Raw genomic sequence first — 72,089 nt, forward strand, 5'->3', positions numbered from 1 at the left:
CTGTGTTGGATATATACTTGAGAGTCAAAAGAATGAAAAGAATATGCTGTTGCCACAACCCTAACGATTTGTCAATAATTTCAACCCTGAGAAATTACACAAACACACACCAACCCACACCCATCCCCCCCACACACATGTACGCTCATGCAAGAATTCAGTTCCTTAGTTATGAAGTTTCCATTAAAAGTTATTAAATACATAATTAAAAATGCCCGCTTTAGCTATGAAATTACATAATAAAAAATATTTAATATGTAAGAACAAATACATGTGAAATAAAAACGTGTCATTTTTCATAACAAATAAGTAAATTCCATAGGGAGTCCTGGTTTTGAAACCGATAGCTGGCTCGCATTCCCACGAATAAACCCGTCATAGGCAAGGTTGCTGGTGAAGTGGATGATATCTGTGTTCGTCTCCACGGTGATAGCTTGTTGAAAACACTATCGAGAAGACCGGCATATTGTGATTGCTTTCATAGTTATGAAATTATATGAACATCTGAATTTTTATTATTAAGGTTTGTTGGTTTGATAAATAATTTCCCGCTATTTTTATTCAAATGTAAAATGTTTAATTAACCCTTAGGGTACGCTGGCTGTTAATGTTTTACACATAGTTTTCTATTACAAACAACTGCAAAATTGTGGTCTTCAAGGACTATGGACTTTTTGCCCTTACTGCATTAATTAATGAATGAAATCAATGCTTAAAAATGTTTGAATGTTTGCATTGTTTTTTGATAAAAAAATATTTTTCAAAGACCCCCAGACTTGATTTTATGTGATGTGAAAAAATTCACACCCGTCGTAGGCAGCGTGTGTAAAAATGCCATCGTAGCCTAAGGGTTTAATGTAAAGAATTAATATAATAATAATGGAGTCTCCAATACTTACCGGTTCTTACAAGGTTCAACGAGACTTTGAATATTTCGTTAGTAGAAATAAAAATGAAAGAAACATAAAAAAGGCAAAATCAAAAATATTCATCATCTCTTAATTTGATATTCCATTTGATTAAAAAAAAAGAAAAACAAAAAACAAAAAATCAAATAAGATTAACTTGAAAGAAAACAATTAAAAAAAATTCTCGAAAAATTAGATTTAAAAATATGATATCACAACAGAATTTCAAAATTTTGAAAAATACAGAAAACTTAGTTGTCAACCACTTTATTAATTGCAGAATGTTGTTTTACTCTTAACCACTAAAAAAAAATACTATATTGACATTTGGACTGAAATGGCTTTTATTTGATACCATGTTTTCACTGGTACTATGTATCGAATTGTAAAACGAGATGCTTGTTCACATTAAATTTAAATTTCAACATGTTTGTACATTCAAGAGAGCAGATACCGTGGAATGCATTTCTAAAATCTAGTAATTCCAGCGAATAAACAATTAGAATAATAGGCTTTCAACAATCGATGAACCTCCACAAAAATGATGGACTTTTTCTGTTTGTCGAGTTAGTTGGGGATATTTACGTTAAGAGAGCATAAGTGCCAAAAAAACCGGCGAGCGAATGCCATTAAAGTACTAAAAGGGACTATAAAATACTTGTAAATATAACACAGAATAAAAACTCGTTGTGCTAAATAATAAATTAATATAATAGAAATGGGTTATATTATGAAAAAAGATAGTAGCTAAAATATTTGTTAACATTAGACTTGAAAAGACGCATAATATAGTAGTTTAGACGCAACCCTTATATTGTGCACGACATATTGGAATAACTATGGTATGAACATTTTTCGGCGAACCTCTGTATATTTTTTACTACATCGAAAGCGAAATGACGGTTTATTGCATTCGTTGTATGGAGACAATTTATTGTTGTGAATATTTCACGAGTAGAACAGAAAATTAGGTCTCCGTTGATCACTTCTCATACAAAATAACGATATAGTAAAAAAATACAAGAATGATCTCCATGAAAAAGACTCTATAGGAAAATGAGTAAAGCATGTTACTTGTATAAAATATATGTTGTACATTTTCCAGGCAGCACGTGCGCTGAGATACATCTGCGTAGGTAGGGTAGCAATATTTTATCTTAGCATCTATCCATATATCTAAACGTTAGAGGATTAAGTGATATTACACATAAGTACCAGAGCTTTTCAAAGGCATTTAATTACCAATAGCAATCTCAATAGAAATAAAGCCCCTCTCAACAGTTTTACTGATCCTAGGCAGTATTTGATTCATCACGTCAGATGTCCTTTATTGAGATTCTATTTGGTTTGTCATCCACAGGTGTAGTTTGTTGAGGCGGTTTACAATTTATTATTTCATCACATGTTTCAACAAACTTTCTTCTGACGCAACGTAAACTATTTTTCACACATGGTGATCAGCAGTGTGTTATCACCTTGTGGATTTGGCACTGATTTCAAACCATAGAGGTAATGCGAGTTGTTTCCTCCGTGGACTAGATGCAAGTAAAATAAATTAAGATACCACTGTTTTAAGTTTAATAAATATTTTAAATAAACATATATGTATACATATAACTGCTTTATATAAACATTTATTTATACTAAAAATTTCATTGGCTTAGGATGGAATGGTTCTCGAGTTTTAGTGCTGCTTTTTAAATTAGTTGCATCAATTTGTCGATTTGAATAGAATGTGATTCCATTTTCTTGTCCATCTTTAAGGAGACTGGAATAAAACGATGATATAAATCTAACTTACTTATTATATACAAGGTGATTCATAAGTTGGTGGATAATAAATTGTGAGATTTCTTCTGAGGTTACATATACATACACTTATATTTACTAATACGATTAATTTGAACTTTTATACCAAACACTAATATAAAAAGCCGTTAAATGTTTCAACGCAGATGCTAAAAGCGTTTTCCATTAGAATTCACATAATTGATGAGTCTGCCTCTTACGCTTCGGCAAACATTTTACACAAATCTGTATGAATATTAATTACTTGAAATAAGTCTATTCAGATTTTTAATACATCTATAAGGAAACTTTTTAAATGTTAGATTTCGATGCGAGAGTTTTTCTTTGACTACCTCAAGAAAATAACAAATCAATCAAGTTCGTTCAGTGTATCGGCTATTTAATTATTCCTCTACAGACAATGTTTTTCTCGGGAAGTGTATGAAGATACTCATGAAGGTCTTATCGATTATGTAATTACACGAAATATATAAAAAGGGCTTTATCTTGTTAAAGAAAATGCGCATTAGGCCTATAGTACAGCTTAAGGATAAAAAAACAGCCGGTCCAATAGAATTTCATATCGCAATCCTTGTTTTTGTAGATTCTCTGTTGATTCTTATAGCATTTTTGTTTGTTTCATGTTTCATGTTTCATGTTACAAACAGTAATATATTTATAATTTTAGTCACAAACTTGAAATTCTCACAACAATCAAGGTAGAATTCCAAACACGACGTCTACCCACACGCTGATGTACATCTCGTTAATATACAAACTATAATTCTTATTAATTATCTTGTTTTTTCCAAATCACCCCAGGATTAATCCACTAAACATCGTCGTTCTGGTGATTTATCGGCTAGTGAGTCATGCTTAAATAGAAATAAGGCTGAGGCTTAATGCGTAGATATTTAGAATACCCGTCCTATGTAATAATTATCTAATCGATTTCCTGAGTTAAAACGACAAAAATGTGGTTAAATTTACAGTTAACCACGGAACAATGTCTAAAACCCGAGAATAACTACAAGAAAAGCGATTTCTTCTAGACGTCATTTCTAGCGAGATTGTAATCAAAAGCAAAACCACATGCGCAATTGAAACAGAATAAATAGAACATTTTTTAAAAATTTAGAAAAACAAAGAAACAAAATGAAACGTGTCAGACATAAAGACAGACAAATAGACAGACTATACCTCTCTAAATGAAGAAACGTCCAATAAATCGGAGAATTTAGCGATGATAAGGTTTTCCATAAAGACCAACGAACCGGTTAATAGGCGCACGCCTATCTTGTGATGCTTATACGCATCTAAGAAAATTAACCAACTTTCATTACGTATTCAACAAAATCAACTAAGTTTCACTAATTAGTTGATAGTTCAAGTTTAGTGAAATGAAAGCCAATTTACTTCGACATGACCTAAAACCAATACAAAATGGCCGCCGTCAGTAATTGTTGACACTTTTTTTCCTTGCTTTTTCGCACATAATCTCACCGAGATGACACTTTAAAGAGACACATGGGACGACATACGATCAATGGCTGTAAAGATGCAATTAACCTTTAGGAGATTAGGATGTCAATTAAATCGAATAGTTTTCAGGCTATTAAACAGCGCACTTTTTTTCCTGTTTCGGAGCACATTTTCTTGTTTCTAAAAATTGTGTACAATTTTTAAACTCGAGTTATTATTGCCTACTACTGTGTAATTATTTCAAATCGACATTCTCCCTCTAGAGTAGAAAAGACCATACAACATTGGATAGATCCTCCGAAGATAGGATTCGTCCAATTTATATGAATGTGTGTCCATAAAAATACTAATTTTAAATTAAACGTCAAAGACGAAGGAAACAAAATATTTAAAAGCGCAATGATAAAACAACCCATAACGAGTATTTGATGTAAATCGATAATATCAGACTTGATTGAATAGATAAGTGTCAGCATAGATCGCTTCATACCCTCTAAGAAACTTCAGCAAATACACAACCATGGTTCTCTTCAGAATGTTCCACAACCAATGCGCACAGAAAGGACTATTTTCAATGCTTTCAGCTAAATAACGCGTAACGCAACATTAAGAACTGCCAGCAACCACTGTAAAAGAATGATAAAGAATGCAATGGATAGTAGGCACAGTCCGTTAAGTCTAAAATAGTTGAGCAGCGGGTTGGTTCTCATGAGTTTTGGCGATTAGCAAACAGTGTATTAAACTGAAGCGTTTCTTCTATCTTAAGCATCATTAATAGACCTGTGGTAATCTCAAAGTATCAGACGAATCCAACCTTTTTGCCTTGAACTTTGCAGCGAATTCTACCTATGCGGTCAGTGCCGCCTACTTTTCGTATGTTCTGCCTTCTCTGAAAACACTATATAAAATACAAATAATTGTGTGTGATGTGGCCAAGTTTATCAAAAATCTCAATACTAGTAAAGCAACCAACCCTGATGGCATTCACAAAAGTTAAACCAGAACTTACATACTTCCAAAACTGTGGAAAATTATATCATTACTTACAAAGCTGTTTAAACGTTGTCTTAAGAAAAAATGCTTCCCGACACCCTAGAAAACCTCTTCAAGCGATCAGTTATCTCCCTCTGAGTACAGACCAATCGATCTCCTGTGCGTTATGAGTAAACTATTGGGATCTGTAATAAATAGGGGTGGGGTTTATCTGCTTGTCGTGTTTGTCGAGGACATTTATGTCGAGGGGATGCAAGTTCTTCGCAGTACTTTACATTAAATTACTTGTAAAACATGCACAGGGCTGCAACATATCGTGGAAAGGACGAGTTTCTTCATTTTTGCGCTTCAATACGTTTTAGATGCGGCTATTTCTTTCTTACAATTACTTCTGGCTTCTATACAATTGTGTCTATTTGTACTGGATTTAAGTCGGACAAATCTGCGTTATGCATGTTGTTAGGTAATTGAAGCTGTGGAAGTAGAATTAAAGCATTGGGGAGAGTGGGGTTTGTCTATAGAACTTCCGTGTGGAAATGTACGCTTCGATTGTCGCTTTTGAACCAATCACTGGTCTTATTTGCGCAACTATATACAGGAAGAGCAAATATATTTCTCCATGGATCATCTCTGATGTGACCCCTGCTTGCTTCGCAGCAAGCCTTATTGTAGTACCTTGCTGTTTGACATTAGATTTTAAAACGACTATATTAGTGTTAGCTTGGAAGCAGCCCCACGGTATTGTGTTTCAGAACCGAAGAATTCTAGGAAAGAAACTTTGCTTGTGAAATGTAGATCTTCAGTTTAATGTTTAACATTGTGACCAAAGATTGGAGCTCAGTCAAGAACTTATGCATATATTTGCTAAAATACATTCTTTTAGAAATTAAATGAAGTGAATGTGAAGTGAACTGTGGTGTAGATTTTGGTTACAGATATTCGCAAAAAAAAAAAAACTTCCATTAGATTTTTATTCGAGTAATTTTTTTACCATGTAAAGGTCGTATATCTTATTTGTGAATGTTTGCGTGTGAAGGATTAATTATTATTTAATAAGTTAATCGTTATGGAAGTAGAATGATACCATATCAGCTTATCAATTAACTAAAAGCGTTTATTTTTCAGTGTGATAAACGGTTATTACAGAGTGGGGTACCAAAACGACGTATGTTAAAACCAAACAGAAAAAAATTACATAGTCCTCAGTACCAATCAATACATATATGCTACGTTGGCTTGTTCGCGCAGCGCCCAGAGTAGCATATTATATATTGGGGAATGGTACTATAAGACCAATGTATATATTTTACTATCTGTGCTTGCGTATACGTGTCACTAAATGTTTATATTTGTTCTTCACTTTTTGAACCATATATTATTGTCTTACAGACATTTTACGACCCGTCTAGGTGTTGATGCGTTTCTGCGTGTCAACATAATTACATAACCATGTATATTTGACAACATACATGTTTTTTCTGCTGTCTTTTGACCTATCTGGAAATTTGCACTTCGTCCTTAGAGGAGCTGGAAATCCGTTTTAAAAATACGTTTCCACGACCCAAGACAAATATATTGTTTTATACGATTTTAACTCCCTCCACCCAGGTATTACATCCAGTAGCGCAATGGTCGACAATATTTGCTTGGGCGGTTAGTTCTTTTACGTCTCAAATCTGAGACCTACCTCGTACCCCGGAAGGAGACTCCTTTCAGATCACCTTTTTCTTTTGACGTTGTCAATCCAACGCAACTATCTGTCCAAATAACCCGAACACGTGACAAACGACCTTTCACTTCCGATCAATTGTTCAGCTTTTTGGTGCAAACTTGATCGGTCACCGAGTTTTATGTATTGACATTTGTTATAATATATCAATACATAACGTTACGTCTCTTGTTTACTTCGCCAGTAAGATAGAGGGGCAGATAGAAACATAAATAAATTAATAGATACATAAATAATAGATAATTTACTAATCTGTTCGGCTATTACATAACAAGGTCATTTCAATGATACGCATTCATTCATTCATTTATATTAATCAAAAAATAATAATTGGCATTTGTTTTCCACATATTTTTGTTTGTAAGTCTCCATAATCTTTCTAGAAATCGCTTGCAAAAATACATAGGATACTTACAGGAGTTATCACGTAAATAATGTGAATATCCTTAATGAAAGCGTCTCTGAATTCGAATTTGATGCACGTAGATAATCAGTTCGAGTGATTAAGTACTTCATAGAGCAATCTTATCAACAAGTATATGGCGTGAAAATGTGGCAAATACTCATATTATTTCCGTTATGATGGTGATAAATAATAAGAAAATATGTTTATCTTCTCTTGATGAGAATCCGAATGTGTCGCTTTCCACGCGTTGGTGTCAATTCCAGGTGAAACCTTAATTATTTGGAAACATTTTCCGTATTTTCCGAAGTTTTCAGCGCATTTACGCGTTCAAACGCAATAATAGTTGCAAGAAAACATCACTTCAACGTTATATAATATGTTATAAAGAGATAAACAAAAACATATTCACACCTAGCGTCTACGAGTGTTAATGAAGCCTTTTGGAAACGTGTTACTCTCATCACGAGAGTATATACAATATACAAATACGTGGATACATATAGAAAAGGACTAATAAACATATATATATATATATATATATATATACGTATATATGCATGTGTGTATGTATACATATATGTATGATAACTTTGGTAAATATATATGGCTACACAGTAAATAAAATGTCGGCAATTAACGTTAATTTACAAATATATATCCAAAAGTTACTACTTGATTGGGCTCTATTGAAGTAAATACTGAAAATAAATACATAACATGTTATATAGATACATAAAATAATATATATATATATATATATAAATGTTTATATATTTAAAATGCAATAATCAATGGCCACGTGTTTCGTCGTTTACGATCCACAAGCAGAACTGAACCTTGCGAGGTTCGAAACAAGGACATCAGTTGAAAGGCTTAATTTCTATCAGTTATCTAACTCCTTCTAGTACTGAAATATACAGTGGATTTGTAGGTCGCATTTTTTATTTATATTTTATTTGCAGTAAATCTGTCTATATACCTATAAAATTAAAAGGCTACTTTTTCTATTATTAATATACTTGTACTTGCACGCATATATATATATATATATATATATATATATATATATATATATATATATATATATATATATATATATTAGTCCTCGCGCAAAAGAGCGGGACACAAAAGTTTTTAAATAATAATAATAATAATAATAATAATAATAATATAATAATAATAAAATAACAATTACAAAGACATTCGCTGGCGAGGACTACTATTTACCGTAACCAGTTGTACAGTCCTTTTGAAAATTTCATCTCTATTTTTCTCGTTATGTACTGAATATTTGTTAATGAAACCTATATGAAATATGTTCCTTATTAAATTTTAAAGATTTTATATTCTGAAAGAAGTTTAAACAAATTTAATCTAAAAATGTTATTTTAATGTTTTTGTAATACAGGTCTGAATAATGAGAATATTTGAATATTTTAACAAAGAGAAGGCTGCAAAAATGGTTGTAGTATGAGCAGAAATATACACTGAAATTGAGAGAATATTCAGACCTGTAATGATACAAGAGGGGTTTCAAAAAGCGAGTTCTCGTGTGAGGAAAAATAGAAACTGAAATAGAGAGAAGGAGAGTTTTAAAATATAATCTTAAAAATATAAGATACAAGCTAGAAAAGAATTTCATCCAAGCCATGAAAATTGTTAAACTTACTGTTTTTACTATATTCTTTACAAATAAAGGTACACGATTCAATTTGAAATTTATTTATCTTCAAAATGCACGTTTATAAATTTTACAAAGTAAGGTATAAATATTTAATTTCAATTGAATAAAAAAATTACCTTGGATTTATTTTATGTAACACAAATTCTAACAAAAAAATAAAAAATAAAAATAAAATAAAAAATATATATATATATATATGAATACTAAAAAAGAAAGAAATGCATATATATATATATTAATCGAAGTATAGAGAATAAATAAATAATACGATACTCATAACAACAGCATGATAGAAAAACACTTATATAAAAAGAAAGTAAAAAAAATTAAGTCCAATATAAAACATATATAATAACAATAATAATAATAATAATAATAATAATAATGATAATAATAATACATCTAAAAGAGATAAAATAAGGTCTTAAACTGCTATCTTCCCCCCCACACACAACAGGTCACGTGAATCTTCACTGAGATACTATTATTGTAAAGAATTAAGCCCCTTGTCTGCATAATAATAACGATAACAATCATAATAATAATAATAACGATAACAATACCAATAACAGTAATAATAATAATAATAATACTAATAATAAAAATAATAATAAATTATAAAATATTGTATAAAATAAAGGAAAAAAATTATATATATATATATATATATATATATATATATAACCAAAGCTTAGAACAGAATTAATCAAAAAAATAATTAAGTAAAATAAAATTACCCCCAACTGACCCTGCCCTGTTTCTCCAGTCCAGTCGCGTTCTTTTCCGCCACCTTGAATCCACTTTTGTCTTTTGAAAAAAAGAGAGGTCCCTTTCTCTCGAAATTAATCAAAGTTCCATATCACCCACGGACTTTATATACGCCGGACATACCGGCAACTTGGTTATAAATAATTATACGTTGAGGTGAGGAAAGATAGACGAATAAATGCTAGACACTCCTCTACTCAAGCAGACCCCTCTACATTTGTTTGTATTTCTTTCTTTACTTTCATATTCCGGTCTTTCCCCGCATTGTCTTTGGCTTTAAAAAAATCTCTCTCTCTCTCTCTCTGTCTCTCTCTCTCTCTGTCTCTCTCTCTCTCTCTGTATATATATATATATATATATATATATATATATATACAAGCTTGCAAAGCATTTCATCCAATGTATGAAAATTGTTAAACAAAATGTTTTTACTATAGGCTTTAAAAATAAAGGTACAAGATTCATTGATTTTCCAACATACTCCTCTATCTATCAGATTTTGGTCTACAAACATGAAATTCCACATATAGGGTCTCCGAACCCATGCGAAATTTTATATTTGTGTTTTCTCCATATAGGTTTTTAGGGTGCTGAAATCGAAAAATGAGTTTAAAATTCTAGAAAACGGGTAATTCCTAAGATATAAAAGAAATTATTATTTGTAAATGGGGGATCCATTTTCTATATTAATTTAACGTAAAATAGACACCCGTTTATGGTCACCTTTTCTTTGGAGATGTCTGTATGTTTTTTTTTGGGGGGGGAGGGTTTATTGTTTCTTGCATTAATAACTTCTTTTCCACAGGTTTTCAGGTAAGGCAAAAACGAATATCGCATTTCAATTTTCTGCAAATAAGTATTTTTTCCGGATATTAAATAAAATCTGCACATGTTTAAGCGTACAAGAATGCTCACCACTTATAGCATAAATAATTGTATTGTGTAATACTTGGAAAATACTTATTTGTGGAAAATTTACATGCGATATTCGTTTTGATCACAGCCGAAACAAGTTTTTTAAAGTAGGTTTTGTGTTGGTCTACTAGGCGACAATAACCAAATTAACATGACGTCTACAAAAAAAAAAAAAAAAAAAAGAAATAGATGCTCCCTCCTCCAAAAATGTTTCTATAAAGTGGATGTTCATTTTACATCAGATTAATATAGAAAAGTGATCCCCACTTTTTTAAACTATATTTTTTCATATCAAGGAAAATGCTCGTTTCTTGGAATTTTGAACATTATTTTCCTTTTCAGCACCATCGATCGTAACTATAAAGTCTTTTTTGCAGTGTTGAAAGATCGTGCATTTGAAACATACAATGAATTTAATTACTTTTTATGAGACCATTCTGTACTTTCACATATCAATTTTATAAACAAAATGAACCCCAAAATATGACAAATTCACTTTCTTTTGTGTGTGTGGGGGGAGGGGTTACATTAGAAATATTAAATGACGAAAAATTTAATTTAATTGTTTTTGGAATTAATTTTTGGTTTTTTTTTTTTTTTTTGCAATCGCATGGGAATTCACTGCTATTTTTATTGAAACAAAAGTTGTAATGATTTATTTGTAATTATTTTGAGGGGGGTCTTTCCAGTGCTCAATATCTCGAAAATAGTTCCTTTTTTTTGTAGGCCTTCTGCCGAAACATCTGGTGGAGAGGGTATCGCGTACTTCTTTTTTATGGGGGGGGGCGATTACATTTACATGTTTTCACCCATGGCGAAAATGATTAGTATGCAGGTGTGTTTCGCACGGAACTTCATGTTCACCCAGGCAACGCTTAGTAGTAATGCTAGTATATTTATATATAAGTTTCTTTCAGCCATAGTCGATTAAGAAACTAAAACTTATGAAGACTTCTGGATAAAATTATGGAAGAAATGGCAGATCATAACAATCAAACGACAGTCACTCGGAAAAATATATAAGCGTAGCAGACAAAATAACAGTCATGCTATCGTATTATTATAATTTACTAGCAGGCTGGCCAGCATTGTCCGGTAGTAAAATACGCTTACATATCATATTTTGATTCATGCAGATTTCGTATTTATTATCACATTATATGAAGCCCAATATATAGTAATGATTAAAAAAAAATGACTCGAAACAAAAACGTTTAGTTTACGATTTACGTTTTACTCTTACGTTTATACCAGGTAGCTAGGACTATTTTTATTGGGGCCGGGATGCGGGCTCTATTTGGTCTTTATCACGGCAAGTCCCACTTATAAACCCTGACGATCCTTTTGAGACAGTTCTTATATAGCCGCACTGAAGAACAACTCTGTTTGTGGTTGACTACAACATGCTACCGTTCTTGGATTGAGGATAAACGAAAAATGCCCTTTATTTAAACAACTGGCGATTTAGATGTTTGACAAGTTTATCGTTCCTGCTCTTGATGTTATAAGTCTTCACTTTAGTTAAGACAATCGAATTTCTATTCTAGATAGAGCTTATTTAGCAACGCTGAATAACTATAACATAAGGAAAGAACATTTCTGAATACGACTATCTAATATGTTACGCCTTGGATTAAAAGCGTTATATTCGTGTGGTTATCAAGCCGCCCCACATTGATATTTATATTTTACCGAAATGCTTGTCGTGAAAACGGGAACGATACGACTAACATTTGCATACACAAGATAAGATGACTGAGAGAGGAAACAAACACAAAGCAATAATTATATAGTCAAATTTTATATTATAATAAACACGTTCAAAATCAAAGTAAACCACTACAACGGTATTGCTACTTCTCATAAAAATAACGTTTAAGCGATAATTTTAAAACTAAGTAAATTCGTGTGGGAATAATTTTTTCTTTCTTTTTGGCCGATCATTTCTTTTGGATTTCAATTTAAGAGCACCATCAGAGATATATATTTTGAAATTAAAATTTAAGTGTTGAATTTCCCTCGCATGCAATAATATGTAACACTTTATATATATATATATATATATATACATACGTATATATATATATGTGTGTGTGCGTGTATGTAACACCATATATATGTATATACTATATATATATATACACATATATATGTAAAACTATATAAATATATATATATATATATATGAGGTTTCTTATATGACTTTCCAGAATTGTTTTTGTATTTGCATTTAAAATTGTCGCAGACTCTTGAAAATTCAGTATGTTATTGCTATACGTCATCTGTTATAACTGACTATTTTTTATGGTTTTAGGTTCAAGTAACAGCTAAAGCACACATTGGAATACAGCTAATACTGAAACTTGAATTGCACAGCTCGTGAATTTCAAAAATGCAATCTGGACGTGAAAGAACTGTACTTCAAAAATCTGTTTAAACTTGGAAAAATGTCACAGAAACGTATTGCTTTTAGACAATCTTGTATGAATCTAGCATCAGTTTCTGTCATAAAGGATTTAATAAGGCAGACAGTATGCGAGGGATGGTTAGATGCATGGGAGTAGTAAAGAAGTTAGACCGTCAGAGGTAATTGCCTAAATAAAAGAAAAATCATGAATAAGGACCATCGTGTGTCTATAGAGACAATGAGTGGAAACTTTGAGGTCAGCGTGGGAACTGTGCACAAAATTAGTCGCGATAAACTGAAGATCCGAAAGATTTGCGCCAAGATTGTCCCAAGGGTGCTCAGAGGAGATCAGAAAGAAAAATGTTGTCATGACGAAGATAGCCATCAAGACACTTCTCTGCCCTCCTTATAGTTCAGGCCTTGCTCTCCATGGCTTTTGTTTTTCCCTAAGCTCAAGGAAAACCTTAGAGGACGTTGGTGTGAGGCAATTGATGAATAAAATAAGCTGTGATGGGAGTCATTGACACGCTCACACAAGAAGATTCTATGAAGCCTTCCGGAAGTTGTTTGAACGGTACAAAAAGTTCTTTGCGACCGGATGAGATCACCTTGAAGGTAAGTAGAATTTCCTGTGTGTACTATCAATAAAAAGTGCCCATACAAAAAACCCCGGAAAATTATTGAAGGATCTTCGTATGAATATATTTTATTCCATTTCATTTAAAACAGAGCAAAGTGCCACTTTGATGTAGTGGGCTACTATCGGGGCTATAAGTTGCAGGGAGACTATGTAGGGAGTTTAGCAGGAAAGTATCTGTTCAAATTACACTTTAACTTCCGCATGTCAGTACAGTTGGGGAAGCAGTAACCCGAAAGAAAGTTTCAAAGTCTAGCATTTTTGGGAAAGTACTAATAGAGTAGAAAGCCTTCTCACATCTAGGGATCTCTACTGTGTAGGGTGGGATTTTGCTGCTTGTCTTGGGTATTTACGTCGATGGGGTACAAGCGCTTGTAGTTCTTCGGAGAATCTATCATTGAAATACTTGTAGAACAGGCACAGGGATACAATATTTCGTAGATGAGACAGATGCACTGAGATCCTCCAATGCTTTTTTTAATTATTTTGTTGGAGTTCTTAGGACCATTATCCGTTAAAAGCAGCAGTGGTGCCCCGAATCTGGTAAAAATCACGTCAATCAACAGATGCACCAGTGTTTTTGCTTTCTTATTCGGAACCGCAAAAGCCTCTGGCCAACCACTGAACATATCTATAAAAGTCTATAAAAGTCACCATGTATTGGTTGCCTGATAGAAATTTTGCATAAGGCCCGGAAATATCTAACGCTAGTTTAGCGAAATGAAAAGGAGGAAAATCATTTTCCTGCATTTGAGGTTGCTGTTTCCTCAAATTTCTGGTTTTGCGCGGAATACATTTACCTATGTATTCGTTTACTTGTTTAAATAAACCAGGCCAGAAATATTTTTGCTTAATACGTTTTTTTCCGCGCCCATATGAGCATTATCATCATGGTATTAAACTGACACCCTGTTTCTTAGATGCGACGGAATACATAGTCTAATATATCGTTTGTCGTCGGGTTGCAACAAGTAATATACTATATCGTCCATTATTATGTACTTCTGTTTCATCTTGTACGCTTTACCGCCTTTCATTCGCATTTTTAAATCCCCAATCTCTCTATCTGCTTCCTGTTCCTTAAATACATCTTAATCCGATAATGTAGGGCGCTCGTGTGCTACCGATGTGTCTTCAGCATCCTTATGTGATGCAAACTCTTTTCACTCAAAATGATTTGCGTTTATTGCACTCACCGTATTTATGTCTATATCTACTGGGGGATCATCATTGTCCTGCCTCGAATCCACAGCGCGTGACAAGAGATCCGCACGGACGTTGTCTTTCCCCTTCAGGTACTGTGTGGTGCAATTATAGTACCTAAAGGGGAGAGACACATCGGTAGCACATTACGGCCATTTTCACATCTTTATCTCTGAGGCTTTCTATAAAAAATCCTAGAACTTGTTTTTTTACTAATTCATTACCTGCATCTATCGCTCCTTCTGCTAATCTCACTATTTTCTGCATATAGTCTTGAATAGTTTCTTCTCTACCCTGTCTTACATAAGCTAATTCTACTATGTTTTTGTTGGGATTTGGGACTATTACATAATAGTCTTCTAAGGCTCTTTTTTAATTGCAGCCAAGTTAAACCTTCATTATTTGCTATTAATCCATTAAGGAAGAGTCCAACGGGCCCCCTAGCGGTCAATAGTGCTCCCAGGCATTTTTCTTTATCCGCAGCATCGACTATTCTAAAATATCTTTCTATATCCCCCAAGCACACCCTATATCCACCAACCCTTCTATTTTCTAAAGTTGTTATACTCTTTAGAAGGGAATCACCTCGAAAAGTTTTGGAGATGGCCCCCACCGCGTTCCTAAGCGCCATGGTTAAGCCCTGTACGAAATTCCGGAAAAAATTGCTGTTCCTTCTTTTCTCAACAAACAAAAAAACAACAACGTAAGACGAGAAAACAAAAGTCAATTAAAAAAAAAAATGTTTTCCTTTTGTTTAATAATTTTGTAGAACAATCACGAATTTCCTTCTTTTTTAACGAAAGCCTGAAGTCTTTTTTACGTATATATGTATGTATATATATATATATATATATATATATATATATATATATATATATATATATATATATATATATATAACCTCAGAGCAGAAACAAGTAAAGAAAAAAATCGGATTCGACTTACAACTTTGTTTTTTCTTTATGCTTGTTTTTTTTCTGCAAAATGAAAGTTTTTATTTGTTTTTTTTTTTCTGTCTTTTTTTTTAATATTATGTCCATGTAAATTATTTTTTCAAACTGGCAGTCTTTGATTTGGTTTTTTTTTTCAATATTCTGTCAGTGGTAATAAGTTTTTTTTAAGGACCCTTTTGGTGTGTTTCGGTGTTTCGTGGTAATGTTTGTGTATTTTTAAAATTTATTCTTGTTGAATAAAAGTGGTCACGGTAACCAAATCATATGTATATTACAAATATGTCTGGCTAGTGATCATCTAGCGATTAAATGGACAGTTCTTTAATTTATCAATGAATACGAGACAATTTGCTTATAAAAAAGATTTAATTTATTTTACGATATATTTAACATACACACTTTAACACAATGAAGGGGTGGGGTTGTGGTAGGGGTGGGCGCAAGCTGTCCGTCTCTCAGAGGGTCTGCCTCTTGCTTTGTTCCTCTCCTCTTTTTATGGATATCACTTCGACCTCTTAACCTATTTTCTTTGCCACTAGTTACTACACTTTTACTGGTTTTCGGTCGTACCCATGACCGATTGACGTCATGAATCCAGGTCGCTACAAGTCCAGGGATTCCATTGTTTATTTTCGTTTGAATAGATGTAGCTTATGTCACCTTTCCTGGAATCCATTGTTCTTCCTACTTGGCTGGGCATTATTCCGCTCGCACTTCTCCTTAACATCTTTAGCGATGGATATTAGTGATGTAGATTTCTTGTAATTATTGAAAGAAAACACGCGTAGTTTTAGCTGCACTGAATGAAACTGTCTATTTTTGTTCCCATTCCACTAGAGATTGAAGGTCTTCCTCTAGTGTTTATGTAATTTCCTTTGATATGTGTTCATTTGTTTTTCTTTCGTGCGTGTTATACAGTGTGGTGTTATTAGCAAATACATCCATCTCAGAGAATATTTTATCAGGGAGACAATTTATGAATATTATGAATAATTAAGGTGCAAGTATAGACCCCTGAACTACTTCCAAATTAATGTAGCATTGTTTAGATGAACGACCGTCGCCGAAAACTTTAGTCTTCTTTTATTAAAGAAAGATATAATTATGTTAATATTCGTCTAGTGATACCGTATATTCTGATTTTTCCCCAGAAGACCATAGTGCCATAACTTGTCAAAAGCCTTAGAAATATCCAGGGCTACCGCTCGTGCCACCCTTGCTTTGTCCATGTGTTCCAGATTATAGTTAAGATATCTGCTGTAGAACAGACTTGCTTAAATCCGTATGGTTGGTTACTTTGAAGGTTAGCAGTTTACGGTGATGGACTAGAGCTTGGTTAATTATGGACTCAAATAATTTAGTGAAAAGCGAGAGAAGGATACTGGGGGATAATTTAATGGGTCAGTGCTTTCGCCAAATTTCTTATTAACTGGTACCACATAAGCAGATTTTCAGCAGATTTTCAGCAAAGCAAGATTCGTTAAGTCATTTGTTGTAAAGCTTGGAGAGGACTGGTGGAATTTCAGCGAAACATTTCTTTTTTAACACTGTAAGAAAAAGATCAGGTCCACATGCTTTTGAGGTGTCTAGGATTTTTATGATATCATGCGTGCTTTTCAGATCATCTAGTCTGTCGTCTGCCCGCACAGGGGAGTCAAGGAGGGAGTAGTTTCTCGGATCCAATGTGGAGTTTGAGGCAAACCGACGGGCAAGCATGTTAACCCTCTCGATTTTTGTGCAAAGAACCTCATGATTATTGGATAGTGGGGAAATACACTATTGTATGTTTTCCAAAAGATACCGGGTTTTTAATTTCTGTGCTTCGATGGGGTATGGTGGTTTGGGTATATTATCTATTAGCTGTCGCTTTTTCTTTCTTACAATTACTTCTAGCTTCTTTAAACTTTGGTCTGTTTTTACTGGACTTATGCCAGTTAAATCTGCGGTATGCATGCTGCCTTTGAGCAATTGCAGCTGCACAAGTAAAAGTAAACCATTGGGGAGAGAGGGGTTTTCTATAGAATTTTCGCGTTGGAACATGTACCTTAATTGTCATTATGGGCCATTCAGGGGTTTAATTTGCGCGCTGTTATCAGGAAGAGAAAATATTATTTTCAATGGGCCATCTCTGATGAGATCGCTGAGGGCTTCCTAGTCTGCCTTCTTATAATACCTTAGCGTTTTGAACAATGACTTTGCAGTTTTGGATCGAGAATTTACGGCGTAATTGGTATCTCGAGTGGGCTATAAGCATTCGGTACACGATATTGGGAACTGTTTTCAGAAATAGATCTAGAAGTGGAGCGGGTAAATCTTGCTGATCCGGAAAAGATGTGTATGATCTGCGTCTGTATAAGCAATGTAATCCAAGCCTGTTGTAGAATTTGAAGTAACCAAACACATGTACTTGTGCGCTAGTATCGAGGAAAAGTGCTGTATTTATGCTGTCAAAGACTTGGTTTAGTAGGGTACAGTCTTTGTTTGAGGGAAATCGGTACAGAAAATAAAATTAGTGTTTCGAATATAGACTCCAAGTCTCTGCCTATGTCTGTCTGCGTCCTTATTGCAGAGTGAGGGATAACCAAGGATGTAAAAGTGGTTAGAAGGGATGGAGGAGTGAAGGTTATATAAACTTACCGCTAAGATATTCAGGGTGTTTGCCAGAAAAAATGATTCAACATTATCTAAATTATTTCTAAGCCCGCGGAAATTCGCGAATGCAAGCCTCGACGAAAGAGGCAAATTGGGTTTCATTGAGTTTAAACGTGGTTTAATCGTAAATTTTTATTGCACTGCCTTTTTATTTAATTGAAAAGTTCAATTTTTAGGATGAGAGGTGGTGGACAAGTGGTTTTGCAGAATATCAAACAGGCAACACAGACTATTAGCCGACCCTTCATCTACAGGATTTTTGACTCAGGAAAGCCCACCGGAGATTGGCGCAGGGTCACTTTTTCATGCGCAACATCACACTATAATCATCCCGATATAAGAGATAATGGTGCAGTCGTTCTAAGCGCTAAGGAAGAGTTAGAGCCTCTGTACTATCAGTCGAAAACAGCAGCCAGAAACTATCAATAAGTTACCATTAACGGATCTGACAAAAACCAAACCAATTTACTTGCCTTAGTATGAATTGTACTCTAGCACTCCCACAGTATCCAAATCTAGGAGACGGAATGTGGTGGGAGCGAGGAACGGCGTTCATCGCCCTTGTCAGGAAATAAGGCCGACTGGGTGTTTCTTTTGAGTCCCTGTTATCGCATCTCTGCGGCTGCGCTACGTATTCTATTAAATATTTTCCCAGAATGTCTCAAATGTCATTTTCCACGCTCACTACCTCGATTGAAAGTATGAATTGTATTTTAAAACACTTTTAGACATGATGACATAAAAGTCTGCCAAACGTCACTTTTATATTTTTATATTCAACTAGCCTGGGTGCCCAGCGTTCCCGGGTGTTTGTGTGTGGTGAGCCCAAAAAATGAAGTTGTAGTATGCAGGCAGGCAAGCTCGACCCCGTGACGCGAAGGCGAAAAAGAAAGTGGATTGTGTGTAAGGATGTTGGTTGAGAGGGGTAGTAGACAGGCAGTCTCGAACCCGTACCGCGAAGGGGCAAGAGAACGTGAAAAATAATGTGACGCGTTAGCGGTTGCGCCTATCGCAAAACCGGAAGTGGCGTAGGTTTAAATTAAAGCTAGGCAATCGAAAACAGGCGATAACTTTTGAAAATATCGGCGAAAAAGCGACCCCTCCTTGTAGAAAAGTGCGCAGTTGAGAGTTAGGACATTAATGTTTTTAGCCAAATCTTCTATATTTGTCGTCCGAATAGTCGGGCTTAAAAACTATACCAATCTCGTTTCAATCTCTCGCCTCTGTCGAAGGTTTTTGGCACACATGCAAACATACATACATCCACACACCAACAGACAGGTGAGATTTATGTAATAGATCCAATGGAAATTATTCCACAGTTTGTCAAGATCAAGTTTTAAATAGAATTGTTATGAGCTTTTCTCTCTCTCTCTCTCTCTCTCTCTCTCTATATATATATATATATATATATATATATACATATATATATATATATATATCATTCCTTAATTGGAATTCGTTTTGAGATGAGCATTATATATATATTAATTTATTTTTATTTCGGACTATTAGTCTCATCTTTAATAGTTGAGTTGTTGTTTATTCATCTTATATTGGTTTGGTTATACACAACGTTTCGGCCAACTATTCCTCTGGCCTTCGTCAGGTGGTAACCGCGACGGATAGGTTTACTTTGCCAAAATGTGGTGAGACAACAACAACTAAAACGAAGGCCAAAGGAATAGTTGGCCGAAACGTTGTAAACAAACCAATAAAAGATGAAAAAACAACAACTAATAAAGATGAGAATAATAGTCCGAAATAAAAATAAATTAATAAATTTTCTATATATATTTTAGATGTCTACGTATATATTGTATTACGTTTAATCTGTCATATTTTTCTAGTTTTTTCCTCTCTTGAAGAAAAAGGAAACGTTTATTCAGAAGCACATCATAAAACCCTATCAAATGATACCAAAAAGACTGCTTTGGCATTTTTGGGGCTAAAATGTACTTTTTATAGTACATAGCTCGAGAATCCACCATTTTATTTTGTACATTATCTCAGAAAGAGCTTCATTAAGTAACGTTCAAAACAGAATGTTCGTCTTGTTCAAAATAGGAGAATGTTTAATGGTGACGTCACGGCAGAAACAAAAGTATATATGGATACTATAAAGAAATGAGAGTTAGAGTTATTTCCTCTGCTTTGTACCCGGTTTCATTTTCGGCTGAAACTGCTCACAGCGTAGATTTGTTCCCGATAAACGTTACACGTATATCTGTTACGCTTATGGTTTAATGTCATTTTTCCATGAACGAAAAGATCACTGTATACATCTATTTTAGATACATTTCAAATATAGTCATAAACGAGTTCTGTTGGTTGATATTTCACACCGCGTTCAAAATAACATGTTTGTTTAGAAGACATTCACTTTAGTCTACCAAGCTTGTCTGAAATAACATACTAGCCTATCTGTTATGTTAAGTTCGGAATAGCATTTTCATATTTCTCTCACGTTTACGTTTGAAATAGAATGTGCATGGCTAAATGCGCAGCGTATCAAATAATATTTAGTAACTTTTATATATTTTCGTTGATTTTTTTAGCTATTCCCCTATCCTATTATCCTATTTTTTAAAAAAATTATTTTTGCTTTTCAGAAGAATGTATTTTTTCTTCGATTTCTTATTGATTTTCATCAACCTTGGAATTGGTTTTCTGTTTTTAATTCAATTAATTACTTTGTATTTAGTTATTATTTTGTTTCAGTTTATTGATTCCGCTATTCTTCCTGTTATTTGCGGGGGAAAAAAACTATTGTGCTTCAAAAAACTACTGTGCTTCAAGCAAGTAAAACGCATACCCTTCGTTTTTTTCTGTTAATTTCACTATTTTTTTTATATGATTACTGAACGTTACTTTTTTATTCAGTAAAAAAAAAGCATCGATTAGAAAGTTTACGAGACGTTTATTTAAAGATTTTGTATTTTGACGGAGAGAAAACAAGATTTCTCTCCAAAAGATTTCTACATTTATTTGTCATCGAGTAAGTTGCGATTAGTAATTTCTATTATTCCGATTATCGTTCCATCTTTTGTGTTATTCTTTGTTATCCAAATATAAGTAGTGAGAAATCACATCTAAAATAAAACAAAATTTGGGTTAATGCGCCTAAAATTCGTGCACAAATTGGTAACATGTGGCACGACAAAAGGGAAGAGTAATATATTTTCTTTGCAGTGACAGTTTTCATAGATTGGAATTTCAATTCAAGTACAAAAGATTCTTAATAATAAAATAAATAATTATTTTAGACTTCCCTTCCGAACATGATTGACGAAACCAGAATAAATTACCTCGTGGATTACATAAACGGTTCTGTCGGAATTCTGTGCAAAGTAAATATTTCCTGATTCTAATGTCTCCACATAAAATGCTTGATTACGTATTTTCTGTAAAACAAATGCACTTCACGTAAGTGAAGTGGTCCAGATGCGTTTCCATCCAGCGCCCTGTAAATAATGGATAGATTTTACACTCTTCCGAGTTAAGTTTACCATTACTATAATATGAAAGGTTATGGAAACAAAAGGCTACATTCCAAAGAGTTGTTTTAAAAATTTACATTTGTATTAAATTAGGCTTTAAATACATGGTTATTATCAGACAAGAGCAAAAAATGCCATTAAATTGTACAAAAAGTGCATGAAAAGTGTATGAAAACATTCAACAATCAAACATAATAATGAGTTCTACCTTCAATGCTTTTGATGACTTCAAAAATTCTTTGAGGCATGCTAGAAATATGGGTTTTCATTAAGGTACGGGAGATCCTGATCCAGTTTCTGAAGATGGCTTCACAATGACTTCCTATTCCAGTTTCTGAAGATGCCTTCACGAACGCCGGATATCCTGCTCCAGTTTCTCAATATGTCTTCATAACATTTTTTGTTTAATATTGTTTGCCATTTCGATAAACCTCTCTTGTCATCCATCCCCAAACATTTTCCATTGGGGTCAAGTCAGATGAGCATGTACGATGTCCAAAGAGATAGACTCCATTTACTTGTAGAAAGCTCAAGGTCCATCTTGCAGTGTGGATCGCGGCATTATCCGGTTGGAATAACCATCCATCCCAACACAAACGATGACCCTCCATCATCAAAGATGCTTTTTATAGCATGCTAACATAACCAGATGCTGTCTGACGACCCTGCACTACCTGGAGCTCCATTGTTTCTCTGTAAGAAAGGCACCCCATAGTATTACAAACCTTCCACCACTATGACGCGTGGAAAAAATTCAAGCGGCATGTGTTTGTCATGCCAATATCGCTGGAAGCCACGAGGACCATCTAAATTGAATGTTTTCTCATTAGAAAACAGGACTTTCTTCCATTTCTCAATGTTCCAGGTTTGGTATTTACGACCAAATCTTAAGCGGTCCACTTTGTGACGTGGAAGCAATCGAGGAATTTGTTTACGTTTTTATTTACCATGCCTTTTTCTTGTAAGAGTCGTCTGATGATTATTGAACTGCAATCCGCATCTATACGCGTCTTAATTTTACTAGCAGAAAGTCCTCTGTCATTCATAACAACATTTCTGATTCTCCTACTAAATGTAGGAGAAATTTCGGGGGGCATACCAAAGGATTTTTATTTTCCATAATTCTTTAGAAAGTTGCAAATGACAATTTTACTGCGATTTACCTTAGCTGTTATCGTTCGTTGTGACAAACTTACTACTGGAATTCTTGCATTCGGGAGCGCTCAACTTTGGTTGGTATTCTTGCTTTAGGCATGGTAACACCGTTACAGAGTGAGTGGTAATCTCCAACTGAACTAAAACATTAGAATTACCATGAATGTAAGAATTTATACATTTGGTCTTATAATTTTGATAATGTGTAAAAAGCTTAAGAATGAACATTTTTAAATAAAATTTTTAGAATGTACGTTTTTGTTTCCATAACCTTTTAGATTGTAGTATTAGTAACCTTAAGTCAGAAGAGTTTAAAACCTATTCTAAAAAAAGTTTATTTTTAATAATTTTTATGTGGTCCTCAATTTTCGATCAGCGGTATATATATATATATATATATATATATATATATATATATATATATATAGAGAGAGAGAGAGAGAGAGGGAGAGAGAGAAATAAAAAGGAACAAACCGTATTATGTGTTCATCAACGTTTCGTCTTCATTTCGAGACTTCCTTTGTATGAATGAGATTAAGAAACAAAAATACCAGTACAAAATATTTGAAAATGTTTCACGTGAAAATGTGTGACGCTTTTCTATTTCAGAAAAACGGAAAAAGACGTTGGCAATTCAAAAACGAGGGAGGGGCTTGCGCTGTTAAAGAAAGGGAAATTTTAGTGACGTCATATAGTCGTTAATGTAATTTTAACAGATATGAACGCAGTTAATATTCTTACTGGAGAGAAATATATCTGTTGAAATTCAAATATAGGTTTGTAACAGAAATGAAATGAGTTTTATGTAATTTATTGATTGAGATTGTATGTATTAATTATTATAGGGGGTGTTTGAATGGTGTGAGAGGGTTAACCTGTATCTACAGTTAAATTATATTCTTTTAATAAAGGTTTACTTATTAATGGCGCTATGTTATTGAAACCTGCACGTTGTTTAATTGTGCTTTCATTTGCGACAAGCGCAGATTCAAGAAGTCTCCGGCGCGGTTTATTTGAAATAAATTTAACTACTTTTGTTTGTCTAAAGTCAAAGGTGTGATTATGCTGCAATAAATGAGAGAATAATGCACTTAACCCCACTACTGGGCACTATCAGCACCTCCCACATAAATAATTCCGGAGATTTACTCAACAAAATAAAAAAACATTAATGTACAAAACAAAACTATACACAGCTTAGATATGACATCATTATATACTAATGTGCCCATTAAAAATGCTTGAATTTACTTAAACACTTTAAAAAATCTAACATTAGCTTACCTTTTTACTCCCGACACTCTTATAAAAATCATTAGACTTATAACTAACATGACTTATTTTCACTTCAATAACAATTTCTAAAAACAAAATGTTGGTCTTGATATGGGTAACCCTCTTAGTGAAGTATTAGCTTGCCTTTTCTTAGAATTCCTAGAATCTGGTCCTTTCAAATTCAGATTACCTCCAAACACAGAGTATTTTAGATACTTTGACGACATTCTAATTTTCTTCCTGAAAACACGCACATAGATAACATTAAATACAAATTAGACTCAGTCGAACCTCCATAAAGTTTTCCTATGAAACAGAAAACATTAACTCATTACCTTTTCTAGAAATACTTATAATAAAATCCAATAATAAACTATCCTTCAAAGTTCACCGCAAAACTACATACAAAAATGATTACATGCATTTCTATTCACACCATAATAATAAAATAAAAACAGGGATGATAATTGGTTTCTTCTTATGCGCTTTCAGAATTTGTAGTCCTGAATATCTGGACGAAGAATTCAAATACCTCGCAAAAATTTTGAAAATCTTGCAATATCCGACATATTTCATATTGAATGCTAAGAGAACAGACACACAAATATTTTCCAGAATAAATAATAAAAAATTATATACACCAGACTTCTCCCATGAACACATCTTCTTTTACCTACACATACCAATAATGTAATAATCTGTAACACACTAAACAAACTAAAAATTCCTATCGTACAAACCACATCACTAACCGTAAGACAAATATTAAGAACTAAGAAACATCTCCAAAACAGACCAGTTTCCAATGGAGGTATATATACTATTCTTTGCCAAAATTGCCATTAGAAATACGCTGGTGAAACCCAGCGTAAATTGGAAAAAAAGCTCAATGAACATAAAAAAAGATATAAAAAATAGATATCCTCTGAGTGCATTATTCTCTCATTTAATCCAGCATAATCACACCTTTGACTTTAGACAAACCAAAGTAGTTAAATTTATTTCAAATAAACCGCGCCGGAGACTTCTTGAATCTGCGCTTGTCGCAAATTCAATCACAATTAAACAACGTGCAGGTTTCAATAACATAGCGCCATTAATAAGTAAACTTTTATTAAAAGAACATAATTTAACTGTAGACACAGGTTAACTCTCACACACCATTCAAACACCCCCTATAATAATTAATACATACAATCTCAATTAATAAATTACATAACACTCATTTCATTTCTGTTACAAACCTATATTTGAATTTCAACAGATATATTTCTCTCCAGTAATAATATTAACTGCGTTCATATCTGTTAAAATTACATTAACGACTATACGACGTCACTAAAATTTCTCTCTCTTAAACAGCGCAACCCTCCTCCTTTTTGAATTTCCAACGTCTTTTTCCATTTTTCTGAAATAGAACAGCGTTACACTTTGCACGTGAAACATTTTCAAATATTTTGTACTGGTATTTTTGTTTTTTGATCTCATTCATCCAGAGGAATCTCGAAATAAAGACGAAACTTTGATGAACACATAATACGGTTTGTTCCCTTTTGTTTCTCTATTTGGTTGGAATACTATTTCCATATTTCTCATTATATATATATATATATATATATATATATATATATATATATATATATCGTACTCACCTTACAAAGCCGGTTGAGTACTTCTGAATCATTTCGTATAAACTTAATCCGCAAAGATTTGTTTTTTAACGACTGCTGTTGTGTTTTATAATACGTTCTAACACTTTGCCAATGGAAAGATGAAGTCCGTAACAAACATTTGACGATACATTATAATTTAATAGTTCACTCACAATCTCCTTGGCGATTCCATAATCGACGTTAGCAATTATGTATCTTCCTATTCCATCCGACTGGTTATGAGCAAGAATAGGTAAACTTTATTCTCGTTGAGAAGAGTTGCGAGCCTAAGCAAATATTATTCAGCTTCTAGGCGCCTCTTTACTTAACGATTTGCTAAAATCTACTCTTCAATTACTTGAGCCGACCACTCAATACTGTTGTAGTTGGCGGCAATAGCAATTGTCTGCGATTATATCGTAAAGATGTCGGGGCTACACGTTGTATGAAATAAGCATTGCCTTGAATTGCGCGCCACCAAGAACGTGGCGCATTCAGAATTAGTTAGACTTACGGTCATGTAAATGTCTGATGAACTAAATTGTAAGAACAAGAAGACGACGATTGTTCATTATGTAGTCATGCATAAGATTCTGTATATAATTTGTATTTCTTAGTAAAATATTAGACCATTTGTCTTCAAATGTTATGTTCAAATAATGTCGCGACTAAATCATTACTTCCACTAATGAAGTTTATGGATAAGATAAAAGTGCGTAGTAAATCTAATTGAGAGATAAATCCTTATTTTTAATTTATTTTTGTGTATTTATATGAAGGAAAAGCAACCGATAGTAAAAATACACTGGTTTAAGCATTTAATAAATTAATTTGTATTGTCTTATATATCAAGTAGAGTGAGATTTTTCCCTATAACTTTAACCGGGAGTTTTTTTTTGCCAAAAGTTATATAAACAAATAGGGTTAGTCAGTCAATTAAAAAGAACATCGTTAGTATTCTAAAAGTATTTTCAATTGACACAAAATATTTTATCCAATCATATTCGTACTTGTTGTTTTGATGGATAGGATCGGATGGAATGTACCTCTATTAGTTACAAATCATTTTCCTGCCATCCAAACAGTTGAATATATATAAAGTAAGCGACACATTTTACTCTGCAGAATACGAATATTATCATTATGTTTAAAATTTTTTTTCATTAACTGATATGAATATATTTGTATTATCTTAGATATTTATATCATTGATGACATGTGATCATAATTACTTCATTTGTTGAACTGTACTTTGTCAAACTAAATAATAATACAAAATTCATGTGACCCACGCGTTTGTTTTTTTTTGCCAGTATTTAAAAAAATAATAACTGTAATACTTCAAATTGTAAAAGCATTAAAAGAAACCCTATATCTTTCATAAACATTTGCTTTTTCATTAATGTGTTAAATATATTATCTAATTTCAATGCAGTTTTCTACTCATTGTGTTGGCCATACAATGAAATATATTTGATATCTGCTTGCTGAAATAAATATATGTATAAAGGATATACTTCAGAATTTATTAACATATCTGTTTTAAAGACCTATGCCACTACATAAGACAAAACATATAAGACCAACCGAATACGTATCCATTATTAGCAAAAGTTAAACACTATGATTTTAAGTTTTCACTAATTCTTTGAATACCTTTAACTCCTCATGAACCAAGAAAATGCTTTAGATATTTTATGAGTGCGTATACGGATGCGACTAGTAGTTGAAAAGAGAGAGAGAGAGGAAGAGAGAAAGGAAGAGAGAAAGAAATATAGGAGAGTAAGAGTGACGAAATTTACAAGAACGCGCATATAATTTCCCTTTGCAATTCAAACGTAGAACTTTACATAAAACATCGAAAACATGGAAAACACATAACTATCACCAAAGGACAGTTACAATAAGCATTGTTAAAAGAAGACAATAACTATTCTAATTTTTATTAATATTTTATATTTTACACTAGTATATAGGACTGATATCAAAAGATCATGCGTAGGATGTTTTGAATATTTAATCACGGCATTTCTACATTTTGTTAATTTCGAAGATAATTTAATTCGGTATGATTTATCTCCTTTATATATATATATATATATATATATATATATATATATATATATATATATACTAGCAAAGGTACCTATCGTTGACTGGGTTCAAAAACAGTCTAAAGAAAATGGACTCTGATTTATTGAAGTGTGATAGGTTATGAAAAGGAAGGGTTGTAAAGAGGTAGCTTCGAATTCGGGGGTATCAAAACAAAAGCAAAATATGATGAAAGTAAAAATAAAATCGATAAACCCCATAATTTATTATACCATATCTGTTCACACTGAAACACTTATCACAATATTCTGTGGATCTATATTAAAAACACCTTGTTAAACTTTGTGACATATATCCATTCTATAGAGGTCAGGCGCGAACGAACACCCCATAATTATATTATACCATATTTCTTCTAACTGAAACATAATTATCAAAGTATACTTACGCAGATAGATATGAAAAGTCTTTATTAAAGTTTGTGCCTATTTCTATTCTATGGTGGCCAGGCGCGAACGCAGAACCCACAATTTTATCATACCATCCCTATTTAAGTTAAAACATACTTATCAAAGAATTATTATGTACATATATATCAAAAACACTTGTGAACGTTTGTTTTAAATTTTTTAATTTTTTATTTCCATACTTTGTGGACCAGGCGCGAACGCAGACCCCACAATTTTTATGAACCACCGTTCTGCAGGACCAAACACACCCATTCCTATGTTTCGATACATCTTCTATCATTATATAATCATTTTTTTTTAAATAGTCAACCATATAGGAGCCTATCCGTGACCAGACACACACACACACACACACCAAATCAGCTTATATATATATATATATATATATATATATATTTATATATATATATATATATATATATATATATATTTATATATATATATATATATGTTTTACTTGACTATATCATGTTTAAAATTAAAACAATTGGTACCATTCGAAAAAATACAAAACTTGATGCAATCATTTTTTCTTTGTTCTTTTGGTTTTGTATATATATATATATATATATATATATATATATATATATATATATTCAGGGTGACCCCAAAAATCGAGCCCCAACTCTAATTAGACCCCGTTTTTTAGTGTTTTGTCTGAATGAAATGAAAGTTTGGTCATAGCTAGTTTATTATATTCAATACATCACATCAAAACAATAGGGTCTTTGTACCTTTTTTTCTCCATTCGACAGCATATGTTCTAGATGGCCTCCATTTAGCTTTATTTTTGCCACCCTATCTATCTATCTATCTATCTATCTCTTTCTCTCTCTCTCTCTCTCTCTCTATATATATATATATATATATATATATATATACTAAGCTAAACCTTAATGTGTATATATTTATATATTTATATATACATGCAAATCTAAACAGACCACACACACATACACACGCACGCCCACACATACACACACACACATATATATATATGTATATATTTTTTTTTCGTGTTATTGTTAGTCGCGCAAATGTACCGAAGATGGGCTGAAAATGTATCAGTACATAACTATTTTATAATATATGTATGTGTATGCAAGTATGGTTTGCTGAGTGGGAATTACTTGGTTGAGGAGACCAGCTTCCCGCGTGTTTTACACTATATCTAACGATAGACACATGGAAACATCAACGAGGCGAGATGGCGTAGACTGTAACTGGTTTTCATGGGTCTCTTCTTTAGTCTTTATTCACCGAATAAAACATAATGCGATCGGCCACTTGATTGATCGACCCATACTACACTTTGTGTATAGTTACTTGGAAGCCTTCTTAAAAAAGTGAATGCATATCTTGAATTAGTTATGGTTTTACCTGGTTCTCAATTTCTTGAGGATGACTTCTTCCGGTCGGGTTCTGACTGAGAAGGAATGCAGACCTCGCCTTGATGTATAAAGCCGATTAAACAACCCGAACACACAAAGTGTGGTATATATGTATAAGAAAATCTTATCTATTTTATTTTACAAAAATTTTAACAAGATATTACAATTAAAAATAGACAATTCATGACATTGAAACTTTTAACTATTAAACTTTTTAAGAGCTAACTAACTGGAGAAGAGGGGGTGTCCAAATTTGTGGAGAGACAAAAATATGCGTGCACACCCCATGCTTGCCGGCTGAGAAAGAAAGTGAGTCATGGCGAATTGCATTATTGTCTTTTCCCTCGTATTCTTCAGCGAGTGACCAAATGACTTCCCGGTCTATGGGGCAGTGCCAATGCAGTGGCACTTACAATATATAGTGACCCATATGCATTAACATATATATATATATATATATATATATATATATATATATATATTTTTTTTTACAAAGGCATCACCACATTATCAAGGCCCAGAGGCCACTAAAGGATAAGGGTTAAAGAGTGTACAGTAGAAATTGGTCAATATAGTAATCATTAGTAATGAAAATTTGGTAAATTTAATAACTTATATGGAACGGCTCATCAAGAACTTATTTACTTTAGACTTGAACACAACCATATTGTAGTCAGCCGGAAAGCAGGAAAACGGAAGACAATTCCACAGGCGTGCAGTTCTAAGAAAGAAGCTTTGTTCATGGAATCTACGTTTAGGTTTAGGCACAGATAAAGAGTGGGGGAAATTATTGATAGTGTTTACAGCTAGACGAGTGTTTCTTGTGAAAGTTTGGCGAGGGGGGACCATAGATTGAAGCTCAGTTGAAAACTTTCCATGAAAATAACGATACATCAGAGACAAACTCGCAACATCTCTTCTGTGAGATAGAGGTTGCAAGGAGGAGAAAAGGACATCTCCTACGAGGCTACGAAGTCTATTTTGAACTCTATCAAGGCAGGACAAGTCCTTTCTAGCAGCTCCTGCCCAGATGTGGCAACAGTATTCCATCATTGGACGTACCTGGCTCTTATATAGGTAGAGAATAGCATCAGCAGTGAGATATCTACTGGATCGATAGAAAGATCCCACCATTTTTCCAGCGGCCTTGGCAACAGATTTGATATACGTGTTCCATTTAAGATCAGGAGTAATGGTCAAGCCCAGAAGCTTGTCAAAACTTGAGGCCTCCTGAAGACGAGAGCCATTCATTTCAATTGATGACAAATGTGAATTAGAATGTTGATGATGTAAAGAGAGAAGCTTGGTTTTAGATGCATTAAAAGTAACCAGCCACTCCTTTCCCCATTGTACTACGTGCTCAATATCAGAGGAGAGAGAATTGGAGAGAACTTGGTCGTTTACTGTCTTAGATGTGCTACCATAAATGGTAGTGTCATCAGCATAAATGTCTACAAATGATGTAAGGATATGATTTGGAAGATCATTAATGTAGATCAGGAAAAGAGTTGGGCCCAGGATGGATCCTTGAGGGACACCGGCATTAATACTGTGAGCTTCTGATTTTTGCCCCTCAACTACTACTCTTATGAACCTGTCAGAAAGAAATGATTTAATAATTGAGAAGACTTTTCCAGCTATACCATAGCTAGTGATCTTATGAAGTAAACCTTTATGCCATACCCTATCAAAGGCTTTAGATATGTCAAGAGCAATTGCCCTAGAAAGATTGCCACCGTCGAGAGATTTGCTAATCCTATGCGATATAACTGTAAGGACATCTGCTGTAGATCTAGCAGAACGGAAACCATATTGAGTGTCACTAAGAAGGTTATTTTTGTTGAGATGTTTGTATTACTTCTGTATTTAACACAGATTCTAGCAACTTACTCATGACGCACAGGAGACTTATTGGCCTGTACTGAGAGGGGGATGAGCGATCACCTTAATTCTTAAATACAGGGCATACTGATGAGATTTTCCAGGGAGATGGGAAACTATTCTCCTTAAGACAACGTTTAAACAGTTTTGTAAGTATGGGCGCTAATTCAGGTTGAAGTTTTTTGAGTACTATAATTGGAATACCGTCCGGGCCAGTTGCTTTACTCGAATCAAGGTTTTTGATTAGCTTCGCAACATCACGTACAGATATACGTATATCACATAGCGTGTTTTCTGATACAGGAGGAAATATTGGTGGTTGGCGGTCTTGGTCGCAAAGGGTAGAATTAGCTGCAAAGTTCTTGACAAAGAGTTTGGCTTTGTCTGATGCTGACGAGATTACCTCAGGTCCATTGATAATAGTTGGGATGGAGCACACGCTTCTGTTCAGGATTCTATTTGCTATTTGCCAAAACTGGTGGGAACCAAGCCGCTGCTCAGCTACTTTGGACTTAACAGATTGAGCATACAACACACTTGCGTTCCTTATTACTTTCTTACAATGGTTGCTGGCAGTCCTGAAAACGGCTTTAGTTTCCATACATCTATTACGTTTGAAGCAGTGGAAAAAGTGATTTCTGTGCGCAATGGCAGCAGCACATTCTGGAGAGAACCATGGCTGGCTGTTAGGTTTTTGCTGAAACTTTTTAGAGGGAATGAAATGGTCAATACCTACAATTAACCATTCAGTTAGGTCTAATACTATAGAGGACACATCCTTTTTAAACATGGAATGCAGAGGTAGATCAGATATAAATGTACGGAAGCTATCCCAGTCAGCCTTAGTGTATCGATATACTGTACGATGAAGAGGTACGTCTGGGGACTTATTACATTTCATTTTTATCTTAATTGATACAACAGAGTGGTCGGAAGATCCAAGAGGCGACAGAACAGGAACTGAACATAGTTCAGGGCAAGTTGTGAGAAAAAGGTCTAGTAGGCTCGCATACTGGCCCTCATTATCGGGCACACGGGTAGGTTCCTGAACAATCTGAGTGAGGTCATAGGCAATGGAGAAATCATGACAGAACCTCCCCTCATCATCGGTCTTGTTTGAGTGGGTCAACCATTCGACGTTGTGAACATTGAAGTCTCCACATACGTGAATGTTAACTGAAGGATAAGTAGAAAGGAATTGGTCAATTTTCTCAGATATGCTTTGAAAGATAGTAACTCCGCTGTTGTGGGGGCGATAGAGAGTAAATATAAATGCAGTAGTGTGAGCTAAAGAAACCCGGAAGCACATATAGGGTAAGTTAGGATCTTCCCTGGAGATGTCCCTCCCACATGGAAAGCTATCTTTAATATAGGCACATATTCCATGCCCATGGCGATCTTGGGGGTCAGATTTAGAAGTTAAGTTAGAGTATCCTGAAATTGCAAACTCATCTAGGGAAATAGCCTGTCCAATGCCAGTTTCACTTAAAAATAAAAGGTCTGGTTTAGTCTCCTGTAATTGGGTTTCAACCTCTGGAAGGTTAGAACGAAGACCCCTGATGTTGGAGAAGGAGACATGATAGTAGGGGTCTACGTTGGAAGTTGGAGAACCGGGTTTAATCGTGTATTTTTTCTTGAAACTTGTCATGATGAAATTTTGGAATTTGTGGACTAGGTCGACAGATTTACTTAGAGCAGGACAGAGATGGGAAATTAAGAGAGAAAAAGAAACGAAGAATTTTTTTTTTAATTGTAGCTAATGATAAGGTAAAGCCGTAACAATTACCCACTAGTATGGCATTGAGAGGCCCCACCAGAAGCTACTGCATGGTCCAGAATCCATTCACCAAATGGCAATACAGCAGCCCCAGTACTTTGCACCTGCTGATAGGACAGCCTCCTTAGTGGTTAATCCAAGGTTCGGGTCTCTGACTATCAGGCGGATAACGTCAGCCCAGACAAAACGTTTACCTCCAGCACACTTACTAGTGACATGGCTACAAGGATAGACATAGAAACAGAAAATTTCCGCCATCTCAGCCAACTGTTCGCAAAAATACTGCCAACCTAGAAAACAGCTTTTTCTTCTCCCTTTGTCCGAAAAATCACTCATTTAAAAAATGAGGACTGAGGGACAAATAAGAAGAAGCGAGAGTAACAGGAGCTGCCGATATATATATATATATATATATATATATATATATATATATATAAATATATGCGTATGTATGCATGTATGCATGTATGTATGTAGCATGCATGTATATGGGTCACTTATTCAGATCTAAGGGCAACTAGATTCTTATTAACCCAAAGGGAGATAATTCAGACTCAATAAAATTGTCGTTGAAATTAACAAAAATAAAGTGATAAAAATAGAACAGACTTCCGACTGGGGCGCCGTAACCATACAGTATGTGTACTCGATCAGAATCTCTGCAGTTGAGGTTCAAGCCCTGCCATAGCTAGCCTCGTTGCTAAGCTATCAAAAAGGCAAAATACATGTCCATAAATGACTATATATAAATTATATATATATATATATATATATATATATATATATGAAAACGAATGTCGATAGATAAATATGTCATAGATTTGAGAAAGAACTATATACAACCTAACAAGTAGTTTAATATATTTTCATGTTTAAAATATATATTCAATCGCACAACAACCTACGCTTATAGTTTTGTATTAAAAATTTAAGCCTTCGTTTATAATTGAAAATATTTTCAAATTATTAATCATTACTCTATTAAAAACAAAAAAAAACTACATTAGGACATTTATCACACCAATTGTGAATATTACATGACAATTATTGAATACGTGAAAAACAAAATTGTTGTGTCGTATACAAAGGTCTTTGTAACTAATTACATATACGTCAAACATTTACTGTTGGATTATATTTAAGAATAAGCTATACAATAATGGCTGGAAAGAAATACGTTTATCTTTGCTAAGGAACCTGAGAGTGTTTGTAATACATTTCTTCCTGAATCTTCTGTTCACATTTCTGATGTTCAAGTCGTGCATTGCCGAATTATAAACCCACGAAATGGCTTACTATTAAGAAATCCGATGTTCATGATTGAATTTGAAATTCCTACGATTTCTGTCTAACAAGATCATATAATTTCTATTATTTTTGCCTCTTCAAATTTATTTGATTTACTTTTCAATTCATGACAAATAAGAGAAAATACGAATAGTATACTTTTTATTATTTTCATTGCTATAGCATTTTGTTTTATCAACCGTAAAGGTCTGATCATTAAACGAAATGTTCTTACTGAATTTTAAGACTATCTTGTTAAACATGGAAATCGTTCCGTTAAACTCGTGAACCTTTAACATGTTCAAGGTGAACCCTTCCTCTTATATACAACCGTACATTGTTTTCATTCTGTCAGTTATGATTGCTTTATAGATTTACTTTATGTTAATCGTCTCAATTATCGACATGATGAAATAATAAACTTACAACCTCTAAACGATTGTAACTGTAGAATCATCAAACGCGACTTTACCTGTTAAGTGATATATCCATGTGTACAATTTCAGAACTTTTCCTGTTAAGTGATATATCCATGTGTACACTTTAAGAACTAATATTAGAAGCCTCAGATATTCTTGCTTCCATATATGTAATATATCTATTTATGATTATTCAAGTATTTATATAAATATATAAATAAATATATATTCATATACGCATATATAAGCTACATTCATCCGGCGTTATTTGTGTAGAATTATATTTGCAATCAGAAAAATAATTTAAGTTTAAAAGAAAACGTTCAAACTTCCATTTGATATATCAGCTTAAGTATTAAACTCTTCGCGCGAACGTGTTTTCATTTAAAATATCCCTACTTGTTGAAACTGCGCTTTTGTTAAATTGAAAGTAGTTTTATCAAATCGAATCTAATTCGTTAATATTTCCGATCCTAAACATTCCAATAAAGTAATGACTTGAAATATTGAATTATATATTAAAACAATTCTTCACCAAGACATTTTCTCTTTCAGTTTCTTAGTGTTTAATGAAGCGATTTACATTGAATATATTTTAGTCCTTTTATCGACCTACCATGTATTTGCCCGTATTGATTTCAGATGTAATCAAAATTAAGTGTCAACCCTGTATTGTAATGTAGTTGTTAGTACTGTGTTCTGATCCTTACTATTTGTTAATCTATAAAATAAAATAGAATAACATAACTATCCAAACCCAAAACAGTATACGTTTCACATTAGTTTTCTCCTTTTATACAATTCACCAAAAATTACAGCAAACATTGCATTTCGCCATTCTGAGTAATATTTTTATATTTTAACAAAGATTTACCGTTCAAAAATATTCATATAGTAATCGGATTATTATGCCCGCTTTTAACAAGTTTTCCTAGAGAGATAGAGACCCCTGCCTTAAAAGTTAGGCTTACACTTTAGCAATATGTAGTATTTGTTCGCTTTTCTCTGAAGTTTTGGAAGGTTAGCATACAGTATATTCCTCAGCCTTGGTGAGTTCAATGCATAAAAAAATTATAACCTGTAGAATCTCTTCATTAAATATTCATGCATTTATCTAGCGATTTTAATTTGTTTAAGCATTATTATAATTATTCTGTCACTAATTAGATTTTATAATCTAGTTGCTTTGTGAACATTTATTTGCAATACACTATTTATTTACGAACTATCTATACAAATTACAATTACTATTTTAATATTACACGTATGTAAATTAAGGTTTCTTAAAAATATCCTATTATTCATACTGTTAGTTTAATAAAAATATGATCATGCTTAATAATTTTGGAAACCTCTAAAATTACCAGTAGGAAGTATTGAATATAGGTCAGTCAAATGGTTTCATACAACTATGCACATACTTTGTTTTTCCCTCTTTTTTAAAGAAGATATATTGCCAGGTTTTTCTACTTCATCTTTATTCAATATAAGATGTCCAATCGGTCTCCAATCTCTAATCAATTTGTTTTCATGAAATTTGCAGCAAAAAACCTTTAGAAAAAGCAAATTAAAATACGTGTTTTTTATCACATTTTTTTACTATCTGTAAAGAATGCGATTGATTTCTATATAAACTATGAGATGATCGTCTTTCAAACTAATGTCAGCGGATACTTGTCATAACGCGTCCTGATATGTAATCACATTTTGTAATTCCGTCTACTTTTTTTTGTTAAATCCGTCTATTATTAAAAACCAGATCACAATATTTATTATATTTTAACTGACAATCAATGCATCACATCATCATTATCATAACGTTTCACCATGACAATGGCCGACCTTAAGTTAAAAAATGCAAGGCTGCTTTCGACGTCTTAAAAATGTGATTTATTCTTAAGTTACAGAAAAATGTAAATGACACCTTGTAGAAAGAAATTTTAAATTAATATCCATTTAAGTAAACATATTTAAATGTAAAATTAAATAAAGTAACGTTTTATTCTATTTTCCAAAATTTAAAAAATTAAACACTCTAAATGTTCTTTGGGAGTTTTTAGAATAATTCAATTCTAATGTTGTAATTGTGTGAATCATTGCACGACTCTACAACGAACGAAAAGAAACAAACCATTAAGATGTTACCATAAAAATATTCAATTAAAATTTATGAATAATGTGAACGTGAAAATTGTTACGTCAAATAAAGATTTCGCCATCAAAAGGAGTTTTTTTATTGATATCGAAAATAATGTGCTTATTTCATTGCGTGCATCAAAAGAGACCCCAAATTAATTATGCACATAATGATTATAGTGTAAGGAACATTAAAAGTTAACCAATAGCACATTTTTACTTTACAGTTGAAATTTCCTAGGTTTTCTATTGCCGATTCTCAGAAGCTTTTACTGTCGCTATTGATTGCAATGCATTATACAGAAATTCTCAAATGATTAGAGATTCAATCCGCAATAAACAAACCAAAGCAAACGGACACAAAACATAAATTTTATATCACATATAATGTGTCCGAATTTTATTGCTAATCTTTAGTTATTTAATGTAATGAAAATGAAAAATATTTAAAATTTAAATTTTAATAATACTAGAATGTTTTACAACACTTATTAATTAACAAAAGAAACGTGCCTCTCCTTCTATGAACGCCTTCGTATTTGATACTTAATTTATATTAAATCAAATTGGATCAAATTTCAGACGAGAATTCCACGGTGCTTTCTTCATTACCCAGAATGATAACAGGTTGTTGTCTAAATGAGGTATACTCTTCTTCAGTTCTAGTAGGTTTCCGTCCAAGATTTAAACTTTTTTTTTAGAATAAAGTAGCTTATTGCTAAGTTTATGCTATCAACTAAAGCACCGCTACCGTCGAATACTAGCAAGAGTAATCGGACATGTTTTTAGACTTCTTCCTTCACTGGATTCTCCAAGACACAATAGAACTTGTATTAAACCTTAGGTGAAGACATAAATATACACTTTTCATATAAATGGAGCAGACACCTGTATTGAAACAATTTTGCTAATCGTTAGAAGTTAGTAATGTTGGCAAACCGAATATCTGAACAGGGACAATTTTGAAAAAAAACTTTATGACAAGTGTTCATGGTTAAGAATTAATGTGATTCCCGAAATAATTTTGTTCTGACAAATATTTCGAACAGATTGAAACGATGATTAGAATAAAAAGAATATGATCATGAAAATGATTCATTAAAACTATGCATTCAAAATTGATTTGAAAACAACTGTTATAGACTGGAGTGAAAAAATCATGTGGTAATGTTTTCTACTGACAGGGATCTTTAAGAAAGACGCGATAACCTGTCTTGCTCAAGTCATACCATAAGAATGTTGACAACTTTCGTATGTTCCATCTCGTAAATAACTGACTCTAAAAATATAATGGCGTAATCAGAGACAATTCACAGTAATCAAACAAATCAATATATTAATAATATAGGTTTTAAACATTTAGCCATATCCAGTGTTGTGTTTTATTCAGATTTGAGAAATGTCTATTGATTTTTCTCTCTAACTTTTTATTATGAACAGACTGATTGTACCTACACTTTGTTTTTAATTCAGGTCTGTTTCAAACTTTGATCACCATGTAAGTGTGTCATGAATTTTACTAAATAAGATTTGTTAAAGCAAGCGCATAAAATAATGTTGTGTATTCGATGATTCCAAAGGTGAAGAACACTCTAAACCAACTAGATTTCATCACGTACTGAATCAAAGCATTTACCATGAAGTGTAACGTGCTAAACGTTTACACACAGGGTCCACATGTTATATACAAAATACGTCGCAAAAATCATACAACAAGTAATAACTCGACTCCAGGTATGACCTCTCTTACGTAATCGTCGTCTCGAACGTACTCTCTCTTTTTTATAGATTTTTCTTATCATGACGTCATCACCCCGCGTCTTGGTATCTGCATATAGTTGTACCCGCTATATTACATATATAGTTTTCTTAACATATTTTGTAGTTATATAAATATGCTCTATTTCGTTTTGTTATAGTTTGTCTCACGGATTGATTGATGACTGTTTGATGGTGACACTATTTGCATAGGAGACACTTTATCCTGAAAATTTTGTATTTTATTTTAATCAAAATTTTAATTTTAATTTTAATGATCAACGTATCAATACGTAACGTCCTTATATCGCTTTGAACCACGACCAGGACAAAATAATATGAAGGATCAGACTTTAATAGCACCTCCAAATTTACTGAATATATTTTGTATCCGTAACTCCGTAATTTTCTCCTGATGATATATTTGAATATATGTATTCCTGTCTGTTTTACAAACTTAGGACTGGCAAAGTAGCTATGAAAAAAAGCAACCTCGACACGCCGAGTCGACAGTTCACATCCGTAATTATTATACAGAAGCATTTAAAAAAAAAAGGTTTTATTAGAATGTGATATATTGTTAAACTGACGTTTGGATAAATTGAAATCATATTTCTAATAATATTTTAAATCATCCCATTTATATTCCAGACAATAAGCAACATATTATTTTCATTTGGAATATGTAAAACGAACTTGCAAAATCATATGATTTATTTAATTTTGCGATTCCCGTATTACTTAATATATATATATATATATATATATATATATATACTCGAAGAATAAAGATACTAAATGTATATATGCTAGTAGAATGCACATACATTGTACATATATGTACTTATATATGAATAGCACATTTGTGTGTCTGTGTGTGTGTATGATATTTAATAGGTTTTGTATAAAAATACATTCTATTAGTATCGATAATCGAAAGGGAGATTTAAAAAAGTCTAATATAAACCATTTGTCAGAGAAGGTAGGCGCGTAAGCAAAGTCCGAGTCGTGTGCGAAGATAAATATTACACATAGGGTGCATGCACCAACCGACGATCATGTTAGAGATGGGGATGGCGTTCGAGAGGAAAGAGGTCAGAGATAATGGAACGACCACGTTTTTTTTCGGTAAAGTACTTGTAAATAAATGTCGTTGTTTCAGAAAAATGGCGTCGAGTTGTTACTTGTACCTTGTAATGTACCCTGAAACATCGTGTTGTGTCTCGGGTATCTATATGTTACGCGTATGTAAAGGTGTACGTTACAGAATATTATGTGGCGGGGTAGATTTCAAGCTTCCCCTAAGCTTCCCTAAATGATAATAAAGTATCTGAAGTTTTGAACATTCGTTGATCATCCCATGCAGTGTCAAGCCTTCCTGTCAGTATATACTTAGAGAGTACACAGCACAGCATAATTATAAGTAAGAAATAAAATATTAGGGTTCATTTTTATGTTATTTTTTCTTTATGGGCATCAAGAAAGCAGTCGATGTTGCCAGCTGAAATCGACACCGGCCTTCGTCATTACTAGAGCGATGAAAACAGACTATTCTTTTCATTCTTTTGACTCTGGGCATATCCCCAAAACAGTTGGACACACTTAATCAACCGAGAACCACACGCGTCTATGTAAAAACAAATAAGATATTATCGGATATATACTCGAGAGTTTAAACAGTTAAAGGCATATGCTGTTGTCAGCCCTAGTCATTACCTTCTGCGCTATCGCCAGATGGGCGAAACGGCTAAAACTTTTACATCTGTTAGCTAAAAAGTACGTGCACGCATGTTCCGAAAATGGTCAATTTAACCTTCTATTGTAAACTGTACATTTTTGCAATGTTGACCCTGCATCAGATAGCTTTACAGGCTAAAACAAAATCACAAGTGTTTTCGAGGTTCAGACACCCTATATATAAAATCTCACGTCTGTAGATCAAATATTCAAGGAGGAGTTTGGTAGAGTTGTTTGAAGATGTGTGATTATAGAACATGAAAATCTAGCGGAATGAAGACAATTTAATAGAGAAATGAAATAAGGATTTTGTGTTTAAAAAGTAAACAGCACCATCACGCTGATAAGCAGAGAAGAAGGAGCAGTGCACCGCTTCAAGCAGCACAATTCTTAAATGAATCGTATGCTTAGCTTGTGATAAGATATGCGGATTTTTAATTGGAATATTTTTAATGTGATAATCTAAGAATAAAAGCATTGAAACCGCATATATTCGATTGCAATGACTTGATTGGCTTAATTGATTTAATCTGCATTTTAAAAATGATTATAAATAACTTACGAAAATATCTGAAGACAAGCAGGAATTTTAAACTAGTTGGAATTGTTTTTTTTTATTTAGTGGTTTAAATGCATGCTGATTGATGTGAATTATCGGATGATAACGACTAAAAATCTTTTTCTTTTTTCAACTCATCAGAAAATAATAAAATAGGCTAATTCTTTAATTTGTATTGATTTTAATAAATTACTCTATGTCATATGTTATCTGAATTAATGGTTTACCAATATTAAAAGATTTTAAACAATTAATCAAAAATAACCCGGAACCATGAGTGAACACGTGCTCTGCCTTCGAAGCTATTTTCTTTGTATCTCATTAAAAAGAAGGAATATTTAGTTTAGAAAAAAATATTTCGAAGTGGCGAAAACATGTTTTTTTAAAGAAATTAAAGCGAAATATTCGTAGTATTCAAAAAAATAAAACGAAATGAGTCATACACCAAAATTGATATTGTACGAATTACTGATGAGACAGTTCCGATAAAATTACCGATTCTGGTTTCTTTAAATTTCTAAAGACAGAGTTTTTTGTGGGAAGAGTTGTCGAAAAAACCCCATCTAATATGTACTTATAATTTTATAAATATAGAACAACATTTATGGGGAAGATCATTAATACGGGTTATGGCAAATAAAAATGGATTGCTCTACTGGTGATATTTTCAGTTTTATTGCAATCACATATCGTCGCAGATTCTACAACAATATACAATAATTTATTGTGTCTCCAGGAATGCTCGCATCCAGTGAGAATATGCTTGAAATTTGCAGTTTTCCCAGATGCTTTGCATCTATAGGATGTAGTAAACCCTCAGTCATGAAGGTTAACAGCTGTTGGTAAGATATTTTATGATGCTTTTATAAAAGCAGAAAACTTAAGAAAGCTTAATTCGTTAAGCTCTATGTATTTAAAGTCGCGCCATGTAATTTTGGTGTTTTTTTACTAATCTCATACGCCTAGTTTAGCAATGCGCTTGGCTTCTTAAATATTATGAAGTTTTTTCTGAAATTTTGTTCCTCTGATTCACATTCATTGGACCACCATTGTTTTGGGTATATACCTAGACTTGCTTTCCCACATGCCAGAGCACCGACCATATCTTGCATACTAAGGGCAGATTCTGCCATTAGCTTATTTTTCTTTTTATTTTCCGCCAGATATTAGTGTAGATTGGCCATTCTTACTGTCTGAATCAAGAAAGTCACACATCATCGGGAATAGTCACGCTTTGCTCAATTTATCTTCCTCAACAAGCGTCGACGTTGGAAGTTAATGAACAGTATAATGCCACGTCAGTAAAGAACTTAGGCATCCCAAACAACTTTTCTATAAACGTGTAGATCTGGCGTTCCATTGTATCACATTTTATAAGTGAGATTTCATAAATCTGCATTGGTAATAATAACTTGGGAATTAATCTAAAGTAAATGCACCATATCTTGTTTTTTAAGAGTTCACACTCATCAATTGAGCGTAATCCATCTTTTTGCATTTTGTGTAGCTCCTGCCAACGGCGTCGCTCAGGCAGAAATAGAAAACAACAGCAGTCATTTTACGCTCTTTTCGCGGATTGTGAGGATTTTGTTTCCGTCGACAAAGAATCTTGTTTCATTGCAGGTTCCTTAAATTATAGATAAACTGCGACATTTATGAAGCTTTATTTTCATCACAGTCCATTTAAACATATCCTGTAAGCAAGTAGTCATTTGTTTCATGTGTGATTAGGGTTCGGTAACAAACGTCACGTCATCCATGAACGCCTTCATAGAAGGGATCTTTTCTTATTGCCTAGTTTTCGGCACTACGCAGTGTCAACTATCTGGCAGTGATCTTTGTTATGTTTTGCACGGAAATTCACCCGATAAGTATCAAAAATAGAAAATATCCGATCTAAGAATGACCTTTTCTCTCTTATAGATAAAAAGAATAATTGTTACAATGGACTATTTTACATTACAACTGCAAAGGGAGGTAATACAATTTCAGAAAAATCATTGCATGATTCTCTTGTCAAGCCCAGGTGTTCTACACATATTTTTTTCCTATTAATGAGTTAAATTTATGTGATTGCTTGTCTTACTATTTTCATTCGACTATCGGTGAACGTCCGCTTTCTTTGTGTTTCCAATATTGGTTTGCTAGTGTTGTGTTCATTCGTTTTTTTTGTTCTTGAACGTACTTGTTGGTGATATTATCGGGTTTTGATCGTCTAAGCAACTCATACCTACATAATATTTCTTGTTATTCGGGGTTTCTTTCACAAATATTGTGACCTGGTAAACTATTCCTTTGGTTGGACATTTCTTTTGAAGTAGGCAGCACATGCAGGGACCTACACGGTCCATATAGACATGATTGAATGAAACATTTGCTATCCTATACTTTAAAGAACCCCAATCTCTATTAAACTGTTTGAGAGAAATAGCGAACAACAGTATGCACAGCAAAAACTTTACTCTAGGATAGCGATACAAAACAATTTTAAAATTTTAAAATTGACTATAACAATAGAAAATAAATAAATAAAATAAAAATAAAATATAAATAAAATAAACGTATATATATATACATTAATAATTATATATATATATATATATATATATATATATATATAAACTAAGATAATATAAAACAAATAACATATCTATGTCGTTGTCGTTTTTTTTTTTTAAATAACACCTAGGTTGGAAATAGGTCAGATTACTTAGATATCTACTCACCTCACCTGATTGTGTCTAGCTTCTTACAGTGCTATTCAAGCATTTGCAATCAGAAACATGCATAAACGCATACATATATACATACATGTATAAATCCAATATAAACACTAGCACATGCATACATTCAGGCACGTATACGCTCTCGTTTCTTCACATTGCTATCTTGCCAGGATCAGAGAAAAATAATGTTTTTATAATTTCTTGTCTTACTACACTTACAACAAGACATGTACACAAGAAAAATGCATGTAAACAAGCTACACAAATGTAAATATGTATCAACTTTTTTTTTTCATTTTCGTTCTTTGAAGATTGTAATACTGGGCATGGGGCAGTCACACCAGCTGCCAACATTCCACTGCTTTTTATTGAAACAAACCGAGAGCTTTTTTTAGTATCCTCGCTGTTGCCTTAAGTGCAATTGTCTGGATTTTTTTTTTGCACTTGGCTCACCAGTAATATAAGTACGGTAGGACATAATGTTCTTCATAAACCCTGTAGCACCTTTAATGACTGGTATGATTGATATCTCCCTATGAGTCCAGTTTCTTTTAATATCATCCATGAAACCTTTATATTTGATCTGTTTCTCTCTTTCAGCTTTGTCCAGCCCTCCATCATTAGGGACACTCACTTCAACACAAGGTTACCACACACTCTTACTTATTCCATATAACTATATCAGGTTTGATAGCAGCATTTTCAAGGTAGGTGGTTGTAGTGATTACGTGGTTGTAAGGTATGGTATATAAGTCGTTTCCCACTGTTCTTTCAGGTTGATTTTCTCAGGAATGTCTTCCACATTATTTTGTAACATCCTTCTCAAGTGATATATATTATACATTCGGTGACATACGGTAGCCAATCTTTTGTTTAATCGTTTAAGTTAATAAATCAGGGTTCTTTGTATTCATTATGGACAAACAAATAATCGGTTTTATTAGAGTGCACATATATATATATATATATATATATATATATTATCGTTGCACTGAAAAGCTTTATATAGCGAAATTGTCTGCCTGTAGATAAGTATGCATAAGTTTGTAAACAACTATGAGTTTATAATGTACAAGCAGTCCGCTCGGCACTGCCTGGTCGTAAGATACGCTTAAATATAATATTTTGATCAATGCAGATTTCGAATTTATTATCATATCATATTGGACCCAATATATAATAATAGTTTAAAAAGATAAAAATTACTTGTGTACCACCACCGAGAATCGAAACCAAATCGTTTAACTTGCGATTTATCTTTTTCTTTGACATTAATTTTTAAGCTATGTAGACATGCTTGTTGCAAGGCTAAAATTAGAATATTAACGAATAGCTATTACGCTACGAATGCATATTCGTAATGCCGTCATTTGCCGTTAACATAGAAAATTACATTTTCTGTAATTTCCCACTTTTGTACTGTTTTCCTTGGCTAAAACACTAATATAAAGTTTCGCATGGGTTCAAATACTATATATATTTAGTGGCATGTCTGTAAACCAAAAGCTAACAAAAGAGTTTGGTAGGCAAACATTTTTAAACAAATCTATATAAGCAGACATAAATATATAGAGAAAGGGATTTATGTTTACTATAACGTTTTACGAAATATTTCGCAAGTATAAATCAGGAAGAATATCTGCCTTAATATAAATGCACGTAAAAGTAAACTAAGAATGATAATCCTATGAGAAAACACACAAAAAAAAACTAATCGGAAATTAAACTGAATGTTAAAAAAAATATGCAAGTTAGTAAGATCTTACGTAGATGAATGCACTTCCACGACCCATGCATAACAAAATTTCATTTGCTTTTAAAATAAATAGAAAAAAGAGTTTAAATATAAATATTAATACACACAAAAACAAATTTCCAAGAGGATAGCTATCTATATTTAATAAAGTCCAAATTATGACTATTAATTTAGCTCAATAAATAGTAATTTAAACTTTCAGACCATATATAACTTTATTAAGCATTCTTAACTCAGAGAAGTATTCACTTAATACACATTACTATTGTTTTATTGCTGTGCTATACACGTGTTCCAATGGCTTCCGACTAAACGTGTAACATGCAGCAATAAAATAAGTGAATAGCTTGGACAGTGGAATGCTTAATTTATTAGAAACCCCGTGGCAGAATTATATGCAAATCGATATGCTTGTTCTAACTCCGATAGTTTTCAATGAAAATTTGTGAACTTGAGGACTTTATCTGGCAACACTAACACAAGCGCAGATCTAAAATTTTCAGCTAATCTGCACGGTAATAAACTATTGGCAGCCATTAAGGTGATTTGCATTGTTTTTCAGCGTGCCAACTTTATATGCAAACCAATGCTAAAATATGGTGAAGTGCTAAAAGATTATCGAAACATTGATTATTCTCGGAATTTGTAAATTGAGAACAACAATAATAAAGAACAAACAATTTCAAGATGGTTTTATAGTACAATCAATATATTATATAATTGCCATTTTTATTGACAAGAGCAACAAACCGTTGGTCCTTTGAAGATGTCAAACATTCGATTTCATATGATGAAATGTCTTTGGCAGCAGTCAGAATAGCATTCCAGATGTCATCCTTGGAGTTGTACTGCCTTCCTCCGGAGTAAATATTTTGTTCAAGATGCTCCACAGATGTTCGATGGGATTTAAATCTGGAGAGCAGGATGGCCATCGGATTATTTTCCCTTGTCTGGAAAAACTCTCGCCAATAATTCAGCAGCTATCATTGCAGAATTAGATGGTGCATTATCATGCATGAATACAATCTTTTTTTCCGGAATGCCAAATGCTTCTTCTTGCGCTAGGTTTCAAATGTTCCTTAATGAAGTCAATGTAGAGTTTGGCGGTAATTTTCACTCTATCTGCGACTCTGAATGGCCCTACCAGCTCATTGCCAATGATTGCAGCCCAAAACATCACCCCCCTTTTTTTTTGACGTCTGATCCTTTGGGGACGTAGACCCTCATTATGGTACCATCCTTCCCTACACTCATCGGGTCCATCAAGGGTCGCTCGATACTCATCGGTGAACAAAACAATTTAAAAATTCACCTTCATGTGCTCTCTTGCCCACTCCATCCTCTTTTTCTTGTAAATATCCTTCAATTGAGGGCGAACCTCTGGCTTTTCAAATTTTGCAATCGTCCTCAGAATACGGCAACTAGTTGATTTGGGCACATCAGGAACGCCAGCTTTTTCAAAATCTTATTTGCTAGTTTATAGTGGGTTACGGCGAACTTCTCTCTTGATCTTGCTCATTGTTCGACGTGACAGATATGATTTCTTACGAATTTTCCATTTGTCAGAACTTCAGTTGCAAAGTTGAGGGTTAGTACAATATTTTTTATTGTACGATGATCACGGTGTAATTCTCTGGCAATTTCAAGGTGGACATCTTATTATGGAGCCTTAGAGCAATTTTAGACTTCTCAGCTTGACTTAAAGCACCTTTATGTCCTATCTTGCATATAAAGTTGGCTCGCTGAAAAAAAACTGCAAGTCACCAAAATTGCTGCCGTTTGCTCGCTATTGCGCAGATCAGCTTAAAATTGTATATCTGCGCATGTGTTAGTGTTGCCGTGTAACGTGCGAAGTTTCGCGAATTTTCATTGAAAACTATTGGAGTTAGAACAAAAATAGCGATTTGCATATACCTCTGGCACGGGGTGTATATATACATATATATAATGCATATATATAATGTGTATAAATATATGTATATAACTGGCTAAAGTCATTAGTTATCACGAGTGTAAATGATATAAATTCACTCGGCGAATACAATGGTGATCAACAGATCGTCAGTAATTAGTTTGCCAAAGATGTTTAATGACTTTACCGTTATTGCGAACCTTATAATATAATCTGTAATCGTCTCGGTTTCCATGGGTTTTGGAGACGTCACTTCTGTATATAGATATACTTTTGGTGTTTCTTTTTAATAACAAATGCTATCTTAATATGTTAAATGCTTTGCAGCCATCGGCCAAGGCTTATCGCATTATAAGATAGACTTCTGTCATCAAGTCACTATATTAATCCTGCACAGACAATTGCGGTTTTTTCAATAAATTTAGGGTCGTTTCCATTTAGGTTGTGTCTGACTTACTTTGTGCAACGTCATTATTAAAATAACCTAAACATTTCGCTTGCAACAATTCGAATTTAGTTCTGATCCATCAAATTTAAGGCCAGCGCTTGACGCACAACTCTTACAATTGAAAGCCAGAGATTTTTTTAGTGGGTAGCTAAGTATGAGTCCTTAAGATTAAAAAGTTTTCGGTGGGAAGCTGATCCATACACATCTGGAATTATAAAATTTATAGAAAAAGGACAAAGATCCTTCTTGCGTCGAGGTGACTTCAAAAACGTTCCAGACGTTTTTGTGCAGACGTGTAAATTCAGTATGTTATTGGTATACATCTTATGAGATAATTGACCAAATTTTATGAGTTTAGGTTCAAAGGAACAGCTACACCAGGAATTGGTATACACTCTACTAAAGCCTGATTGTCACAGATGGTGAATATTTTAAATGCAACTTAGATTTGAGAACAAATTAGAAGGACGATACGCAAAAGTACTGTTTTAAATTTGGAAAAATGGCAAAGAAACATATGGGATGATACAGACTGCTTTGAGGCTATCTTGCGTAAACTGAGCGTCAATATCTGATCGGCAAAAAAGATTCAAGGAAAGCAGGAAATCTGTGTAGGATAATGACAAGTGTTAGATTAGTAAGGAAGTCAGAACACTAGAGTTGATTGTTCAAATAAATAATTTCATGGGTAAGGACCGTCATGTGTCTTTAAAGACAATTGGTGAATTAGTGCACAGTTTGATGTCAATGTGCAAACATGTATCTATATATGTATAGATACATATATGGATAACACACAAACCTATATATATATATATATATATATATATATATATATATATATATATATAATGCAAATAATTTTACTTAGCTTTACTTCGTTTTACGAGGGTTTCGCTGGTGATAGTAATAATATTAAACTTCTTTTAAAACAAGTAAAAAAAATAGTTAAAACATTTTGTTTTTCATGGTTTATCTTAATTGCTCAAATATTATATTAGTATATCCCATGTTGAAAGAAAGCTTGGTATATATTTGCTTTAGTTGCAGGATATTTAAACAACAGTCACACACGATAAGAATACGATATAATACATATTCCGAAGATGAATTTTACAAAGATAGTGTTGGGAATAAAATTTTTAAAAAACCCCAGAAAACAAAACTCGCTTTATATATTATTTAGTTCATTGTTCAGATGAGTATTTTTTTATCAATTTACTTATTGCGGACTATTATCCTCATCCTGTTGTTGTTTCACGATGTTTTGATCAAATATTCCCCTGTCCTCCGCCAGGTGGTAACCGCGACGGGATAGGAACTACGAATCTTCGAACTGCATGCTCAGCGATTACTGACTTCATTAGTTGCTTTTGTCAGTAACTGCTGAGGATGCAGTTGGGAGATTCGAACTTCCTATCCCGTCGGAGTTACAGCCTTACATAGGCCTGAGAAATAGTAGGCCGAAACGTCGTGAAACCACAACCAAAAAAGATGAGGATAATTGTCCGAAATAAATAAATTAACCACTCGCTTTAGTTTAGATTTTTCGTATTTTTTATTTATTAGAGTACATCAATTATAGAGTGCTTTACATTTTTTTATTAGAGTGCATATATTATAGAGTGCTTTACATCTTTTTAAAGGATAAAAGTTCGTAATGATTACTAATTGCAGAAACGTCGGTGATATTTATTTCGAATAAATTTACCGTGACTGGCTCCTTTAAAATGTAAGAATACAAAAAGAAGTATGCATATATATATATATATATATATATATATATATATATATATATATATATATATATATATAATATTGCTTTGTGTCTTTTTTCCAACTTGACAATATATTAGGTGTTTAATAGAAAAGCATCAAACATTTCCTACTTAACGGTAAATATGGTTCTGTAACCGTCTCAATTTTCTATTCTGTTTGTACAGGGTGGCCGACTTAAAAGTAGCCCAGAAAATGTAGTAAAAAGAAGAAACATTCTTTTATTGTTTAAATTACTTATACTATTTTTAAAATAACTTCTAGTGGTATAAAGTGTGCTAGAAGTGCTTCCTGTTGACATCTATTGATTTCCGGGCACGTTTAACAACGTTTGCAGATCTGTAGATATTTTCTGGTGATTCTACTGAGACCGTTCTTAATGTTCTCCTTTGGTTGGTCTGAATTATAAGGATTATTTGCATAACCTATTTCTTTCAAGGTCCCCCAAAGATAAACATTACATACTTAAAAGTTCGGGGAACATGGTGGCCATAACCCTTTGCTTATTGTTCTCTTTTCCGAAACATATCATGAACTTGTGTCAGTGATCTGTGAGATGTGTGGCATGTAGCGCCATCTTGTTGAAAAAAGAGTTGCATTTTGTCTTGTGGTGCCAGTTCGCCGTTACTAGATAAAGAGAGTGGACTCCTTTTAAGTAGGTCACTTAATCTGCAAAAAATTGATTAGAGAAAGATCATAGTGATTGGGATTCTTTTAAGTAGGCCACCTTGTTAATAGATAAATTGCTGTAATTAAAAGTATGAAAATAAATGTAATAATCTAACAAAAGCAATGTTTATTATTTATTTAAATTTCGTGATGGGTGTATAATAATGTGTGAAACATTTTGTGAAGCTTTTTATCATGTGAATTTATTATATTTTATAATCTTTATAAAAGTTAGCGTTCAATTGCGAGATTTAAGACAAACAAGTGAAGAATGCATGGCCCCCGTGAGTGTACATTTTCCACCCATCCTCTTTAGCCCTAAAAGTAATCCGGATACTTCAAATCCTGGTGGAAATGAACGAACGGTGCAGTTTTGGGCCTTAACATATGGAACTTGAGTTCTGCAACATGCAAAAAAGAAATGAGTAAGTCCATCATTTGCACCCCACCTTTCAGCCCCCAAAGTTCCCAAGCCCTTAACATATTAAATTAGAATTCAGCACCATGAAAAACTGCCAAATAGACATAAACAGAAAATGTTGGACAAATATGGTAAAATAGTTCCAAAAATTGAGTGCTAAAAGAGCCCTTGGGCACATCCAAGTGTTATCGCAAAGTGTACACAAACAAAATTATATAGAAATAAGTTAGTGTCAACTTTTCAGAAAGTTTTATAAAAATCCAAAGTATCAATTCTTTTTAATAAGCACACAAGTGTCTATCTTAGCCATTTTAACCCGAAAGGCACCCCTAGGGGCTGGCAACCGGGATTTTCCCGGAAAATCCGTTATTACTTATTTACTCGTATCCTATTTAATGTTTTTGCAACTTTTCAAAAAATTCCAAGCGTAGTTATTGAGGAAAGTGCGGGCAGACGAACGAACGAATGAACGAACGGACGGACAAAGGTGAATTTACAGCTTAAGCCTCCATTTGTCGGGAGACTAAAAATTAATATAGCAAATTTTAACGTTGAGATTAAATTATATTTCCATTCACACAGAAATATACCAAATCTAAATCAGAAATAATATATACTCATGCATATATCATATCTATTTTTACAAAGAGAGTCTTTCAACAATTCTATTAATTATGTGTATAACATTTCTGCTTCAACTGCGCTAGAAACGTATTATTTTATTAATACACATATTTCTTCATATACCTGTGCTTAATTTGAAAACAGTCGAAGCTTTCATATTCACTTCCGTTTTACAGCAATAATAAATGACAATATTTACCCATAAATATATATATATATATATATATATATATATATATATATATATATATATATATAAATTAAATTTTCAGATTAATAAAAAATATTTGGATAAAAACTTTTTTATTAATTTACATATTCTGTCTTTAAAATCGGGATTACTTATAATATTTTCATTAAAACAAAAACAACAAAATTATACAGACCACTGTATTTGGCGCGCAATATTAAATAAAAGTTTCTTAAGACGCTAATATATTTATTAAGTAAAAGAAATATCCTAATAAAAAACGAATGAATATAATCGCAACGTTTCAGTTTATTTCGATTATACACACATACACAAAGGCATGCATACATTCACACATACACCCCTCCCTACATCTATATATATAAAAATGTGAAGTTGGTTCGTTATAAACGAATAAAACCATATTTCTACGTTACCATTTTATTTGAAATTTTCAGACAAGTCATTTTTAGAGTCGAGGTATGTTTTTATGTTATTAAAATAAAGTTACTTTGCGAATTATTAAAATTAAAATATTAAATAAAATAAATATATTTTTTTAACCGTTACTGCGAATCTGTTCTGTTGATAAAACTTCGATTCATTTCACAGCCACGAATTGACGAAATATTTCATTTTCTGTTAACTCGATAAGTAAAAAAAAACAAACAAAACATATTTCATTTGTTTATCTTCCAAATTTCTTAATTTACACATCTTTTCTTTATTATATAAGGCCAAAAAAAGTTTGTCGCTTGCTTTTTGAGTTTTTTTTGTTTTTCGCTATAAGATTACTCATGCAGAGAGTGATCCGTGCTGAAATAATGTTATTATTTAAAAAGTCATTCTAAACATTGGGAGGGAAGGATGTTTTGTACCTATTCTGTACTTTAACCTTACAATTGAATAAATAAAAAAAACAAAAAAACATACCGTAAAACGTGGAAATATGATTTAAAAAATAGCGCGGATCGCTCTCTGCATTAGCACCATTTTTATTTATTGCGGACTATTATTCTCATCTTTATTAGTTGTTTTTTCACGACTTTTCGGCCAACTATTCCTCTGGCCTTCATGAAAAAAAGTAAGTCCTTTTATAAATGTTCAGTAACTTTTTCCTTTTATTATTCTTAAAGAGTAAAACTTTTCTTATTCATGAAAGGAGTTAAGCCTACGTAAATAAATAAATGTTTGTACACGTGACAAATTATCAATAAATGGTTTAGTTACTTTTTTAAAAAAATATTTATGAAAAGAGTTAACGTAAATAATGTTTGTAAAAGTGCGAAAGGCGACGTTGTACAACCATCACTCCCATGCTTAATTTCTATACTTATAGGTTTTGGAATTTTTTTTTCACTGGATTATTATTGATTGGACACTAATTAAACCGATTATTAAAAAAAAATGTAAAAAAGAAATCATTATTTCGACATTTGAAAGTGGTGCTCACTTTTTAGTTACAACGTTCTGATAAATCAGTCACCCATTTTGTAAGCAATAAAAACGCGGTATATCAAAACCATAGAAAGTAAAAATAATGAGTCTCTACCGCATTTGTAAGTCAGAAATATATTTGTTTCTCAAAGAAAAAAATAGATTGAACAGGACATTTTTATTGTTTTAATGAAAATAAAGTTTCGAGTTTTTTTAATTATTTTTTTTTTACTTATTTAGTCAGTTTGCGTTTTTTTTTTTAATTGTTTTTGTGAAAGGTGAGTTTTTTTTCAAAACTTTTTTTTTTTTTAATTTTTTTAAAGTATTATAAATTTCACTAACATGCTGGATGTTTAATAATTTGGTATTTTTTTAGATTAGGTCCACCTCCACAATTTTCCTTTCAATGACGACATTTATGGGTTTCCGAGTATGCTGAACACGCAAATCGCATTGAAATTTTGCAGAAATAAATAGTTGTATTATGCATTGTATTCTTCGGCGGCCATCTTTTTACGTACACACGCGCCATAAACAAATACACACACGTAAAAAAGATGGCCGCCAAAGATTACAATGCATAATAAAACTTTTTATATCTTGATAACTACTTATTTCTGCAAAATTTCAATGCGATTTTCGTATTCAGCATAGTGGAAAACCATTTCAAGTCGTCATTTAAAAGAAAATTGAGGAGGTGGACCTAATCTAAAAATTTACCAGTAATGTTTAATCCCGTACGCCTCCCGATACATTGCTTCGTCAACATGCGACCATTTTATATCTCCCGAAGACACTTCCGTATTTAGAAAAAAAAATAAATAAATAAAAAGTGACCGATTTACCAGAACGTGGTAACTAAAAAGTGAGTAAATGTTGAAATGATTTTTTTTTTTTTCAATTTTTTTTCATAATCTGGTTAGTGTTCAATCAATAATAATCCAGTGAAAAAATTTCAAAAAACCTATCAGTATAGAAACTCCACCACGTAAGTAAATAAATAAAAAATGTTGCGTGCGCATGCGTTAGCCTTGACTAGGGGGCTACTAAGGGAACGACCATTAAATAATTCTGCGGGTCGCCATGGAACTCAACGCCCAAGGAGTACCAAAATAGTTTTCATGATCTGAAGAATTTTTTTTTTTCGAAAAGTGGGTGATTATTTTTCCATATAAATTTAACTTAAAATGAGCACCCACTTTCTGGCCACCTGAGGAAGGGGCATTTATTTTCGTGTTTATTGGCTTAAAGATTTTTTGACAAGGCAGTTTGGTACGCGAATGCATATTTAACAGTTTTCGTTTATGCTCACGCATAGCATAAACAAAGGCTACGTCTGTGAAATGGAAAATAGTCCCAGAGTTCAGGGGTTAATACCATGCAAAATAAATCAAACAAAAAGACTTTTTAGCCAAGAAACACACAGAAAGAAAAAAAAATAGCATCCATTTTTTTCTGTTTGAATTCATTTGCTGTTTCTATTGAAAACTATTTTCCCCCGTATTTTTTATTTAAATTTCCATTAAGGGTCGTGCTCTCACGTTCGTAAATAACAAAAAAAAATTTGTAGATTTTTGTGTGCTAAAAACGAATCTGCAAACCGTTTCCGTCGCAAAAAAAATAGTTTTTATGATACGAAGAAATTACTTTTTCGAAAAAGTGGCGATCACTTTTCCATGTAAATTTAACTTAAAATGAGCACCCACTTTCTAGCCATCTGAGAGAGAGGGGATTTTTCCCATGTTTATTGGCTAAACAGCTTTCGCATAGCGTAAACAAAGGCTACGGCTGTTAAATGGAAAATAGTCCCTGAGTTCAGGGGTTATTACCATGCAAAAGAAATCAAACAAAAAACTTTTTAGCCAAGAAACAGAAAAATGCCCCTCTCTCAGGTGGCCAGAACGTGGGTGCTCATTCTAAGTTAAATTTACATTGAAAAGTGATCACCCACTTTTCGAAAAAGTAATTTCATGAATATCATGAAAACTTTTATTTTGCTACGTAAACGGTTTGCAGATTCGTTTTTAGCACACCGAAATCTACAATAAAATATTTCGTTATATATGAACGTGAAATGGGCCTTAAAGTAAAATAATACCGGATTTTTTTTAGCAGATTTGCCGTTTAGTTGTACAAATATCCTCAAACCAGGTAATCACTAAAAGGGACTTTTAAAAGTCGTCACCTGTATCGAACAAAAGTTTAAAACCACCGATTATATGCCAGCCTACGTCATGGTAACATATTGAGTGAGTTCCTAACAGTATTTTGTATAGATTTTTAGTTTAAACTAATTTTCCCCAAATTTCCCCAAACTTAACGTGTTCGATACAGTCTGCCGCCATTTGTATTTTTCAGATATACCGATAAACATTGAATGTTTTTGGACCGATTATACATTACATAAAAACACTAAAATCTTATCCAGTTAGGTAGAACACTTACTTTTTTTGCCTTTGATAACATTTATTTGTTATATATTTATTTTTTGACAACTTCTTTGTATCTGTGTTTAGTAATACAAACTCTTTTCATTTAATGTAACGTTTAGTCGGCTCGAAAAACAGTGTTTATCGGTGTATTTGAAAGCTATAAATGGTGGTGGACACTGTTGATTACTTTAAGTTAGAGAAAGTGAGTTAAAACTAAAAAAAAAACTATACAAAATACTGTCAGAAACCTACCGATTATGCCAGCCTATGTCATGGTAACATATATTCGGTGAGTTTCAGACACTGTTTTGTATAGTTTTTAGTTTTCAACTTACTTTCCCAAACTTAACGTATTCAACAAAGTCCGCGACAATTTCTGTTTTTTTGAGCCAATTAAACATTTTACATTACATAAAAACACTAAACAATTATCCAATTAGGTAGAAACGTAAATTACCTTACCTTTGCTTTCATTTATTTGTTTTGGGGCAACTTTTTCGAATCTGTGTATTGTAACCCCCCTCCCCCCACCATCAACCAAATATTAATTACTAACTCACATTTTTTAAAACAACAACAAAAAAAAACATTTAGCGTTTCAACATTTTTGCTACGTTCGGCTTCAGCCATTGATTGTTGGTCAAGTCCAAAACATGAATGATTGACAGAAACTCCCGAGGATCGAGATCAAATTCTGCAAGAGAACCATTTTTTTCAGTTTCGCCTTCTTTTTCACTTTTTGCAGTGGATTGCTGTACTAATATAAGAAACATGCATTTTCTCTTTTATTAAATTTTTCCATTACACAAAATTGAGCCACTGCAACGCGTGGCAGGGTACAGCTAGTATTATATATATATATATATATATATATATATATATATATATATATATATATATATATATATATATATTTCAATATACTACATTATTAGAGATAGATACATAAGTATTTATTTATTTTCAGAAAATATTTCTTTTTTAGTCACAACATTGCGTACAATTGTTTAAGCCCCTGCGTTTGCATATAATCAATAATAAATATCAAATTATTATTTGAAAAACTCGGGCTTCATCAGTAAATAATATTTTAATTTTTTTTCAGCCTACAAATTGCACTTTCCAGTTTATACACTATGCTTGCTTACTAAATTTCTACCGCAAATGCAATTGACAAGATCATGGTTATATGATGCTGTGTGCATTTATTCATTCACGTGTATATATATATATATATATATATATATATATATATATATATATATATATATATATATATATTAAGTTAGAATTTAGACGAAAAGTTATTATCTATACATTCTGACAATCAGACTTAACGTGAAACGTCCATACAGTATAGCAATAACACGTAATTGCCTAAGCAGATTAAAGAGCAATACATGTATAATTCCTTATCCCAGGGCGAAATTTCCTCATTACTGTTGGGGACGCAACTCTACTACTTTAAATAATGAACAATTTTATGACGTCACTTCCAGGTAATGGAGACCGGTTAACAAAAGGAGTCAGAAATAGACATGCGGAACGTATAGTCGTCACAACTATTCCAGCAGTGTGTAAAAGTTTTGCTGTATTACCTCTTTTATGTATTTTCCTTAATACATATTTATTTAATTACTAGCGGGGGTACCCGGCGTTGCCCGAGTGTTTGTTTCCGGGACGGGGGGGAGTTTTAAAAAATGTTATGGTAGGTAAGTAGGAAGGATCAAACCCGGAGTCATGAGTAAAAGTAGGAAAATAAAGTGTGAAAAAACAAACAAAAAAAAACATCTGCAACGTTAACAGTTCGGCCACCAAGAAAAGTCCATTCCAGTTGTTTAGGAAAAAAAAAAAAAAAAAGAAACCACTATGGTAGGTCGGAGCGAACGTGAAAATATAATGTGAATTGTCCAGCACCCTAACCACTACGCCACAGAGCACTGCAGCTTAGTTTAGTGATTTTAAATCACTTCACATGATAGAACTACGAAGCCAAACCGGTGTTCTCTTCTCAACTGTTCCTTGTGAACGATCTCCAAACGGTGTTAAGTGGTGGCAGGGGGAGGAGGAATTTTTAAGAGAGAAAATATTTTACCACTTCCATTGATCTTAACCGATTTTGGCCGTGACTTCTCAGCAGAAAACGTATAGAAAGCTAAGATTATCGAGGAATTTGAGAACTAATAAGCCTATAACAAACCTCAGATATTGTTCTGCCGTTTGTGCATAATGTATTTGCATGAAATATCTTGATTTTTAATCCTATTAAGGTCAAAATCCCACGGGAAAAAATGAGTTCATTTTATTTATATAGAGAAGAGAAGAGAAGAGATAGAAAAAAGAATAGAAGAAAGAAAGATAGATAGAAGATAGAAAAGATTACGGTGTCTTCCTCGTCAATTATTAAAATACTAACACCACAGCTCTGACGAACGAGGGTTTCGAACTTACACAAGGAACCCGAAAACATTTTCGCGTTCAAACAATTCGGTTTTACACCAAAGTAACTTGTTTAAACAGATTGCGCAAGGACACTTTCCAGAAAAAAAAGAAAAAATACAACTAAACTCAGTCTTTGAATGCGAGAAGTCGTAAGTAAAACTTTATTGTCTTGTTACTATAAAATCATTATATAAAACACATTCTAGTAATGTTATTCCTTGCATTTCAGCGAAAAAAAAAGTAATTTTTGTCTTTGAAAAAGAAAACCCGACGTTTTGTTACACACCGTTCATTATTTTAACTTATTTTTACAATTTTAAATGAAAAAGAAATAATATATGAGAACGTTACGTTAAATACTATATATAACTGTCCACTTTCATGGAAATTGGACTTTTAACTTTAAAAAGATACGCAACTGTCCCTTTTTTGAAAAAAAAAACCTGTCCATTTATAAAGGTTTACCAAGTGTTGCACATGTTTTTCACCGTTGACTCGTTGGGTGAGTAAGTCATTGCAAACTGCAACTTTTAAATTGTCGAATATTAGTTTTACTACTGCTAACTGTCGTTGGAAGTAATATTTCATTTCTATGCACTAAAAACTGAATTATTCAGATTTTTTCTTGTCTCGAGTTTTGAATATTTTTCTTTTTCTTTTCCTGACTGTGATTGGAAGCGAACATTTTTATTTTATTGAAACGTCGGCATTATCTTTTTAACAGCAGACAAAGAAGCCACTTTTTACCCCCCCCCCTGTTTACACACAACAGAAAACAACATTGTTTTTCTCTTCAAGATTTTCGTTTGCCCAAAATTGTTGCCGTCAGCCTGCGAAAGATATCCATTATGGTATACTTTAAGACCATAATTACGCGATTAATAAGGGCTCCGATGGATCACCAGCAAAAGTTAGAGGAAAGTTTTAAGGACCAAATCCAGCAACGAACACACCGATAACATATGTTGTCGGAGAAATTATTATTCAGCAGAAGGAACAAGACGAAAATTAGCTATTCAAACAGAAGAGACACATGGAATTATTTTTGAAAGTGTTGAATAAAGCGGAACACAATGATGACAGCAGCGCATTTTCCCAAAACACCATAGTGAATTCCACCGATACATTAAACTACCTATCCGAGCATAATATCACGGTTGACGCTTTTTATGGGAGATACAAAGGCATTTACTGTTGATTGCAAAGAGTGGATTAATGTCAAAATAGTCCGCCTACTTTTACGGAAGTTAAGGACCACAGCACACAGTAAGTTCGTTGAATATATTTTACCCACAAGGACGAGCGAGATGGAATTCTCCGAAGCGGTCATGCTCTTATCTGAACTTTTCAGCCCGACCTCGACGCTTTTTAACAAGAGGTGGTAGTGTTCCAACGTGGGAAAACGCGACGACCAAGACTATCTCACATTCGCGTCTCTTGTAAACAAACACTGTGGTGAGTTTCGGCGAGCTGAATTATCAGCGGACGATTTCAAATGTTTGATTTTTTGCAAAGGGTCCCATCTTAGCAGAAAAAAAAACGCAGAGATAAGACGACGAGCAATATCTAGACTTGAAAGTTAACAAAGGCTCACTCTCCAGAACTTGGCCGAGGAGTGTCAACGTGTAGTTAGTGTAGAAAACGACTCCCGAAACATCGAGAAACCAGGCATATCATACGTGCGAAGGACAAGTTTCAGACTAAAGTATTATTCTCATGGAGGGGGGAAAAACAAACGAGAAGAAAAAACAGACACAACCAAAGAGTGGTCATCTAATTTTAAAACCTGATTCGCCCACAATGTAATGTTGCGCCCCTTTGGGCTATGATCATGGGGTAGTAACTGTGTTAACTGTGGCAATCCGGGCCAAGTGTGAAAACTATTATTATTATTATTATTATTATTATTATTATTATTATTATTATTATTATTATTATTATCAATTGATTCGAGCGAGCGCGAGTCGCGGGATCAATTATTATAATTAGAATAATAAATAATTAAATTGGAAAAAATTATTGACATATATAATAAAATAATATCGCAAAAAGAAGTGTGAAAATAGATGTAAACATTTTTTTTTGGTTGCATAAACAAACAACTAGATTGGGGTTACATCATCTCTTGTTATGAGACACATGATGAGATGTATGTAGATTTGGGGAAATTCTAGTCAGTCTTTAGTGTGACATCAGAGAAAACGGACGTCTCAAAAACGGCCTCTCCATGGCACAGGGGACGGCGTCATTTCAAGCAGCCAAGATGTAAGAACGTGTAATCTCTAAAAATGCCGACCGGATCATGGAAATGAATGTTCGTAAATAATTCAGGCATGTGTTGTGTTATTTACATTTGTTAAAAAGAACTGTTTGTCTACAACTGTTTCGATACGTCCACGTCAATTGTTGCCTGTTAGAAGCATTGCATAAATATTAAAGTATACACACTAGACAATCAACTAAATGATACGACGTAGCTTTTGGTTTTGTTATGGAGTAAAGTAAACATATACACGCATTACACGTACATGAATATACAGAAAAAGATAAACCCTAAATATTCAAGATGCACGTCGTTATGGAATATGTTGATGCACACAACTTAACATTAAGCCTTTTTGTGTCGCATAATATAACATGCAACCGTTGTGGCGGAGAACATTGGTCCGGTAGATGTTTTTACAGAAACAAAACATGCTATGGGTGTGCAGGAAAAGCCACAAAGCGACACATTGCAAAAAGAAAAAAAACAAGTTTCGATAAACAAGATCCGACAAGAAAAGTGGAGAAGAACCGGCGGAAATACATCACTGTCGACATCCACAATAAGATAATGTCCATTATCAACCCACAGGCAGAGAAAAGGTTGGAGAAACCAACCCTGCGTACGACGATAAAGTCAGCTTGAGCAGTTACAGGAGAAAGTAAAATTTGAGGGAGAATTGATATTTCCGGTGACGTTAAATGGCACTACCAAAAAAGTAAAAGATATATGAACACCTCTTCGGAACGGATTAGTGCATCTATTTGAATTGTGGGACCAACCTATAGACAAATTATGCCATATGGTAGAAGACTCATCTATGGAGACACAACGACTCAGGGACGAGTAAAAGGAAAATATCTAGAAGTTTCTTCATCGGGTCTCGGAAGATGTACCAAGGCTATAGCCAGATTCTAACTGAAAAAAAAAAACGCGCTACCCATTTTCAAAAAGAAGCCGCATGTTTACGGCAAGTGAGAAAATCGATAAGAAATTGGATCTGCTATAAATAGCCGAAATACTATCATAATAGAGTACCAGTGATTTTGCAGCCCCTACCATATATGTGACCAAAAACACTTCAACAGATGAAGTCGTTAAATAATTATTACACGTGTATGACATTACACCAAATCCTGAGACCCCCAACAGCGGTTTCACCGAAGGAAACTATGTTCAGACAGAAGGTGAAATCCGTTTTCAACAAACTCTTACCAAAATAGTCAAGACCACAAGTGACCACTTACGTACGCAGTAAACGCTTCATGCAAAGAGAGAAAGAGAGACAGACAGACAGACAGACAGAGACAGAGAGACAGAGAGAGAAAGCAAGAGAGAGAGAGTTTTCTACAAACGTAGCAAAAAGTAACACCTTATTTTGGGATGCGGGTACGATCAGTAAGAGAGCCAGTGTTATGGTATATCTCGTGCAAGGACCGAAACATACCCATAGAAGTTACCAAAACCAATTCCGAAGATGTCGCGCGATACATCAACATAGGAAAAAGAACCGATCGATAATATTTTTGATACATTTAATCGCGACCCTCTCCAAACAGCACCCGAACATGAACGGCCGGATCAGAAAAGAAAGATCACCGATCCACTAAACGTAAGATGTATTAACTTTTATGAACAAAAAGCTTGAGGGAAGAGTGCTGCGGACGCACCCCTGCTCTTGGAATAATGAATTATTCCATGACGTCACGTCCGTCAATGACGTAACTTCCAGGGCAATGGGAACCGGTTTACCAAAGGAGTCAGAGACAGACATGCGGAGAGTATGGTCGTCACAACTATTCCAGCAGTGAGCAAAGATATTGCCCAGTTACTCCTTTTATGTATTTTTTGTAAATATATAACCATAACATACAATTATAGTGTCGAAAAAGCTTCGACCAGAACTTGCCCCCATACTTACAAAACTGTTTAAGCGTTGCCTTAAAGAGAAGTGCTTTCCAACACCCTGGAAAACCTCGACAGTTTGCCCTGTATTTAAGAATTCAGGTGAAAAGTCATCTCCCTCTCAGGACAGACCAATAAGTCTCATGTGTGTCATGAGTAAGCTGCTGGAATCCATATTAAATAAAGAAGTAGTCAACCACCTCAGCAGAAATAACCACCTTAGTGACATGCAATATGTTTTCCGTGCTGTTAGATGTACATCAAATGTGCTGACGGTTATATCCCATAGGATTAGTGAATGCCTCGACAAAGGCTTTATTTGTCTGGCAATTGTTCCTGACATATCAAAGGCCTTCGATAAGGTACGGCATAAGGTCCTACTTCACAAGATTTCCAGCTACGGTATAAGAGAAAATGTTTTCTCAATTATTAAATTATTTGTCTCTGATAGGCTCATAAGAGTAGTGGTTGATGGGCAGCAATCAGAGGGCCACATTATTAATGCTGGTGCCCCTTAGAGATCCACCCTTGGCCCAACTCTCTTCTTGATCTACATTAATGCTCTCCCAAGACACACACTTAAATCATTCGTTGACATCTTTGCTGATGACACGATAATCTATGATAACACATCAAAGGCCGTAAATGACAAAGTTCTCTCTGATTCTCTCTCCTCTGATCTTGAGCGCGTGGTACAGTGGGGGAAGTGGTGGCTGGTTATTTTTAATGCATCTAAAACCAAGCTCCTATCTTTACATCATCAACGCTCTGATACTCATCTGGAATCAATTGAAATGGATGGCTCATGTATTGGGGAGGCTTCATGTTTTGTCAAGCTCCTGGGTTTACTCTGGATCTAAAATGGAACACGTGCATCAAGTCTGTTGCCCGGGTCGCTGGGAAAATGGTAGGATCCTTCTACCGCTTCAGAAGATATATCACTACTGATACAATTCTCTATCTGTATAAAAGGCAAAAATGGATTACTGCTGCCACATCTGGGCTGGAGCTGCTAAAAAGAGTCTATCCTGCTTGACAAAGTACAAAATAGACTTCGTGGCTTAGTGGGTGGATGTCCTTTTCTCTTCGCTGCAACCTCTTTCCCACAGAAGAGACGTTGCGAGCCTGTCTTTGTTGTATCGTTATTTCCATGGCAGGTGCTCGTCCGAGCTCCAATCTCTGGTCCCCCGTCAATATTTTACGATAAACACCCGTCCAGCTGAAACCATATCAGTAATTTTTTTTTTACTCTTTATCTGTGCCTAAATCAAAACGTAGATTTCATGGACAAAGCTTCTTTCTTAGAAGTGCACGCCTGTGGAATTCTCTTCTGTTTGCCTGTTTTCAACCTGACTATAACTTGGATGTCTTCAAGTCCAACATAAACAACATTTCTGATGAATCACCCCCTTAAGTAAGACGCTTTATCAAATCACCAATACTAACTATTACTACGATACTATCCCATTGATGACTGTACACGCAATAACCCTTATACCCGAGTGGCTTCGGGGCCTTCATAAGTGGTTATCTCTATGTAAAAAAATTACAAAAAACACATATTTATTTAATTGTTACTGTGTCTTCCTCGTGACTTATACAAACACTAACACCACAACAATTATCCGTGAAAACGAAGCATTGATAAATGATGTATAATCAGATTTAAAATTATATGTTCTGCGTTTACACACACTTGAACATTTTGACTATGACCATCTCAAAGATTAAATTATAATTTGCGCGCGCACACACACAGGCGTATCTATCTATCTATCTATCTATCTATCTATCTATTTATCTATCTATCTATATATATATATATATATATATATATATAAACATACATATATATGAATAACTATAGAGCTAAATTCAATTTCAATTTTTCATTACTCTTACCATTCGGTTCTGTAATCATATCAAAAATTTAGTTCATTTAATAGAACTGTTTCGTTATGCGAAAACAATGTTTATTGATATGTCAATATTGAATTGTTTCCTATGTATACTCATCAAAAAACTAAAAGTTTTAGTTGAGAAGAAATAATCATGACTATATAAATCGAAAACCTGTCAATATTATTCTTAGAAGAAACATGCGCATATCTTTAGATAGATATCTTTGTTTTGAAAATGACGACGTAGCAAACCTATTTCTATATTGAAATTCCTCCATTCAATCTTAGTGTTTAGCGAGGTAATATCTACGCAATCACTACGCGTGAGTAGAAGACTGACATAGTCTTTTATATAAATGCTTGGACGTATTTAAACCGTGAATAGAAAATTATATGAAGGGAAAGATAAAAGATAAACAAATCACGTGATTAACAAATAAATAGAAAAACTTGGAAATAAATCGAAAAAAATTATGGGTAAACAGCAGTGAAACTAACAAAACCTGACACTTGCTTCGAAGAGAAGGTGAATCCCTAGTGAAAAGCCATTTCTTCGCAAGATGCGCCGCTTGGAATATATTCTGCAAGAATTATTCAATAATTCCTCGCATTTGTCTATGAATACCATTACTTCCGAAAGAAGCGTGCAGCATCCTGTTGAATATTGATTGCTCCTATTACTTTTCAATATGGCCAGAATACGTTCAAGATTAATCATCGACTTGGATACTAGCAGATTATTTCGCCACAAACATATTTCGAGATGTTGATGCTTGTACAGGATCTTAACCGAACAAAACCAACTTTTACCGAACTATACATAAAACTTATCATGTTAATTTTGCGCCAAGATTTGGATTAGATTAGAGTGAGAATTGTGTTTTTAAACAGCGACATTTTAAAATTCTGTAGAAGTACCGACGTATGTACAGACCCCTATTTATTACTGCATTTAATATTATCACGTAACTTCAGAGAAATTTCGAAACAAGCCAATCGTTTCATTAATCGCTGGATTAAAACCGCGTTGAAACACAAAGAATACAATGGTTATGAGCAGCTACGAAAAATATCTTTTTTTGTTTTACATGAATACATTAGTAAAGTGAATCGACGCTGTATAAATTGTTGTGAAATCTCCAACCTTTCCTATTCTTAACTGACATTGATTGTGTTTAATAGAAATTAGGTCACGACGATTGGTAATAAGGTCCGATTAAGAAAACACATAGAAGAACCCGATCTCTGTCCTTAGTTCCCTTATGCTAATCCTGAACTAGATTACCTTAACTTGGCCTTGTTATGGAGTAAAGTAAACATATGGTTTCAGATATCACTGTATGAGAATAAATATATCAACTTACCATATTATTTTGAAGTGTTCTTTCTCCTAGACTATTTGCACAATAAAGGTTTGAGAGTATAATCTACTCTACTATTAAAACCGTATGTAGAGGGGAGATATGCATGCGTGCAGTTAAAGTGCGTAGTTTCTCTGACAATTCACAGTTTGCAAACTAAGTCCACAACCTCACTGTTTAACATATATATATAATGAACAAATATACAACTAATACTGTTTTTTTAATTTTTATTTATTGCGGACTATTATCCTCTTTTTTCAGTTGTTTTTTCACGACGTTTCGACCAACTATTTCTCTGGTCTTCATCAGGTGGTAACCGCGACGGGATAGAAACCCCGAATCTCCTAACTATTCTCGATCATTTCACTTTTTGATTGTACAGCATTTTTCATGTATGAAGAAAGATTGTATGAAAGATACACAAGCATCTATAATATAAATCTAAAACGTATCTGTATTTGTTTGTTTATTTGTATATATCTCTGCTAAAAACTTTTGGCAGACGCGTCGGAACGTGATGAAACCAGTATCGTTTTTGACCTCGAACTTTTGAAGGAAAAATATCGAATAATTAGCCAAAAGCAATTTCTTCACTCTCAGCTGGGCAGTTTTCTACAAGGAGGGTGTCGCGTCTTCGCATTTTTTTTTTTTCGCAAGTCATCTACTCTTTTCGATTGACAGGATTTTATTTTGAAGTTCGCCACTTCCGGTTTTGCGATGGACGCAACAGCAAAGACGTAACATTTTTTCAAGTTATTTGCCTCCTTCACGGTACGGGTTCGAGACTGCTTGCCTACTACCTCTTTTTTTTCCTCAACACAAACTTCCACATAGCTAGTCTTCCATAAACCTGTATGATTACAAAATTGCTTTTCTGTTATTTTTTATATTACATCGGTATTTATTAACCCACTTATATTAGTGTGCTGACGACTATGAAAATAAATAAAAGTTCGTTTTAAATGTTACAAAGGCTTATCAGTTATCCTTGTTTAACTTTCGAGAAATAAGGAATAGTCGAAAGTTTACGGCTCTCTTCTAACAAGAAGATTATAAAATTACGTCGCCGTGTCTTGTATGAAAGTCCATAGAGACACCTAATTAAATAACGCCTGCAAAAATATGATTAAACATAAATTGCAAAGTAGAATAAAAACAAGATGGTGAAGTAACGATGTTGGAAAGCTTAAAGAATAAAGTCAGAAACAAAGTGATTATTTGAAAAGGAGAAAAATAATAAAGAGAAAATACTTTAAAATAAACAGAAAATACTTGCCGAATGTCCTAAGAAGGAAAATGAATCACTTGAATTAAATTGCGTTTTCTAATGACAAGAAATAATAGTGCACACGTGACATCTTAATAAAAATTTAGTGACTGAAGTTAATGCTTCGAATGATCACATATTTGTACAGCAATCAATATCAATAATAATAATAATAATAATAATAATAATAATAATAATAATAATAGTAATAATAAATGTACGATATTCTGAAAACAGCTGAAATATTAAGGAAAGCCCTCAAATGCTGAACCTAACCAACATGAGCTAACCAGACTTTTTTTGAATTGCAACAGAAGTAAAACAAAAATGTAAAGGAATACCAGATAGAATAAAGAAAACTAAAATTGACAATGTCTTCATCTGCTGGCACCACACTGAATAGGCAAAGTGGATGGAAGGACTAAGCGGAGAGCACTAACCAAGCATTTTCTGGATGTGTGGGAATGGAGCTGATATATTGAGAAAGTCTATTGACACTCAAAATCTAATGAAAGCTAGTGCTAGTATCCAGCAAGAAGTCAATGGTAAACTGCTGTGTCAATACTGCAAATGTATTTGCAAAGATTACCGACAAGAAAAAGGAGGTTAATAGTAATCTGGTGACATTTCTTATCACCCGGAATTCAGAAAATATCACCGGTTGTTGCCAGTAGTGAGTAATCTCTTCTGATTGTTTGTGAGGGAACTTCTAATGAGTGAAATAATAGTAATCAGTAAATGCTGATAAAAACTGAAAACATAAGGACACTCTAGAATGCTTAAACTAACCACATGTGCTACAAACACTAACCGGCCACACACACACACACACACACACACACACACACACACACACACACACACACACACATATATATATATATATAACTATTATATAGATTTATGCGTAAACTTTAAGTATTTACTTCAAAAGTTCTCAATACGTAGGTAGAGCTAGTTAGTAATTTATAAAATATATATGGCGATTAAGCTACACTGAATAGTCGGCGTTTTATCCACTCTAAGATTCGTCATAAGCCTGAAGAATCCTAGAGTGGATAAAACGCCGACTATTCAGTGTAGCTTAATCGCCATTTATATTCTATAAATTACTAATATATATATATATATATATATATATATATATATATATATATATATATACAGAAAGAAAGAAAGAGAGAGACTAAGAGTGAGAGAATAAAATAACTCCAAGCGAAACAAAAATCCAAATAATAGAGAAACTCCGCATGAAACCAGGTAAATTGGAAGTACAAAAGATTAATTCTACTTTCAAATAAAAAAAATGCTAGTGTCAGTATCAATTGGTGCCACAATAAATAGCCCTGCAGAGTCTGGGATAGTGGAAAGTGCGAGAAACCGATAACCAAATCTCTATTGGAAGAGTTAGCTTGCCGCACGAATTAAAGTGAACGCCAATGATCGTTACCAGCGATCATTCAATGACAAGTTGCTATAATGCAAAAACATTTGCAAAGTCATCGATGGAAATCTGGGTAGACTTGTTGTTATCCAGATTCCTTTTTTTTTTTTTTTTGGTCAGTAAATAATCTTTTATGCTTACTTGGTTGAGAACTCCGAGTGAGTACAAATAATAATCTATTACGGATATAAAGTAAGTATATGTCTCTCAGAAACTAGAATTATACTATTGATTCTATTACTAGCACTGTTGTACTAAAAGAAAATTTTAAAGCTGTCTAAAGACGAAACACTATTACGTCTTCTCTTAATTGTATTATTGTACCTTTGAAAGGGTTATGTCTAATATAATATATAAAAACTGAACACCAATTTCCGTTGAATATCTCTAAGCAGACACATACGATAGGAAAGCCGGCAAAACATTTTTTTATTATAAAGTACTAGCAAGGGGTACCCGGCGTTGTCCGGCTGTTTAGAGGTGTGTGTGCTCGGGCGGGGGATTAATCAAAGCATAAGAATAAGCGAAGTAAATATTTTTAAAAATTACATACTAAAATGTTAAAACTTAAAAAAATCGAAAAAAAAACAAAAACTAACGCAAGGTAAACGAACGATATTAAATATAAAAATCGGAAAAACGAAAAAGAAAACGCGAATGTGATGGAAAAAGAAAACAGAAAAACGAACGTTAAAACTTGTTTAAAAAATCTGCAAAATAAAAACAAAAAAAAAACCGTGAAAATGGCTTCCGGGTGTGTGTGTTGTGCTCGTGCGGGGAGGAGGGATAATCAAATCTTAAAAATAAGCGAAGTATAAAAAAATCGAAAAAAAACCACAAAAATTAACGTAAGGCAAACGAACGATGTTAAATGTAAAAATCGGAAAAACAACACCAAAGAAAACGCGAATGTGATGGGGAAAAACAGAAAAACGAACGTTAAAACGTGTTTAAAAAAGCTGATAAATAAAAACCAAAAAAACATAGAACGTGAAAAATTGCTTAAATAACCCTGCTTCAGTATCAAAATTTAAAATATCGAGAAAAAAAAAAGAAATCTCACACCACGATTCGAACCCAAAACATTTAGATAATGAAACCGAGCTCTAAACAACTGAGCTAAGATGACGTCGGCGAAACTCCGTCGCTTTTTCAAATATTTAAAGTAAATCAGGTTACGACGTCGTATGATGCATGCGTAGAAGCGAATTCGTCATGACAGGACGGTTTTTGCTGACCCCCAACGCCGTAGAAAAACGCTGATTTCAGGGTGAGAAAATTAACGTTTTTGACCAATTTTTCGATATTTGTCGGGCGAAGGATGGGGCTTTCATATGCAATCAAATTTGTGATTTTTTGTTCTGTCTGTCGAAAGTTTTAAGCAGACATACAAACACACACACACTCACACACATTTTGCCTTTTATATATATAAAAGATGACTGGCGTCATTTAAAATAATCTACTTTACCAAAAAATGAGTGAAACATGCATGGTCCTCCGTGAATGCACAGTGAACGATGCATAAAAACTGACTAGTTCTGCACCCCCCCCATTTAGCCCCAAAAGTCCCCAGGCCACGTCAAATCCTGGTGAAAATGACAAACAGTGCAGTTTTAGGCCTTAACATAAGTTAATTCGATGCAAAATATAAATAACTAAGTCCGTCATTTGCCGTCCCCACATTAAGCCCCAAAAGTCCCCATTGCCTTTACATATTAAAATCTGAGTTCAGCACTATGAAAAACTGCTAAATAGTCATACACAGAAAACTTTGGGCAAATATTGTAAAATAGTCCAAAAATGGAGTGTTTTTATTATCCCTATAAGAATCCCTGGGACATACCAAAGACATATTTCGAAGTATAGACAAACAAAATTATATAGAAATCAGTTAGTTACAACTTTTCAGAAAGTTTCATGAAAATCCAAGTCATCATTTCTTTTTAGTAAGCACAAAAGTGTTAATTTTAGACATTTTTACTCGAAAGGCACCCTTAAGGGGGCAACCGGAATTTACCCGGAAAAACCCGTTCTGTTACATTTTTACTCATATCATGTTTAATGTTTGTGAAAAATTAAAAAAAAAATTGCAAGGCCTTGTTATTAAGAAAAATGCGGACGACAAACGGACGAGCGGACAAGGGTGAATGTACAGTTCTACCCTCCTTTCTTCTGGGGACCAAAACATTGTATTTAAATAGGAACAGGTTTAATTGGATGAAACTAAACATTTTCGAGATGAGTGAAGAAATGCCTGGATTCACTTGCGTAGTTCTATTTTAAAACACGTTTATTTTAACGTCGGATGATAAATATCCTGTGTTTGATACATCATTAGATAGTAAAAATTTCGAAATTTTATCTGAACCCCTACCATCTAGAAAATGTATAAAAACTAACTCGAATACGAATTGAATGGAAGAATATACGCAGACATGATGCAGTGGAAATATTCATTATCTTCACTTGCGTTAGATTATGTTTCGTGTAAAAAATATGTCAAACGTTGCGTGATACAAAAAAAAAAACGAAACCAATTCTTCTCACAAAATATAATGAAACATCAGCATAATTTGAAACGATATTCTTTTGACACCATTTTACAAATCGATAACTTACGCTTTAAATTGTGATTTGAAAATGATGAAGTAATAAACGGATGCAACCAATTCCATTGAATGTTTGACATATTGTCCAATAGATAATTTGCACGAGAAAAGAAAAAAGACAAACATAAATAGAGACTGCTAGTGTAGTATCTATTTGCTTGTCATGTAATTCTCAAGGTATTACCGACTTTTATTTTGAGAACAACGTTAATGTATATATTCGCTTGTCATGATACAATATTCCTATGAATTACTTTCTGAATTTTATAAAATGTATTGGGACATACATCCCCTGGTTATTATAACTTTCCAAGGGATCAGCTTTTATGTCGGGGACAATGTACTCTCTGTTATTTTGTAGTGAGATAATTCATTGAGACATTACCCCACTCTCATTTGGAGGATGTGTGGTATATGTTCTTCTATCATTATACTATCTTATAAATAAATTATATTACCTTTAAAGTGGACAAAATGGTATTCATTTTGTTTGTACAAAATGAAAGCAAACATATTTAGCCGTTATTATTATTAATGTAAATAAGTTTACTACCACATAGAAAGACATAATTAAAATATTTCGTCAATTTATATAGAAGAATTTAATTCCGTGTGAAATGCAATTAAACATCTAAGAAGAATTTATATTAATTGGAATGTAATAATGATTGCAGTTACGTCAACGTTGGCGACGTTCAAGTTGCTTAATTAAACGAATCTTAAGTGCCTCGCACATGAGCAAAAGTTGCATCTATATTCGAATTATAATGAATACAATTCTCCACTCACAAATTTATTTGTGTATTTCCGCTAATCATTTAGAATGTCTTGTTACCAGACTGTATTCATACTAGTTGAGAATACGTCGTGGGCAGCCAGTGTAAAAAAAAATTAGATTTTTAAACGAGATATATCGGGGAAAAAAA

The sequence above is a fragment of the Euprymna scolopes genome, chromosome 20 (genome assembly GCF_053919585.1).
Source record: "Euprymna scolopes isolate OS-2025 chromosome 20, ASM5391958v1, whole genome shotgun sequence".
NCBI classification, from domain to species: domain Eukaryota; kingdom Metazoa; phylum Mollusca; class Cephalopoda; order Sepiida; family Sepiolidae; genus Euprymna; species Euprymna scolopes.